This window comes from Mustela erminea, chromosome 14 (assembly GCF_009829155.1).
Source record: "Mustela erminea isolate mMusErm1 chromosome 14, mMusErm1.Pri, whole genome shotgun sequence".
Classification (NCBI taxonomy): Eukaryota; Metazoa; Chordata; class Mammalia; order Carnivora; family Mustelidae; genus Mustela; species Mustela erminea.
In genome coordinates, this window is record NC_045627.1 from 24,972 (window position 1) to 97,060 (window position 72,089).

The window sequence follows — 72,089 nt, forward strand, 5'->3', positions numbered from 1 at the left end:
GGGAGGGAAATAACGACTCTTTTTGTGCTTTTTAAGGGTAGGGACTCAGTTTCCCCTCACCTTCGCAACTATCCCAGAGTGGAACCTGCTGATTTTTTTTTTTTTAAGATTTTATTTATTTATTTGACAGGCAGAGATCACAAGTAGGCAGAGAGGCAGGAAGAGAGAGGAGAAAGCAGACTCCCTGCTGAGCAGAGAGCCCAACTCAGGGCTTGATCCCAGGACCCTGAGATCCTGACCTGAGCTGAAGCAGAGGCTTAACCCACTGAGCCGCCCAGGGCCCCTGAACCTGCTGATTTTTAAAATTCCAAGTTTTAAGTCCCCCTGGTTGTAAGAACTCATGAAATTTGGCCCTGCTGGTGTTCAAAGCCAAATGTTATGGGGATTCATATTCCTTGTGTGGGCTCCCTGGTGTTTGGGTCTATTTTTGTCCTTTTCCCAGGCTCACAGTGTTCCTCCTTCTCTGGGACAGTCATCAGGTCCATTTAGCCCTGACTGCATCTTTGTCCTTCCTACCCTCTTTGATGTGGTCTCTTCTCACCCTTAGTTGTGGAGTTTTTTGTGCCAATCTTCAGGTCATTTTCTGGGTTGTTTGCTCTGATGTGAGTATTACCTTGTTGTATCCATGATAGGAAATGAACTCAGGGTCTTCCTATTCTGCCATCTTCCCCAGAAGCTCCTCTTTTTAATTTATTTTACTTTATTTTGTCTTACTTGTGAGTTGCAGTATTATGATAATTATTTTGCATTTTGGTTTCTCAGAAATGTATAGAAGTAATAGGAGAAGTATATGTTGTAATAAATAAAAGTGAGGGATGTGCCAAGAGCAGACACTGGAATCTAAGATCATAGAGAATAATAAGAATAATAAAAATAGTAATAACAATAATGGCTGTTTTATAAAAACTACAGTGGTTTTGTTAGAGGTTGCAACAGGGTTAATGTTTTCCCTTGCTTGTCTTTATTTCTCAAATTTTCTGCATTATTTCATGTACTTTGTATAGAAAGCTATACAAATATGTTTTTAAAAAGGACAGTTTTTTAGAAACATATATTCTGGGGCTGATTCACATCTGAGGAAATGAGTGCTTAGTAGAGTGCCAAATTATTAGGCCTTGTGGTTTGTTTGTTTGTTTGTTTTTGCTTTTTCCATTTCTTTTAAATTTAATTTCATTTTAATTCCAGTATAGGTAACATACAGTGTTATATTAGTCTCAGGTATAAAATAGAGTGATTCAACAATTCCATGCATCACACAGTGCTCTCATCACAAGAAGTGCACTCTTTATTCCCATTATCTATTTCAACTATCCCCCTTTTCACCCATCACCCCACCCCTTCCCCTCTGGTAAACCATGTTTGTGCTCTGTAGTTTCTTGGTTTCTCTCTCTTTTTTTTTTTTTTTTTTTTACCACTTCTTATTCATTAGCAGACAGCTGCACCATGATGGTTGGGAAAACTGATGAGAAAATTCCTACTGTTTTTTGCCCTCCCTGTGGAAGGAAGGTGTTTCATGATATATTATTTGCTCATATCTAAAAACTCATTTTTTTTTTAAAGATTTTATTTATTTATTTGATGGACAGAGATCACAAGTAGGCAGAGAGGCAGGCAGAGAGAGTGAGGAGGAAGCAGGGGATCATGACCTGAGCTGAAGGCAGAGGCTTTAACCCACTAAGCCACCCAGGCACCCCTAAAAACTCATTTTGATTAGGCTTGTCTTCTTTTCTATTTCCTTCCCTTGTGTTCTTTTCTTTACTTCCTATCTTTCTCCTCTTAATAGTTTATTGTCTGACTCACATGTTTTTAGATTTTATTTTTGATTATTTTCATTGTATGCTAAAAATAATGACTGATATTGATGAGATTAATAACTGAAAGAAGTTGGCACGTGAGAAATAATAACTCTTAAGAAATGAGGGGGAGCCAAAATCCCCTTGAAGTTTTCATTCTTAGTTCTATATATTCTGGGTGTCTGTATTCCCACAAACACTGACTAGATGCTGTAAGGACCCCAGGCTGGCGTGGGATCATATTGCCAGTCATAGAACTGCCAGGACCAGTGAAAATGCCGCACAATTGGATGCAATGAAAACAGACCTTTTGTCTGTCTTCTTCCACATCACGTTCTTGTCTTTCAAAAGCCATGGCAACAGTGATCAAGCCTTTTTAAAAACACAGAAATGTGTCAACACATTCATATTTACTTCCAGCTTCAGTCCTCTCCCAGAAGATCAAGTTGTATATTCTGCCATGAAGTTTTATCTTGTGTAAGGCAAAAAAAAACCCCTTCATTTTATTTCCATTTGTTTCCTTTTCTAAAGAGAGGTAGGTGTAGAGACACAGATGAAGGTTTGGCCTGCCTGCCATCCCGGCCTCTGGAGCTGGTACAGGGTGTGGATGGGATGTGTGCTTTGGATTATCAGGGGGAAGTTCAGGAGCTGTTTGCGTGATTGACCAACTGTCAGCAAGGCCAAGACGCTAAATACTTTCCTGGCATCGTGAGAGGGAGGAACCTAATGGACAGGGAGATAGGGAGATAGAAATGCTAGAAGAGGCTTACTGTGTTGACTTGTATCCCCCTGCTGCATCTGCCTGGGGACCCAGAGGACACCCCTTAGTTAAGATGTTGAGGAATGCGTCGGTGAGGGAGACAGCAATATCCTTGAAGAGCTCAGTAGTTGCTGTCCCTTGGGGCCAAGATTGCTGGGAAATGCTACCACTGAGAAATGTTCTCTGATTTCAGAGAGGAGGGCAAGATCCCAGGCAGAACCGCAGTGAGGGGCATGAAGTCCCAGGGAGACTGAGACCCAGTGGCGGTATGAGACCTCCAAAAGGCCTCCTGAGCAGGTGACTTTTATGACTAGTTGGGACTAAGTAGTAATCAGGATGTTTTGAACCGCAGCATATTTGAGGGAGGCTAATGGGTCACAATGCCCTTAGGAATGAAATGGATTGGCAGTCTGTGCTTGATTTATATAACAGCAACAATGATAGGTCTTCTTACCATATTTAATAGATTAAAACAATGATTAATCATCTCTCACAGTCCTGGGGTTGTTTCCTTTTTTTATTGTAGTAAAATGTGCATGACATAAAATTTACTATTTTAATCATTCTCGAGTGTAGAGTTCAGTGGCATTAAGTACATTCACACACTCTGTGTGTGAATCCAGTATCCATCTCCAGAACTTTGTCACCTTTCTAAACAGAACTCTGTCTTCATTAAGCAATGGCTCCCTATTCCTCCTCCTCTGAGCCACTTGTGACCCCAATACTTTCTGTCTCTTTGAATTTCGTTAGTCTAGGTACCTCATATAAGTTGAATCACACAATATTTGTCCTTTAGTGACTGGAGTATTTCCTTTCATCTTCAAGTTTCATCCATGTTGTCTCAGGGTTCAGAATTTCCTTCCTTTCTAAGGCTGAATAATATTCCATTGTAGGACTATACCTCATTTTGTCTCTCCGTTCATCTTTTGATAGGCCTTTGGGTTGTTTCCACCTTCTGGCTATTGTAAATCATTCTGCTGTGCATATCGGTGTACAAATATCTATTGGAGTCTCCGCTTTCAGTTCTTTTGGGTAATACTTAGGAGTGGAATTACTGGCTGATATGGTAACTCTATGCTTAAATTTTTTGAAGACTCACCATACTATTTTCCACAGCAGCTGAACCATTTTACATTCCCACCAGCAGGCACCATGGTTGTAATTTCTCCACATTCTCACCAGCACTTGCTATTTTCAGTTTCAAAAAATTTATTTTTCTGGGGCGCCTGGGTGGCTCAGTGGGTTAAGCCGCTGCCTTCGGCTCAGGTCATGATCTCAGGGTCCTGGGATCGAGTCTTTCATCGGGCTCTCTGCTCAGCAGGGAGCCTGCTTCCTTCTCTCTCTCTCTCTCTCTCTCTGCCTGCCTCTCAGTGTACTTGTAATTTCTCTCAGTCAAATAAATAAATAAAATCTTTAAAAAAAAATTTATTTTTCTTCCTTCCTTCCTTCCTTCTTTCCTTCATCCCTTTCTTTAACTTCTTTCTCCATTTGTTTGTGTATTTCTTTCTTTCTCTCTTTCTCTCAGAGTAGCCATACTAATGGGTATGAATGTGGTAGTTCTTCCTGGAGTCTCTCAGGTAGCTGCAGGAATCAGGGCTTCTTCCCTCATGTGTCTGGCATGGAGTTGGGATCACCACAACAGTAGGAGTTTCCAGGCACTGACCCTTTTATACAACTCCTTAACATGGCTAGTTTGGGTTTTCTGGGGGATCTAGGGTAGTTGCATTTTTTATATGGTTTCTGGTTTCCTCCTGAGCAAATGTTCCAAGAAACAAAGTAGAAACTGCCAGTGTCCTAAGACCTGAACCTAGAACTTGTCATGTGGACCCTTTTAGTATATTCTGTAGTCAAGACTGAAAAATATGTCCAGTTCCAAGGGGCTGAGACATGGAGCTTACCTCCTAAGGTGAAGAATGTCAGAAGATCTTCAAATGTCCTAGGTGAAGTTCATAGACTAGGTCATGCTCCTACTAGCGCTCATAGACAAGCAGATAGAGACATTTCCTCTAATTCAGCCTTGGCCATCTGAGAAGTTGAAACTCCAGTCCAGTGTCACTGTCACTGATCCACTAATTTTGGAGTCTGGGTGACACCCTGCCCATGGTCAGTACAGCCTCCCCCTCAAGCTCCAGGCCATGGCTGAGCAAGCCTGAGACTATATTGAGGTCTCTGAGGGTCAGGCACTGGGTTAGGTCTTTTGAGCACAGGTAAAGAGAAAATCTCACCCTATACAAATTTGTTACAGATTTGAAGTCTAGGCAAAACCCATCATAAAGAAAAGGATCTATTTTCTGCATTTATTGTTTTTTTTGTTACTTTCTGGGCTTCTGCATTCCCACATTCAGATAAGAAGTATAACCTGTTCAGGGGTTCCAAATTTAGATAGTTAGATCTCTTACTTTTGGAAGAATAATTTCCTCTTTATTCTGTTTGAGTAATAGGAAAAAATACTCTGACTAGAAATACTCTTAGAGTAAGAACTATAAAGTTCAAGATAGTTTTCGAGGTAGGTTTTGTGGGCACATAAAATTTTTCTTGGAGATGAGTTAACATTGGCACAGAGAGAGTCTATGTTTAATACACACAATTTCTTCAACTTTTAAGTAAGAAAATGTATCATATGTACACAAGAATCCATTGTTATTATTTTTGTTGTTATGGATGGTATTATATTTTATTTTTAATGTTTTAAAGAAAAACTTAAAAGATATGCTGAATAACAAATAAGGAATTGTTGTATACTCATCACCTAGACTTAATAATTATCCACATTTGCCATATTTTCTTAAATAGCTTTTTGTGAAAATGTTTTAACTGAAACATTCATTTTACTTTTTTAAAATTTAGAAAAAATTAAAAAAAATTTTTTAAATTTAGGTTTTAAATTTTGTTAGTTAACATATATTGGTTTATGGAGTAGATCGATCACTTATCACTTATAACATCTAGTGTTCATTACAACAGGTGCTCTTTTTAATACCCATCACCCATCTAGCCATTTAGCCCATCCCCCAGCCATCTTCCTCCATCAGTCCTCATGAACTGAAACATTTTTGTTGTTGTTATTTGTTAATGATTTTTTTATTTATTTGAGAGAGAGAGCGAGAGAGAGCGAGAGAGAGTAAGAGTATGAGTGGGATGGGGAGGCGCAGAGGAAGAGGAAGAAGCAGATTCCCCATGGAGCAGGGTGCCCAATGTAGGGCTCGAACCCAGGACACCAGGAACATGACTTGAACCAAAAGCAGACACCTAACTGACTGAGCCACCCAGACACTCAAAATTGAAACATTTAAAATTTAAATGGAGAATTAGCTATTTTTCCAAGTATACTTGGTTTCTTTTAGTAATTAATTATATGTTTTTTCATTCCAAATTTTTATTTAAATTCTAGTTAGTTAACATATAGCATGATACTGGTTTCAGGAGTAGAATTTAGTGATTCACACTTACACATAACACCGAGTGCTCATGATAACAAGGGCCCTGCTTAACACCTATCACCCATTTAGCCCATCCCCCACCTCCCTTCTTCCATAAACCCTCAGTTTGGTCTCTATTGTTAAGAGTCCCTTATGGTTTGCTCCCCCGCTTTCTTTCTCTCTCCTTTTTTCCATTCCCCTATGTTCATCTGTTTTGTTTCCTAAATTCCACATATTAGTCAAATCATATGATATTTGTGTTTCTCTGACTTGTTTCACTTATGATACAGGATGCACTGTAGCTCCAGCTGCATTGTTGCAAAAGGCAAGATTTCATTCTTTTTGATGGTTGAGTAATATTCCACTGAATGTATATGTGTGTGTATGTATATTGTATGAAATATAATATATATATATATATATATATATAAATAAAATCATGTCTTCCTTATCTGTTCATCTATCAGTGGACACTTAGGCTCTTTCCATAGTTTGTCTATTATTGATAATGATGGTGCTATGAACATTGGGATAGATGTACCCCTTCAAATCTGTATTTTTGTATCTTTTGGGTAAATACCTAGTACTGTGGTTGCCAGGTTGTAGGGTAGCTCTATTTTTAACTTTTTGAGGAATTTCCATACTGTTTTCCAGTTTGCACCAGTTTGCATTTCTACCAACAGTGCAAGAGGGTTCCCCTTTCTCAGTATCCTTTCCAGCTTCCCCTGTTTCCCGAGTTGTTAATTTTAGCCATTCTGGCAGGTGTGAGGTGGTAACTCATCATGGTTTTGATTTGTATATTCCTTATAATGAGAGATATTGAGCATCTTTTCATGTGTCTGTTGGCTATCTGGATGTCTTCTTTGCAGAAATGTCTATTCTTGTCTTCTGCTCATTTATTAACTGGCTTATTTGTTTTGGGGCATTGAGTTGATAAGTTCTTTATAGATTTTGGATACTAACCTTATATCAGATTTTCCATTTGCAATTATCTTCTCCCAAACATCCTTCTCTGTAGGCTGCCTTTTAGTTTGGTTGATGTTTCCTTTCCTGAGCCTAAGTTTTTTCCTCTTGATGAAGTCGTGAAGATTCATTTTTGCTTTTGTTTCCCTTGCCTCTGGTGATGTATCTAGTAAGAAGTAGCTACAGCTAGGATCAGAAAGGTTGTTGTCTGTGTTCTCTAGGATTTTGATGGGTTCCTGTCTCACATTTAGGTCTTTCAGCCATTTTGGATTTTTTTTTGTGTATGGTAGAAGAAAATAGTCTGGTTTGGTTCTTTTGCATGTTGCTGCCCAGTTTTCCCAACATCATTCGTGGAAAAGACTGTCTTTTTTCCATTGCATATTCTTTCCTGCTTTGTTGAAGATTAGTTGACCATAGAGTTGTTGGTCCATTTCTGGGTTTTCTATTCTGTCCCATTGATCTATGTGTCTGTTTTTGTGCCAGTACCATGCTGTCATAATGACTACATCATTGTAATAGAGCTTGAGGTCTGGAATTGTGATGATCCTAGCTTTGCTTTTCTTTTTCAGGATTGCTTTGGCATTCAAGATCTTTTGTGGTTCCATACAAATTTTAGAAGTATTGTTTCTATCTCTGTGAAAGATGCTTGTAGTATTTTGTTAGGGATTGCATTAAGTGTGTAGATTTCTCTGAGTAGTATAGACATTTTAACAATATTTTTTCTTCCAATCCATGAGCATGGAATGCTTTTCCATTTCTTTGTGTCCTTTTCAATTTCTTTCATAACTGTTCTATATTTTTCAGAGTACAAATCTTTTATCCTTTGTTTAGGTTTATTCCTAGGTATCTTATTGTTTTTGGTGCAATTGCAAATGGGATTAGTTCCTTGATTTCTTTTTCTACAGCTTCATTATTGGTGGATAGAAATACAACAGATTTCTTTATATTTCCTTTGTACCTTGTCACTTTGCTGAATTCATGTGTGAGCCCTAGCAAATTTTTGGTGGAGTCTTTTGGGTTCTCTACATAGAGTATCATGTCATCTGCAAATCAGAAAGATTGACTTTTTCCTTGCTGATTTGGATGTCTTTTATTTCTTTTTGTTATCTGATTGCTGAGGCTAAGATTTCCAGTGCTATATTAAATAATAACTGTGAGAGTGGACATCCTTGTCTTGTTCCTGACTGTAAGGGAAAGGGTCTCAGTTTTTCCCCATTGAAGATGATATTAGCTGTGAGTCTTTCCTATATCGTCTTTATGATGTTGAAGTATGTTTATCTATCGCTACTTTGCTGAGGGTTCTTTTTTTAAAATCAAGAATAGATGCTGTATTTTGTCAAATGATTTTTCTACACCTATTGAGAGGATCATTTGATTCTTATGTTTTCTTTTACTAATGTGATGTATCACAATTGATTTGCAAATATTGAAGCAGCCCTGCAGCCCAGGAACAAACCCCACTTGATCATGGTGATTAATTCTTTTAATGCACTGTTGAATTTGATTTGCTAGTATCTTGTTCAGAATTTTTGCACCCATGTTCATCAGGAATATCATCCTGTAATTTTCCTTATTAGTGAGGTCTTTGTCTGGTTTTAGGATCAAGGTAATGTTGGCTTTGTAGAATGAATTTGGAAGTTTTCCTTCCATTTCTTTCTTTCTTTCTTTCTTTCTTTGGAAATAGTTTGAGAAGAATAGGTAAAAACTCTTCATTATTTTTTTAACATTTTATTTATTTGAGAGAGAGAGAGTGAGCAAGAGATAGAGAGTGTGCACACAGAAGTAGGGGGGAGGGGCAGAAGCAGAGGGAGAAGCACACTTCCCACTGAGTAGGGAGCCTGATGTGGGACTCTATCTCAGGACCTCAGGATCATGACCTGAGCTGAAGGCAGATGCTTAACCAACTGAGCCACCCAGGTGTCCCTGCATAAACTCTTCTTTAAATGACTGGTAGAATTCCCCTGGGAAGCCACTAGGCCTTGGACTTTCATTTGTTGAGAGATTTTTGATTACTGTTTCAATTTCTTTGTTGGTTATGGGTCTGTTCAAATTTTCTATTTCTTTCTGTTTCAGTTTTGGTAACTTGTAGATTTCTAGGAGTTTATCCATTTCTTCCAAATTGCCCAGTTTGTTGGCGTATAATTTTCCATAACATTCTCTTATAATTGTTTGTACTTCTGTGGTGTTGGTTGTGACCTTTCCTCTTTCATTCATGATTTTATTTACTTGGGTCCTTTCTCTATTCTTTTTTGATAAGTCTGGCTAGATAATTCTTTCAAAGAAACAGCTCTTAGTTTTATTGATCTGTTCTACTATGTTTGTTTGCTTGTGTCTCTGTTATTTATTTCTGCTCTGATCTTTATTATTTATCTTCTTCTGCTGGATTTAGGCTTTATTTGCTGTTCCTTTTCAAGCTCCTTTAGGTGTAAGGTTATGTTGCATATTTGAGACTTTTCTTGCTTCTTGGGGTAGGCCTGTACTGCAATGTACTTCCCTCTTAGGACCATCTTTGCTGCATCCCAAAGATTTTGGACTGTTGTGTTTTCATTTTCATTTGCTTCCATCATTCTTAATTTCTTTTTTAATTTCCTAGTTAACCTACTCATTCTTTAATAGGATGTTCTTGAAACTCCATTTTTGATCTTTCCAAATTCTTCCTTGTGGTTGACTTCAAGTTTCATAGCTTTATGGTTAGAAAATATAAATGGTATGTCCTCAGTCTTTTTGTGCTTGGTGAGGACTGATTTGTGACCCAGTATATGATCTGTTCTAGAGGATGTTCCATGTAAGCTTGAAAAAGAATGTGTATTCTGCTGCTCTCGGTTGAAATGTTCTGAATATCTGCATTAAGTCCATCTGGTCCAGTGTGTCATCCAAAGCTATTGTTGCTTTGTTGATTTTCTGCTTAGAAGATCTGTCTATTGCTGTAAATGGGGTGTTAAAGTCCCCTACTATTATTGTGTTATTATCAATGAGCTCCTTTATTATTAATTGATTTATATATGTGGGTGCTTCCAAGTTAGGGGCATAAATACCTAGAGTTGTTATATCTTCTTGATGGGTAGACATTATGATAAAATGGCCTTCATCTCTTGTTACAATCTTTGGCTTAAAATCTAGTTTGTCTGATTTAAGTATGACTACTTCAGCTTTCTTTTGGCATACATTAACATGATAGATGGTTCTCCATTCCCCTCACTTTCAATTTGCAGATGTCTTTTTTTTTTTTTAAGATTTTATTGATTTATTTGATAGAGAGACTGAGTGAGAGAGAGCACGAGCTCAAGAGGGAGTCTGATGTGGGATTCAATCCCAGGATTCTGGGATTGTGAACCAAGCAAAAGGCAGACGCTTAACTGACTGAACCATCCAGGTGCCCCAGCAGATGTCTTTAGATTTAAAATAAGTTTTTTGTAGGCAGCATATGGATGGGTCTTGTTTTGTTGTTGTTTTTAATCCATTCTGATATCCTATGTCTTTTGATTGATTATTTAGTCCATTTATGCTCAGAATGATTTTTGAAAGACATGAGTTTAGTGCCATTGTGTCACCTATAAAGGTTGTGTTTGTGGTGATATTCTCTGTTCCTTTCTAGTCTTTGTTGCTTTAGGTCTTTTTTTCCCCACTCAAAGAGTCCCCCTTAATATTTCTTGAAGGGCTAGTTTAGTGGTCACAAACCCTTGGGGTTTTGTTTGGGAAAAATTTTATCTCTTCTATTCTGAATGACAGCCTTGCTGGCTAAAGTATTCCTAGCACAGATTTTTCCCATTCAGCTTGTTGAATATATCCTGCCATTCTCTTCTGCTCTGCCAAGTTTCTATGGACAGGTCTGCTGTGAACCTGATCTGTCTTCCCTTGTAGGTTAAGGACTTTTTTTTCCCCCTTGCAGCTTTCAGGATTCTTTCCTTGTCTGTGTATTTTGTGAATTTGACTATGATATACCTTGACAATTGTCAGCTTTTCTTGAATTTAATGGGAATTCTCTGTGCTTTTGGATTTTGATGTCTGTGTCCTTTCCAAGACTAGGGAAGTTTCCATCTATAATTTGCTCAGATGGGCCTTCTGTCTCTTTTTCTCTCTCTCTACATCTTTTGGGACTCTTATGATAACAATGTTATTCCATTTTAATAAGTTGCTGAATTCCCTAAGTCTACCTTCATGATGCATTACCTTTGTTTCCCTCTCCTTTTTAGCTTTATTATTTTCCATAGTTTTATCTTCTATACTTCTATACTGCTTCATCCATCCTTTTTGTTATGGTGTCCATTTGAGTTTGCATCTTAGGTATAGCAGTTTTGATTTTGGCCTGACTAGCTTTTAGCTTTTTATCTCTGCAGTAAGGGTTCTTTAGTGTCTCCTATGCTTTTTTCAAGCCCAGGTAGTATCCTTTTAATTGTTGCTGTAGTGGTGACTCAGTTGGTTAAGTGTCTGTCTTTGGCTCAGGTCATGATTCCAGGGTCCTGGAACCAAGCCCCATATTGGGCTCCCTGCTCTGCAGAGGGCCTGCTTCTTCCCTTCCCTCTGATGGCTGCTCTGCCTATTTGTGATCTCTCTCTATCTCTCTGTCAAGTAAATAAATAAATAACATTGTTGCTATAAATTGTAGGTCAGACATCTTACTATATCTGTATTGATTAAAGCCCTTAGTCATCACTTCTTCCTGGTCTTTCTTTTGGGATGAATTCTTCTGTCTTGTCATTTGAAGGTCAAAAAATAAAGCAAAATAAGATAAAAATAGAAAAAAATTAAAAAAGGAAGCTAGGTGTGTTTTGGTTGCTTGTTAAGAGATGCTTGATAGAAAAAAAGAAAGAGTAAAAGAGAAAAAAATTAAAAATTTAAAAATCGTTCTTTCTGTATCCAAACAAAACAAAACAAACCTAAGTAACAACAATAAAAAGCAAAGGAAGCTATATCCTGTTTCTCCTAGAGCTTAGGGTTTCAAGGACTCTATGATCAGTGGACTTGGTGTGGGTGAGAGGTTTGTGCTGGTCTTCTGGGGGAGGACATTGCAGTTCTGAGTCTCAGATGGATTTGCCCTCATAGAGATGTGTCTGAGGGGTGGGGGGTGGGGTGGGATTTGGTGTAGTGGCTCTCTCCACCTGGTGGCACTGTTTGCTCATGAGGTTTGATCAGTGCTGGCAGGAGAGCGTGAAAATGTCTTTGACTCACTTTTTTGTCACTGGAGTGGGAAGTTCACACCACCACTCTTCAGGATGCACTCACAGTTGTGCAAACAATCACCCCTCCTGTGTCCCCAGCTTCTGTCAGATCCCTGCATTCACTCTGTCCTTGCTTGAGTTGTCCACCTGTCAAGTGACATAGCGCTCCTGTGTTTTATCTCAGAAATGGCCATGTTTCAAAACCCCACACTTCAGAGACCCCCATGGCATAGAACTGAACTGGTCTTCTGAGGGAGGGTCCCCCTAGGTTGTGGCCAATGCAAGCTTGTCCCAGCATATAGTCCCATGGCCACACAGCTGTTTGGAGTTTATGGTAAATCACAACACATAGCTGGCACTGGGTCTGCTACCCCCAGCCGGCATCTTTGTTCCTATACTGGTGAGCTGGGCAGCTAACTGGTGCCCACAGGGTCTGTTGCCTGTAGAAAGGCCATATGACTTCTAGCAGATGCACTCCAAGCAGGGTAAGTGCTTCTCTCTGTGTGCCCTAGGAGATCCTCAGACCATGCTGTCTGCTCCTGGGGCTCTGCCCTGCTTCCCCACTGGAGCACCACCAAGGATGACCCTGGCTATGACACTGACCTCCAAAACCTCAGACTTGGCACTCTGTTGTTTATAGAAAACTGGTGGTATTGAAACCCTCTCCTTTTTCTCAGTTAGTGGTTTTGAGGATCAGTTTTCTTGTGCAGTCCCCTTGCTTGTGTTTTTACTCTTCTTTTTATTTTTTCTTCACTCTTTCTCTCTCACTACACCCTCTGTGATCAGCCCCCACCCCCATGCAATGCCCATTGCTCTTTTCTCCCACAAATCAACTTACCACTGTTCCTACCTTCCATGGGTTGTTTTTCTGCTTGTAGATGTGCAGCATTGTTCTCTAAGACTTCCAATCAATATCTTGGGTGTTCAAAAAGATTTGATATTTATCTAGTTGTGTTTGAGAGAAGAGACAAGCTTTGCCATCAGCCATCTTAGCCTGCTCTCTCTTTTTTCTAGCTTTTTGTTCTGGGAATTTAATTTATTTGTTTAAAGTCTTTTATTTTTATTGATAAAAGTGTTTCAGATTATGGGATTTTCTATGATCATGGCTTTAAATGTATGTCATATATTCTGGTACATCGTTCTTAAGTGTCGTTACGTTTTACAAAATTTTAATTTTAGTTTATTTAAAAAATTACTTATTTATTTATTTATTTAACATAGAGAGAGAGGGAGAGAGGAAGCATAAGCAGGGGGAATGGTAGGCAGGGGAGAAGAAGGCTCCCGCTCATCAAGGAACCTGATGTGGGGTTCAATCCCTGGACCTGGGATCATGACCTGAGCCGAAAGAAGATGCTCAACCAACTGAGCCACTCAGGCACCCCTTAGTTTTAGTTTATATTTCTCTTTTCATTCCCAAACGCTTCTTTGTTTTTACTGGAGTTAATAAGTTTTAATTTTATTCCGTTGTGAGCAGAAACTGTAATAGATCTTTTTTTAAAATTCAGTAATGGAAATTAGGAAAATAATAACATTTACACTCAAATATGCCACATCAATCCTCTTATACTATTATAGTTAATTATGAGACTGCTTGGCATTCAACTTGATATGCCTTGAAATTACCTTTCTCTTGGCCCCTTCTTGTTAGTCTTCAAATATCTGAATGTCTTAGATTTTTTATTATGCCCTGGACATTTGTTGATACCTTCGTTGCTTTACTCACAAGTGTGTATGCATTTGCCAGCTTCATGAGTCCTTTCATTTTTATGATTACTGCTGAGACACTTAATAACCCACTTATGATTCCCAGACTCATCTGTAATTAAACCCTTCTGATTGGATACACTGGGTTAATGATCCATTCTCCCTCATTATTTGAGCCTGTTTTAGGTCTTCTGAAAACTGGGCTTATACATAATAATATTCAAAACAACCTTTGTATTCTACAACTGATTCAGTTTTTTGTTATTTTGTTTAATTGAATAAATTTGACATGTAACATTGTATAAATTTGAGGTATACAATGTGTTACTTTGATACATTTACATGTTGTAGTATGATTGCTATTGTAGTAATATTTATCACATTATATAATCATAGTACAATATTATTATGTGCATTCATTAAACTGTACATTCGATCTTTATCACAAGGTTGCACCCTTAAACACTATCCATCTTATCCCCCATTCCACAGCCCCCAGTAACCACCATTTAACTGTCTCTCTCTCTCTCTTTTTTTTTTTTTTACTGTTTTTGTTGTTGTTGTTTACTTTCTCTATTTTATGGGTTAGATTTTATTTTTTAGATTCCACATATAAATGGTAACATATAGTACTTGTCTTTCTCTGTCTGACTTATCTCACTTAGCATGTAATATTTCTACTTTATGGAGTTTGCTAATATTTTCTTTGTGACTTGATATATGATTCACTTTGTGAATGATCCTTATACCTTGAGAAGGAGTTGTCTTTTCCATTATCATGGTGAAAAGTTTAATATATAGCCATAAGTTATACCTTATTGATTATGTTATTTAACTCTTATCTATTCATTTTTTAAAAAAGATTTTATTTATTTAATTGACAGAGAGAGACTACAAAAAGGCAAAGAGGTAGGTAGAGAGAGAGAGGGGGGAAGCAGGTTCCCTACTGAGCCGAGAGCCCAACATGGGACTCGATCCCAGGACCCTGAGATCATGACCTGAGCCGAAGGCAGAGGCTTAAATCTGAGCCACCTAGCAACACCCTTCATTTATTTTTGATTCACTGGATTTGTCTTGTTCTGAGTGGTATATTAAAGTCTTCCATTATTAGTGTGATTTTTATCTATGCCTTATTGCATCTCTTGTAATTATTGCTTTGTAAGTATGAGGTTTTTGTTGCACTATTTGTTTTGTAGATATTCATAATAGAAATAGCTTTATTGTGATTTGTGACTTTTAGCTGTATGTATATACATATATATGTATATATATACACGTACATACATATGCACATATAGTGTATTATAGATATATATATAATAGAATATTATTATATAATACAAGTACAAAAATAAAAATATATGCAGCCTTGCCATTTGCAACAACCTAGATGTGGCTAGAGATTAAGATGTTAAGAGAAACATGCCAGTCAGAGAAAGGCAAATATCATATGATTTCACTCATATGTGGAATTTAAAAAACAATATTAATGAGCAAAGGGATGAAAAAGAGAGAGAAGTTTAAACTATAAAACAGACTTTGAGTACAGAGAAAAAACAGATGGTTACCAGAGGGGAGGTGGGTGAGAGGGTGGGTTAAACAGGTGATGAGGAGGGCACTTGGGTGGCTCAGTTGTTAAGAGTCTGCCTTCAGCTGAGGTCATGATCCCAGGGTCCTGGGATCAAGCCCCACATCAGGCTCCCTGCTGGCAGAAAGCCTGCCTCTCCCTCTCCTGCTCCCCATTCTTGTGTCCCCTCTTTCCCTCTGTCTCTCTCTGTCAAATAAAGGAATAAAATCTTAAAAAAATAGGTGATGAGGACTAAGGAGTACACCTATGCGTTGAGGACAAGGTGTTGTTTGAAAGTGTTGAATCACCATATTATACAAATGAAACTAAGGTTGCACTGTATGGTAACTGGAATGAAAGTAAAACCTTAAAAAAAACTGTGTAGACTTTCTTAAAGCCCATTTAACTTTCTTTCTGCAATGCTTTTCTGTATCCCATCCACTTCATGTGGGTAATTCCAGCTTTACCTTTCTCATTAGTATTTATATGTCATACCTTTCCCTGACTCTCCACAGTTTAAGCTTTCTATCTATTATAAATTCTTCATGAAGAATATACAAACCCATCAAACCCATTACTGTATACACAGTAAGCTTCTACTCTGTGCCAACCATGAGGTCATGTATTAGGGAAGCTGTTGTAAATAAGAAAGCCAGGAACTGTCACCATGTATCTTTCTTTCCTAACATTTAATACTCTTTAATACACGTTTAACGATATTCAACATTTGTAGTGTAATATTGTCTGGATTTTTCTTTTTAAGATTTTTATTTATTTACTTGACAGAGATCATAAGTAGGCAGAGAGGCAGGCAGAGAGAGAGGAGGAAGCAGACTCCCCGCTGAGCAGGGACCCAGATGCGGGGCTCAATCCAAGGACCCTGGGATCATGACTTGAGCCAATGGCAGAGGTTTTAATCTACTGAGCCACCCAGGTGCCCCTGTATGACTGTTTATTGTCCATATTTATTCATGAATAAAAGGACCATGTTTGTTTTGTTCACTGTTGAACCCTTCAGCACTTAATACAGCAGCTATCACACTGCTGGCAGTCAATAAGTATATATTAAATGAGTCTACAGATCCATCTATATTTATTTTTATATTTTATACTCCAGAGTAATGGAAATTAGTTATTATTATACACGTAAAAACTTTTTTTTTCAGTTCAACTGTAAATTCTTTTTCACACAGGTGTTGTCTGAAATCCATTGTGAGGGAATATCATGAAAGATAGGGAGGGCTTCATATCCTATTCAGGCACACATTTCAGGTTTTTAACTTTTGAATAAGTGAGTTACTTTTTTTTTCTAAAGAGTTTTTTATTATTTATTTGACAGACAGATCACAAGTTGGCAGAGAGGCAGGCAGAGAATGAGAGGGAAGCAGGATTCCCATTGAGCAGAGAGCCTGATGCGGGGCTCCATCCCAGGACCCTGGGATCATGACCTGAGCCAAAGGCAGAGGCTTTAATCCACTGAGCCACCCAGGCGCCCCAAGTGAGTTACTTTTTATTTTCATATCTTGGGATTAGAAAGCTTGAAAGCAGGCACTCTCACATGGCTGGCATGTGGCCCATTAGGGGTCCTGTGCTGAGGACGTGCTATTGGAGTCTGCAACAGCGATGGAAAGAACTAGAGTTAAGGGTTAGGCTTTTCATGACACTGAAACAAAAGCATTGTCTTTCCCCAGGAGGATTTTAGAAGAACAAAACATTTCACATCTTTAAAACCATCTAAAAGGGTATTTTTGATATACCTACTTCGAAAGGATGCCTGGAATCACTCCCCTTGTTCTTTGTTCTTGTAATAACATTGTGGGTCGGTCACCTGTCTGCCGAAAAGCACAGAGCACTTCACAAGGACAGAGGCAGAGGGTCTCAGAACTCAGTCTGTATAAGCAGCAGCTTCCTCAGAACTGAAATGACCTCTTTCTGCCTCTGGGCCCCTGTGGTATTTAGCATCACTCCAGTGCAGATTCCTAGAGGTTAGGGAGCATATCTGCCACCTGTGAACCATATACCCCCTGAGGATATATTTAGTTCCATCATGGAGGGGGCCAGGTAGAGTAGGGAGAAGGGTATCTTTATCATTTACCACCCTGATCCATTATTGTGAAAAACCTTTGCCAAGGTGAGCTACTGTTACAGAATGATGCTGGACACATGCCTTCTGGCATCTTGGTATAGGAGAAAGTTGAGATCAACTTTAGTGAAATGATCTTATCGGAAATGATATTTGCTTGCTGGCCAGCCATCTCCGTTAATGAGAGAAGTGTCCTAGTCTCTTGTCAGTGTAGTCCATTTTGTGTTCTGGGACCCAACACAGCACCCTTGAATCCAGCGAGTTATTGAAAAAATTTATTCTGGATCAGAAGAAGAGACAACTGAAGGATCAGGATCACTCCAAGCCCCTCATGAACACATTTGATTAACAGGATAGTGTCATGTCTGAACATAGGACATACCTATAGATCTTTTCTTTTTTTTTCCCCCGTTTTTAAAAAAGATTTTATTTATTTGACTGAGAGAGAGAAAGATCACAAGCAGACAGAGAGGCAGGCAGAGAGAGGGGGGAAACAGGTTCCCCGCTGAGCAGAGAGCCCAATGCGGAGCTCGATCCCAGGACCCTGAGATCACGACCCAAGCTGAAGGCAGAGGCTTAACCCACTGAGCCATCCAGGGGGTCCCCCTATAGATCATTTCACCTGGATGGACTTCCTTTGTGAAATTATGTTTGTTCTTATTCTATATGTAAAATATTGACTGTATACTACAGTAAAGGTGATTTGGCATTCAAAAAATGGTATTCCCAAAGACCATTTTCTTGAGGTCATTTACATAAAAATTGACACATGAACCTGGGACAGTGAGAGGACAGCCGGCTCCCTCACCTTCTACAAAAATGTTTATGCATTCACGAGTTTCTAATAAATGGGCTAAGAGGAAACAGAACTTTGAAACAGAAACAGTCAAGAGTTTTCTTCTAGACATGAGGAAATGTCAGGGTGATGCAAATAAGTTTCAAGGACAGATGGTTAAGGCCTGAAGCAGTTTAAGAGGTTTACCAGTTATCTATTGCCAGCTAACAAATTAACCCAACATAGCTTAAAACATTTATTATCTCCTAGTCTAAGGACAAGAATTTGGGAGCAGCTTAGTTGGATGATTCTTGCTTGTGAGATTGTGGTTGAAGTATTGGCTGAGGCTGCAGTCTTCAGAAGGTTTCCTTGATTTTAAGATGGCGCACTCCCATGGTTGTTGACAGGAGGCCGCCATTCTTTGTCATGTGGCCCTCTCTGTATGTCTGCTTGGTGCTGTCATGACATGGTAGCCAGTTTTGTAAGACAGAGTTAGAAGTCACACTCCTTCATTTCTGCAATAGCCTATGAATAGTATGACTATGAGTCATCCCTACTCAGTGTGGGAAAAGACTGCACAGAGTGTGACACCACTGGGGACCAACTACCACAAGAAGTTATGCCAGGTCCCAGCTTAGGAGAGTGTAGAACAAGCTGCACTTCATTGAAAGTAAGAAATGACTTATCAATTGGATGAAGAAATGGCTTGGGACAAGTATTAGATGGTCTTAGGGAACATTAGGAGTGGAGGGAAGGGCAGAATATGCAAAGAGGTCTTAAATCTCAGATGTAGAATATTTGGGAGATGTTAGAAAACTGCCTTTCTTACCGGAAACCTAGAAACCAAAGTATACTTGGGGAAGATTAGAATGGTCGTAGTGGGATGTGAACATCTCTTCCTGGGACATGCCCCAGAAATGACCATACTGCAGAAGACCTTGGAAGCCTAATGTGAGAGTGATTGAGTCTTTTTTCTTTTTAAGATTTTATTTATTTGACAGAGATCACAAGTAGGCAGAAAGGCAGGCAGACAGAGAGGAGGAAGCAGGTTCCCTGCCGAGCAGAGAGCCCAATGCGGGGCTTGACGCTGGGATCATGACCTGAGCCGAAGGCAGAGGCTTTAACCCACTGAGCCACCCAGGTGCCCCGGGATTGAGTCTTTTACTAGATGGGGAAGCAGGTTTTGAGAGGGAGCAAGCATTATACCAGACCTGGTAGCAAGGCCAACCTAAATCAGCTTCAGCTAGGTGGCCAAGAGAACAAAAGGCAGCGTGATTTTAAAACGAAGTATAACTTTATTCTGCACCCAAAGTGGGGCTCAAACTCACAACCCTGAGATCAAGAGTTGCATGTTCTTCCAACTGAGCCAGCCAGAAACTCCAAAATATAGCCTTTAATAGCATCAGTTCCACAGCATCTACTTTGAGGGGATAAGGGAGAGTAGCAGGGGGAGGAATGAGATCTCCTGCTGGCCTCATGTGTGATGTCAGTATTTGGCTAGAGTTTAGGTCAAGTAAGACTCAAAAAAAATCTTCATAGGTCTTGTATTATTTTATTTATCTATCCACCCAATATTTATTGATCGCTTACTTTGTGCCTTGATTCGCTAGAGAAAAAACAAAATTGTTGAATTTTTAATTCATAAAATTATATGTTTCCCAAAAATCATTATCACAATACCGTGCCTCTGGAGCAAGTTACCACACTAGTCAAAGAGAAGGGAGCTAAAATTTGCTGGGGATGAAAGTCACACAGTTAACAAATGGTAATCAGGTTGACCAGTCTGTTTATGCCCTTTGGATCACATCTCCAAAAAATGATTTATCCTAATTTTTCTTAAAATGATAGTACTCTCTCCTCTAGTGCCTCACCAAGAAACTTTGGCTATTAGTTTCTGCTTTGCTTTGTTTTGTTTTGAGAGAGAGAGAAAGAGAGAGAGAGAGTGCAAGAGGGCGGGGGGAGGGGTGTTAGGGGCAGAAGGAGAAAGGGAGAGAGAATCTTAAGCAGCCTCCATGCCCAGCATGAAGCTTGATATTGGCCTCTTCTCATGCCGCTGAGATCATGACCTAAGCCAAAACCAAGAGTCAGATGTTTAACTGACTGAGCCATCCAGGTGCCCCAGTTATTGTGTCTTTTGAGAAGAGCCTTATTGTTCCAAAGGACACCTGAAGTAACCCTAAAGAAAATTACATTAAAATATTCCCATACCTTACAAAAGTTAGACTTAAGTCTGCTTTTGTAAACATCTATTCTGGTGTTACATTGTAATAGTGAGGCTTCCTAGTAGATTGTGGGTACTTAAGCAAAAAAAAATTTTTGTGTACACAAAAAACCAGTTAAAAGACAGAGCTTTGATTATCAGACATAATTCTCAGTAAGATAATATATGTTGTTATGTATATATAATATATACTCAAAACAGAATATAATACTGTCTACAAGTAGATTGTCCGCATTGTTATGGGCTGGATTGTGTCTCCCAAATTCATATGCTGAAGCCCTAACCCCATGTACCTCAGAATGTGACAGTATTTGAAGATAAGTTCTTTAAAGAGGTAACTAGAGGAAATGAGGTCATTAGGGAGAGCCCTAATCCAATACAATTATTGTCCTTACAAGAAGAGGAGAGGAGGACAAGGGCAAGTGCAAAGGGAAGACCATGTGAAGACAGGAAGAAACAGCCAGAGGGGAGTCGAGAAGCCTCTGAAGGAATAACTCTGTTGATACCTTGATCTTGGCCCTCTAGCCTCCAGATCTGTGAGAAAATATATTCCTGTTATTGAAGTCGCCCAGTCTGTGGTACTTTGTTATAGCAACTCCAGCAAAATAATCCACACATTTCACAAACCAGGGGATTCAAAGTTGGAGAAGTAAAACGACGTGCACAGGTGTGTGACACTATTGGGCTCAAATGTGGGTTCATCTGACCAGAAAGCTGTCTCCTGCACCCCACCCCTAACAGAACATGCTCTGGGGAAATAATAAATAGTAACTATTGCTCCCCACTAATTAAGTAACCTTACATCCCTCCATCCCCTGCCACCCAAATGTTCTCCACAGTCCTTTGCAGAGCAAGTAACGGATGCCTCCATGGTTTCCAACTTCCACTATGGACTATGAGAATTTGTTACCTTGTTTCCAAAACATGACTATAAAAGCTTCACACATTTCAGAGGATCCAAGAGAACATTTTTGTTCCTAAGATAAACAAACATGTTGACTGGAGTTTCATTTTTAGTGAAAGTGAAGCCCCAAACTCCCTATTGCCATGCCTTTAATGAGCTTGGAACGCACATGGATTTTATCAGGCAGAATGAACTCTGGGCAGGTCTGTTTACTGGAACAACCAGATCAATGTGCTGATCCAGCGGGTGTGCTGGACAAAGAAAAGCAGACTGTTTGGTTCCAGGCTGTGTGTTGAGGACACTCCCCCATGATTGGCCCAGACTTTGTCTCAACGTTGGTTATCCCTTCCTTCCCTGACATTCAACCCAGAACCAGAAATCAATGAAACAATTAGATTGTAAATAGGGTAGGTAGCCACAGTGCCATATTGTGTTTATTATTGGCCGCCTTATAAATAAAAAAGACAAGGAGTGTTTCAAATTCAAAAGGGGCCAAATGATTTCCCATGCAAGGAGATGGTAGGCACCCATGTAGATAAGCTCTTACTCATGTAGGTGGTGCCCTTAGCATTTACTTTTCCATTTCTCCCTTCCCAGCTTCTGGTATTTGGTCTTACTTAATATTTATAGCTTTTAAAATTCATCTTTTTTTTTTTTTTTTTTTTAACATTGGATTCCGAGAGCTCAGCCCTAGGTCCTCTCTTCTTCTTTGATGACCTAATGCCCTCTTATCCTTCATCCATGTGCTGGTGAAACTCTCCAACATCTCTAGACAGCACTTCTCTCTGAACTCCAGCCTTACATATTCAACAGTCTACTCAATATTTGTGCTCGGACATCTCATAGGCAACTCAACGTCATAGGTACAAATCAAATTCCTAATCTTTCTCCTTGAACCAGCCACATGGAGTCTCCTTATCTTAGTTAATGACAACTTCAGTTCATCAGGCTATGATCCTTGAAATTGTCTTGCCTCCTTGTGTACCCTCAAACCCAAGACCCAATGCACCAGGAAGATCATGCTGGCCCTACGTTCAAGGCATGTCCAAAACCTTCCCTCCACCGCCTCTGCACTTCTGGTCAAGTCCTTCATCTCCTAATTGGTCTCCCCACTCCCTTTGCCTTTGACAGTTGCTTTTCATCTGTAGCCCCAGGGGTCCTGGGATCCTAAGTCAGATGAGGCTACTACCCATCTCAGTTCCAGGAGCTCCCAGGCTCATGCAGACTTGACACCACATCTACTATGGCCCATGTGTGTTTCCCTTTTTTCATTTCTTCTATGTCCTGGTCATGGAAAATGATTGCTAACGTTTTCCTAGGCACATGAAGCTCCTTGCTGCTTCTCTGACCGGCTGACAGAGTCCCTGGTAGCAGGGGTTTTGCTCTTTGTTGTTCCTTTGCCTAGAATTCTCCTTCCCCATTCCATGATGACTCAAACTAGCTCACTATGACTCACACGATAAAATGTTCCTTCCCCAGACACCCAAACACTTAGTGACATCCATCCTTCAAAGTCTGCTCAGATATAACCTGTGTGAGGCATTTTCTGACTACCTGATTAAAACACTCCCCATCCCATTCCCTTTCCCTGTTTTTCCACCTCTACGGTGCTTCTCATCCTCTGACATGATACACAATTCACCTATTTTGGTTGCAGCTCTGTGAAGGAGTGGTTTGTGTCTCTTGTGCTGATTGACATATCCTCAACCACTATAAGCCTTGCATGCAGTGGGTGCTTAATAAATACTTGCTACATGAGTGAATTAATGCAATTCCACCTACGCAATTTCTCTTAGATAGGAAAGTCCCAACTGCCTGGGAAGAAAGGATACACCCATGGTGGCTTGAGAAAATTCCCTTTGAATTCATCTAAATCTAGTGGGTGTTGTTTTTGAAGTTCCCTCTGAAGATAAGGTAAAGTTTTTATTTCTATCAAATATGTATGATTTGGAGGCTCTTCCTTCACTAGGTTGATCTCCATTCTTTTAGACATTAAATATACCCCTTGATACACGGAAGCATTCAGCAGATAGAGACCAAAGTCCACCAAACCAAATTGATTGCCTTCATTTCCTTTCCCGGAACAAAGCAAAGTTACCCATTTTTGGTTGGTAGTTTTTGAGTCTCTTCTTCTTTGATAGTCTTTCTCTGCATTTTATTTGATTTCATTTTATTTTATTTTAGTTGCTTTTGAACTCTCAGGACTACCATTATAAGGATTAAGGGAAAAGAAAACTAATATTTTTAATCAGTCAAATCCTTCCTGCTGCTCCTATCCATCTTTTGGGTTATTTCAGATTGATGACTTTGAAGGCACTCCCTTAGGATATGTGATAGGAATTCACTCTGCATTCTCAAGTCCCTAAGGGCAGAGTTCAAATTCTATAGAAAGGAGATTCCCAACAGCAACTGGGCCCAGTCTGTATTCCTAAGAAGGAAGAGCCCAGAAGCCTTTCTCACCTAGTTCTCCCCAAATCCGGTTCACTGCTATGCTTGGTCAGGTGCAGAGCTCTGGGAGTCAGCTTTGGAATCCTTCCCAGTGAAACTGTGCACCTCTCTTTGCCCTTCATGTCTGTGGAGCCCCGTGGGAGCTAAGAGCTATCTGTGAGGGATGAGAATACCAAGGAAGGCTCTTCCCAAGGTGGTGAGCTCAGAGGCCAGAATTATAGCAACAGCTTGAGCTGTACCTACAAAGAACCTTATGATTTAATTAGGTAAAGATTTAATTAGTGGAAAGGGCTCTCCAGACAGGGATAACTCTATAAAATACATTTTTGTAAAAAATATATTTATTTATTTGAGAGGAGGGAGCACAAGCAGGAGGGGAGGGTCAGAGGGACAAGTAGACCCCTCACTGAGCACAGAGCCCATGGATGGGCTCCATTCCAGGACCCTGAGATCATGGCCTGAGGCAAAGTCCTAAGTTTAACTGACTGAGCCACCCAGATGCCCCTAAAATATTTTTTTTTAATTTTATTTATTTATATGATGGACAGAGATCACAAGTAGGCAGAGAGGCAGGCAGAGACAGAGGAGGAAGCAGGCTCCCCGCTGAGCAGAGAGCCTAATATGGGGCTCCATCCCAGGACCCTGGGATCATGACCTGAGCCAAAGGCAGGGACTTTAATCCACTGAGCCACCCAGGTGACCCAACCCCTAAAATATTTTTAATGTGACTTAAAACTTTCCAATTTTGACTGATTAGAAAGCCATCTGAATTAATGAAATTTTAGAATTACAGAAAAAATTTTAAAACAAAATATTTGATCATATATTACAATAAACATAATATATAATTTTATATGATGTATAAAATATATATTTTATATAGTATATAATATAATGTACCATATATTAAAGATATATAATATTTAATATACCATACATATAATATATATTATAGTATCACATATAATACTTGATCAAAATATTTGATCAAGTCCTTAAGTTAACAAAGGGACTCAATCAATGTTTATGGAATTAATTTAATGAATAGATAAAAAGTAGTTTTAAATTCACAATAGGACAGTCCTTTTATTTCAGAATTGCTGGCCTGGGTGATTACACTTGTCGGGAAATGGTGACATGGTCAGTTCTTATCTTCGGGGTGGCTAAAAAATTAGAGGAGGTCATAAAAATACATGTTTATAAAAAAGAAAAAAGAAAAAAGAATTAGAGGAGGTCAAGGTTTTGCAATAGCTAAGAGGAGTTTCTAAAGAGTTCTTATCATTTCTAAGGATTTGGACAGCTGGAAAATGTTTGACCTGGGGAGGCTCTGTGATATGTGTTTGTGGAGGCAAGGTGGAAGTGTATCAGTTGCTGCAAAGGTCTGGGAAGGAGGCTTTTTCTACCTAAAGGGTCAGAACAGCTGGGAGGGCAAATCCAGAATGTTGCCCTAGGTCTGAGGGAATTGGTGTTGCTCATCAATGGCAGAGTTGCAACAGCTGGGAAGACCCAGAACTGGGGGATTTAAGGAGGAAGAGAAACCAAGACCAAGTGGGGGGAAAGGTGCCTGTGGCATATCTCAGCCTGCCTTGCATGGCATCTGTTTAGGACACGGGTGGCTATTCCAGCCTTTCTTCTCTAGGAAGCTCTTGGTGCCAAGTTGCCTGTCATCCCTCTAGCCCTTCCTGGTGCTCTCATTTCCCTCCAGGAACTTATGTCTATAAAATGCCATTCACCTCTTTCACAACAATCCTGCTGGACCAGTTCAGTTTGTTAAAAATACAAAAACACCCACAAACAGCACTGGTAGAAGATGACGCCTTTATTAAAAATAACTATTAGGGATGTAAATAATGTACAGTAGTACTTCATGCTATGTGCAAAAGTTTTGTATAAATAGGGTTTCGGCCAATCAAACCACATTGAAATTTTCCTATAAGAGTTTGCTATTTCATTCAAAAGGTCTACGATATGTAGAAGCACCGTGCCAGGCTAAAGCAAACAGTTTTTGAAAATGCAAATAACTGTCAGTCTTATTTAATACAATTTGTAGGTGTGAATATATATATTTTTAAGATTCTGTTTATTCATTTGAGAAAGATACAGAGAGAGAGAGAGAGAGAGAGAGAGAGAGAGCACAAGCAGGGGGAGAGGCAGAGTGAGAGGGAGAAGCAGACTCCCTGCAAAGCAGGGCTCAGAGCAGGGAATCTGATGTGGGACTCAACTCCAGGACTCAGAGATCATGACCTGAGCAGAAGGCAGATAACCATCTGAGCCACCCCGGGCGTCTCAGGTTTGAATATTTTCAATCATTATAATATAATGAAATACATTAAAGGGAATAAAACAAATAAATGGTATAATTAATTACTGTAAAGTGAACACCTGTGTAACCACCACTCAGAACATACCTGAACATCAGAAACCCCTATGGCCCTTCTCCTTCCCAAATGTAACAATAATCCTCAATTACCCTGACATCTAGTACTGTTTAGTTTTTCTTGCTTTTAACCTTTTATACATCAAATCAGATAGTTTATGCTTTTTTGTATCTGGCTTCTTTCACTCCTCATTATGTTAGTGAGGTTTGTTAGTGTTGTATTTATCTGCAGTTCATTCATTTTCTTGGCTGAATAGTGTAACATAAATTCCAAAATTAACTCATCCATTTTACTGTTTTAACACTTAGATTGTTTCCAGTTTTGAGTTCTTATAAAATGGCTATTGCATGCACGGGTACATGCCCAGAAATGCATGGTACAAACGGGGAGCTGTAAGCTCTGGGAGTTGAATCCAAGACAAAGCACTCAATAGTTGGCCCATGACCCTCCTTATTGTCTTTCCTGGGAACCATGTGTCCCCATGGCAAAGTTATAAGATGGCAAAGTTATAAAATGCAAAGTTGGCAAAGTTCTGGCAAAGTTGGTAAAGTTATAAGATGCAAGCACATTGGATCCTTGAGTCACCACTTGGAAGGAGCTGCCTTGGTGCAGCCATTATGAAATCAATACAGAGTTCCCTCAAAAAATTATAGAACTTCCATATATCCGGCAATCTTACTGGTGAGTGTTTATCCAAAGAAAATGAAAACACTAGTGCAAAAAGATAACTGTGTCTCCATATTCATTGTGGCATTATTTATAATAATTGAGACATGGAAGCAAGTTAGGTGTCCCTTGGTGAGTGAATGGATAAAGAAAATGTGTCATATCGGGGCGCCTGGGTGGCTCAGTGGGTTAAGCCGCTGCCTTCGGCTCAGGTCATGATCTCAGGGTCCTGGGATCGAGTCCCACATCGGGCTCTCTGCTCTGCAGGGAGCCTGCTTCCCTCTCTCTCTCTGCCTGCCTCTCCATCTACTTGTGATTTCTCTCTGTCAAATAAATACGTAAAATCTTAAAAAAAAAAAAAAAAAGAAAATGTGTCATATATACACACAATGAAATATTACTCAGCGGTCAGAAAGAACGAAATCTTGTCATTTGTGACAGCATGGGTGGACTTAGAGGGCATTTTGCTAAGTGAAATAAGTCAGACAGTGAAAGACAAATATTGTGTGATCTCACTTAGATGTGGAATCTAAACAAACAAACAAACAAACCCAAACAAACAAAAAACAAACAAGTTCACAGATACAGAGAACAGATTGGTGGTTGCAAGAGGTGGGGGTGGGGTGGGTTGGGAGAAATGGGTGAATTTTTTTTCAGTTTAAATAAATTGAATAAAACCTTTTTTTTTTTTTTAAAGGGCTATAGGATACAAAAACTAACATATGGCCAGATGTAGGGGTAGAGCAAAATTTTGTATAGCCTAAATCTTACTAAATTTGAGGGCCTTCTTTAGAGAAAAAATAACCTATTAGAAAATTAGGTATAAAAATAAATATTTATTTGAAAAGAGAAATGCATCACAAACTATAAATCTTAAAAGGTCAACATATACCATAAACTTCAAGAAAAATCCACAAGAAAACATTTTTTTAAAGATTATTTATTTATTTATTTGACAGACAGAGATTATAACTAGGCAGAGAGGGAGGAAGGGAAGCAGGCTCCCTGCCAAGCAGAGACCCCGATGTGGGGCTTGATCCCAGGACCCTGGGATCATGGCCTGAGCCAAAGGCAGAGGCTTTAACCCACTGAGCCACCCAGGTGCCCCTCACAAGAAAACATTTTAATAAACTGTCTGACATACCTCCCCACACTGTTTTCCAACATTTTTTAGCTGCATATCCTTTTCTTCCAATTTTACTGAGGTAGAGTTAACAATTAAAAATTGTGTATATCTAAGGTATACAACCTGATAATTTGATACATAGATACATTGTGAAATATTCACCCCCATCAAGGCAATTAACATCATTCATCATCTCACACAGTTACCCTGGTGTGGTGCCTGTGGTGAGAAATTGAAGCTCTACCCTCTTAGCAGATTTCAAGTATATGATACAATGTTGTTAATTATAGTTACATAGTTGTACAGGAGATCTGTGGAACTTAACTTATCTTGTGTAACTGAAACTTTGTGCCCCTTGAGCAACATCTCCCCTTTTCCCCACTACCAGCATACCCTTCACTTTTGTAATTAGGTGATATATCTTCCACGAGAGGAATGGGAATGTACTACACGTTGCAGGTGAACTTGCTGTTTGCGATCCCAGTACAGGTTTTTGTCCTCACAGACATAGGAAATCCTATCTCTTCTATTTAATGTGATTTCCTCCAGAAAGGTATGATGCATTTGTAATCATCTGTGCTGCATTTAGAGTACATTCCTGATAGGAGAGAACTCCCATTTTGATGGGGTGTAGTGGAGAGATTCAAAGGCTCTTTAGGACTCAACACTCCCAAGACGGTGTTTTATGATGTAAAAAATTGCCACAGACTAGCTTCTAGCTCTGTCCATCTCAAAACCTGTTGATACTCCTTTGCTACTGGAATGCTACCAGTGATGGGGAAGGGAGGACTGTTCAGGTGGACACCAACCCGACAGACGGTGTAGGTGTGTCATTGGTAGCCCTTTGTACTGCTGGACGGCTAGGAATAACGTTATAAATAGGCACTATCAAACCACATAAATACATCCCATAGGGTCAGAGCTAGCCAGGTGCCTGAGGGCTAAAACATAAAGGGATACCCATTTTTAAGGTCATGCAAATGCAAGGTTGGCCTCCCTAAATTTTGCTCCCTTGGTACTTCCCTTACCTCACCCTCATCCTGGCTCTGTGTCCATTAATTACAAACAAAATGTGTCTCCAACTTCACTTTCCTTGATTAAAAAGTTCACAGCCACTTCAAAGCTGCTCAGTATAATGGGGAGTTAGAGTTGAGACAATGGACTTAACTGGTAGTGATCAAAATATGTTATTTTGGGGCACCCATGTGGTTCAGTCAGTTAAGCGTCTGCCTTTAGCTCAGGTCATGATCTCAGGGTCCTTTGGAGCCCGGATTTGGGATCCCAGAAAGCAGATCCCTTTGGGAGTCTGCTTCTCCCTCCCCCTCTGTTCTTCTCTGTTGCTCCTGCTCTTGCTCTCTCAAATAAATAAACGAAAAATATTTTAAAAATGTTATTTTGCAAAATTTACAATTCACATTGCCAGGGCCCTTAGGGCCTTGGAAGGGGCTCTCTGCAAGTGAGGGGCCCTGAGTTCATGTACCTAGCCTCTTGATAAATTGACTTCCCCATTCCCACGTGGTCATACTTCCAAGACTGAGTTTATCACACCAGCTTATTTTTGCTTTCAGGAAATCAGTTAAGAGCTTAGTCTCTCTGATCACTAAATTCTACATCTGAAAGTAATATTACACTGTATGTGTGTTTTTTTTTTTTACACTGTATGTTAACTAACTGGAATTTAAATTAAAAACTGGAAGAAAAAAGAAAAGAAAAGAAAAAAAAGAACTGGATCTCTGGAGCTAGACTACTTGGGTTTGCATCTTGTCACTGCCACTTTATGTGTTGGTGAACCCTGAGCACTTTTTCAATTTGTCCGTGCCTGAGATTTTCTCATCTGCAAAATGGATATAAGTAATGTTAAGATAAGAGGAATTAGTTCAGGCAGAGTGCTTACAGCAAAGTGTCTGGCCCATAAAGGCTCAAGATGTATTGGCTATTGCTGTTACTGCTACTGTTGTTGTAGCATTAGTATTCAAGTTAGTAATATGTGCTGCTTCTCAAACCACACTGTGAACCCCGAGGAGACCAACTAGACCTAGAGAGGCTTCACTGTCTTCTGAATGGACTGTTTGCTAAATGTAGGAGGAAGGCAGAGAGGAGGAAGTCAGAAGTAAATGGAATCCCCGACCCCGCTCCATTAATATTAATGTCACCAAATTTATTTAAGGAAAAGAAGAAATTTGTTCTATAAATTAATTTGCTGGCTCATGGCAAACCACACGAGAATTAACACTGGACCTGACATCATTGTGCTCCCAGATGATAGCAGATAAATTATTTTAGCAGAAAAATCACAGGACGGGCTGTAGGCAGACTTTAAAAGTTGCCTTTTAATTCAGTCTCCTGCAGACACGTCCCCAGGACACTTCGTTTCCCCTTGGGTGGAGCACTGTGGTCAGCAAGGGGCCCCGGAGCACAGGCTGCTACCGAGAAGAGGAGGCGGGGAGCGAGGGGAGCAGGAGGAAGCTCAGGCTTCCCTGCCCGCGTGGGCGCAACAAGGCGGAACTGGCGGTGGAGTCGGTCCCGGCGCCGGGGGTGGGGGTGGGGATGCCGCCCTCGGCCACCCAGCTCCTCCACGCGCCGCGCCCCAGGACGGGTGTTCGGGGTCCTTCCCCGGAGCGGGCGTCCGCTGCCCTTGCGACGGCCCGCAGCCGCCGTCCGCGCTCCCCTCTAGCCCCGCGTAGCACCGCCTCCCGCCCGGGGGTGCAGGGGCCCGGCGCGCAGGCTGGGGGCGCTGTGGCCTCGGCGCGGGGACGGAGCGGACCGGCCGGCCCCGCCTCTTTCCCCTCCCCGCCCGCCCCCCACGCGTCGTGTCGCCGGGAAGCCGGGAGGAGACCGAGCGCTCGAGCTCCACGGCGCTCGGCCCGCAGTCCTCTGACCGCGCGGAGCAGAGCCAGGTGGCGCCGCCCGAACCCGGAGCCGCGACCGTCCCCGACCGCCTTTGTCTGGGAGCGTGCGGCCTGGAAGCGCGGCTCTCGGGGTCCCGGCCCGCGGCCACAGCGCCCGGTGACAGCTCTTCCCTCCCGGAGGGCTCCGGGACGGAGGGGCGGTGGGGTCGGGCCCTGCTCGCCCGCGCCTGCACGCCCGAGCGCGCGCCCCGATGCCCCCGCAGCAGAGGGACCCCGCATTCCCCGGCAGCTGCGAGGCGCCGCCCGTTCCGCCGCGCCGGGAGCGCGGGGCGCGCGGGGGGCGCGGGCCCGGGGCGCCTGGGGGCCGGGGGCGCGCGGGCGGTGCCGAGGGGCGCGGCGTCAAGTGCGTGCTCGTCGGCGACGGCGCTGTGGGCAAGACCAGCCTGGTGGTGAGCTACACCACCAACGGCTACCCCACCGAGTACATCCCCACCGCCTTCGACAACTTCTCGGGTGAGCCGGGCCGGGTGGCGCTCCCGGCGCGGGGGCGCGTGGCCGCAGAGTCGGCCGGCGCGGTGCCGAGGGCCGGGGCGCCGCGAGGAGGGAGCGCGGCGCGGGGGTCGCGGGTCCCCGAGGAGGCTGCGGGGTGGGCCGGGTTCCGGCTGTGGGACGCGGACCCGGCGCGGAGCGCAGGACCTTTCCCGAGCCTCGGGGACGGGGCGCGCGCGGGGCCACACGAGGGAGCGCGGGGCAACGGGAATCCCGGGACCGGAGCCCGGCGGAGGGCGCGGGGGACGGGAGACCAGAGCCTGTGCGGAAAGAAACGAGACGGCAATTTAGTAACAATCAGGTGGAGTTCAGGTGGCCCGGTCAGTGGGCTGCGTAGGAAAGTTTCGTCAGGTCGTCGTTGCTGGCGCCGCTGCCGAGTTTCAGTGGGAAGGTGCCCCGCAGGTGCCATTACCTGGGGCCCCCGAGAGCCAGTGCTTTTCCTTTCCGTGGCTTCCCTCACAGGGGGCGTCTCCGCTTTGAAGAGCCACAGAGAGGGCAGGAAATAGTTGATTTAGTGAGAACAGCACCCAGGGCTCAGGTTTGGATTCCAGCTGGAGAGTACACGCGATTTCTTCTGGGTCCCCCTCCCGTGCTCCCACTTCCATGTCCCCCTTTGGCTCCGTTTCTGATTCTTACTGTCTTTTCCAAGACTCTCTGAGCTGTTTACAGCTCTTATGTATGGTGTGCTGTTGTTTTTTGGTTGGTGGAAACAAAGATAAAGGATTTTTCAGGTCTTTTTGAAATTTCCTAAAGTTAAAACCCACAGAGGCTAATGCGAAGCACTCTGTCTTGCTCTTAAAGAACCAAAACCAAAACAAAAACAAAAACCCAACTTCTTGACCTCGAAAATCCCATGGCAAGGGCTTGCTTTCTTCCACTGTGTCTAAGGTACCCTTCATGAAACTGCTACACTAATGGGTTTCCACGCAGTTTTTTTTTTTCCCCTCCCAGCTGACTAGTGTAAATATTAAAAGCCACTTAGAAAGTTGTGCTGAGACCCACCTGCGTGATTAATTCAACTAGAAACCTCCAGGCTGTGCCCAGATGCAGGCCTCTGCCCCTTACCCCATCCCAGTGGAAAGGTGGGCAGGCTTTCTTTTCTTTTCTGTGTTAATCCTTCCTTTGAGCTGACACTGTGAGATAAGCAGTGCCCTCTTCTATAAACAGGACAATGCAGGCAGCCTGTGTTTGCTCATGTTCTCAAAACAAGCTACAATTTTATGATAAACCATGAAGTCTTGGAACGTTTCCCAAGGGAAAACAGAATTATTTGTGAGGTTTTCCACTGAGTTAAAACGGCAAGATTGGTTCCTATTTACACCCCCCAGTGTTGTTTTTAGGCTTTTTGAAACAAGTGTGATAGGAAAATAAATCTTCTGGGGCTGAGCAAAAAGGGCAGGCCTTTCTAGGGTGCGCCCTCAAACGGCTCAGGGATTGCAGCTTCAACCCTAGCCAGGCAGTGAATTGCTAGTCCTGGAGGGTTTGTAAACAAAAATGCCTCCATGGGGGTCTCCTTGTTTTAGGCAAGTCTTTAATTCATGAGGGGACCCAGAATAGCTGAAGGGTAGTTGCAGCTGAAACCATTATTTTCCTGAAAGGGGTTAAAAGACACCCCCTGATCCTTATTTTTGTCTTGTTTTTCAGCTGTGGTGTCTGTGGATGGGCGGCCTGTGAGACTCCAGCTCTGCGACACGGCTGGACAGGTTAGTGGCTCATCATGGCTCAGTGCTGGGAAGGGAAGTGGCCTTTGAGAGGCCTCAGAATAACCTCCATCCATAACTGGGTTGTTCTAAAGCCTCATGAAGTGGTCCCAGCCCTGCCCTTCTCAGAGGGTGGTGGGCAGGGGGAGAGAGCTCTGAGCTCCTAAAGCAGCTTTTGGCTCAGCTTTGCATGGTCAGGACTGGGGGACAACAAGGTCAAGATCAGGAGTTCTTAAAGGAGTTTCTGATCTTAATTACTGCCTTGTTTTTATTAAAGAGTGTCAATGATGCTTTGTGTTCATTTCTCAAAGTAAGCTGGTGATAGGATCATTTTATTAGAGGTCAACAAGAAAACTATTAAATTTACTCAAGAAAAAGATGGAGTTTTTTTAAAAAAGATTTTATTTATTTATTTTAGAGAGAGAGAGAGAGAAAAAGAGCATGGTGGGGGGGGCAGAGGGAGAGGGAGAGAGAATCTTAAGCAGACCCCACAGTGAGCGTGGAGCTGGACATGGGGGTCAATCCCAGAACCCTGAGATCATGACCCTGAGCTGAAATCAGGAGCCAGACACTCAGCCAACTGCACCATCCAGGCACCTGTCCCCCACCCCGTCCACCTGCAAGAGAAATGGATTGATGTCACTGGGTGACTATTTCCCTCCCTAAGCCGTGGTTGGAATCACTAGGGCCACCCCCTTCCTTTGAAGCAGAGAAGGAGTGGTCGAAGCTCCCTGAGCCGGGGGAGTGAATGAGCCTGGACGCAGTCTCTCCAAATCTTGTCTCAAGGGTCAGGCACTTGGATGACCCACCCAGGGAGGGATGGGTCCTGGGGTGTGCCCTGACGAGCTTCAAGGACGACTCATCGGCCAATTGTCCCCTGGCACGGTGCTGGTCGCTGAGGTTTCCTTGTTCTCTGGGAGAACCCAGGGTGCCGTGTCTTGAGTTTGTCAGTTGGTCAGCATGGAGTCTTTCCTGTCCGCACTAGAGTTAGAGCAAATGTGGAGGGTCCCTCTGTAGGCGCGTGAAGCCACCTCACTTTCTGAGGCATTGTCACATGGCCGTCTGTGTGTAAGAAGCCGGCTTTCCAGGATTCCCAAGCGTCTCATCCAGATGGCTTGCCTACCCTGGGATAGCAAATTCACAGGTTTATTTCTCAGAACTCAAGGTGCCACAAGACTGGGCAGCTTTGGTGCCCATCTCAGTGCTGGTTTGGCGGTGAGTGGTGGCCTTGCGTGTCCTGTCCCCTCTGTCCCGGAGCATCTCCACTCGCCCCTTCAGCGGCAGCAGAGAAAAGCAAACACACTGTGTATCTTCCTGCCTGTGGGAGGGAAAACTTAAAAAGAACACCGCTCTTCTAATATGGAATCTTTCCGAATACCGTTCTGGTATTTGTTATGAAAACTTAACTGCTTTGTATAAAGTAAGAATCTTTTTCCTACCACGTGTCTGACTTTCTGATCTTGGAAATGAGGTCAGAGTCCCCTGTCAATAAATGTAGGTGTTCCTGCTAATGCAAGAAGGGGTAGCTGAGCAGCCCAAGAATAAGACCGTGGATCGGAAGCCCAGGAGGCATGGTTCCTGGGGACCCTTGAGAGGAGAAGCAGGCAGATCAGTGCATACCCTGCCCATGAATGGGGGTTCCCCTGTTAGTGGTTGACTCCTGTCACAGACATGGCTTCCTGACTTGGGCTTCGAGGCCTAGGGCCTGCATGGTGCCTGGCACAGAGCAGGGCTTAATCAGGGTTTATAATGCAGACATGTAATGGAGTGCTGGGTCCTGGGGAATGCCACCTTATGTCCTGGCCTGCCCCTCAGGAGACTTAAAGTTTGTAGGGAACATAAGCCAGTTGGTAGAACTTGTGAAAGAAAGCAGGGAAGTGCCATAAGGAGGAAGGCAGTGTGGACTTGGGGTGCAGGACAGGGTCTGGGAGAAAAACCACTGGGCCATTTTGAAAGGGCATAGGACTATCACCAGAAAAACTTTGTGGAAATGATCCTGAATTATTGAGGCAGAGTTCGATTTTTTCCTTAAGATGGTCTGTTTAAAAGTTGGGAAGCACAGGAAGAATTTTGGAGATACTTCCATGAAAAAAGTTTATAATAGGGGAATAAAAGGACTTTGGTGCAAGTTGTTAAGTTTTAGTTTATTTGGAAATTATTCTTCTGGCCTCCTGGTGATGTTCTCATTGAGTTTTACTGTATTTGTAAACTGCTGTATTAGTAAAGTATACCTTACTATGTAATGAATGAATAAACCAATTTCAAGAACTGTGAAAAGTATACAACTGGTAAGATAAGATTGTTTTTTTCCTCTACTCCCCAACTATCCATTAGGACTTATTTTGACTAATAGCAAAGCCAGTCAGAGTAGTAGTTCTTTCCTACCTTCCTTATTCCTTAGCCCAGATCTGATAAACAGCCTTTTAAGGGACTTGATTGGACACCTGCTATATTTCCCTAATGTTGACTCACTCAGTGAAACACCCTCCTCCTCCGGGCAGTCTCCGGGCAGTCCTCTGGATAGCCTTGTGGGCTTAAAGTGACTTGTGTGACTTGTTTCCAGCTCCAGGGGAGCATGAGCACAGGTGGTCCTCACTGGGGCCCAATTGCAGATTTCAGATGGAAGATCAGAGCAAGAATATGGCTCTACTGGCTATATTTAAATATATATATGTAAATATTTATACTTATATATGTTTATATATTATATTTATATATATTTATATTTATTTTATTTTTATATTTATATAAATATATATGTATATATGTTTATATATACATATATATTTAAATATAGCCAGTAGAGCCATATTCTTGCTCTGAACTTCCATATATATGTGTGTGTGTGTGTATAAACTAGAAATTGCTCCGAGCTTCCATATGTGTGTGTGTGTGTACACACACACACACACACACACACACACACACGAAATTGCTTTTTGTGCCTTTAGGTTTTCTTGTTAGGGAGGTAGGTGAGCCCAGAAAATTTTAAAAGGAGTTTTTAACACTGGACTCACAGTCTTACTCAAGTGAAAATAGATCAGAGACTGAGGACTTGGAGAACATACCTTTGGCATAAGAGAAGGGGACCATCACTGAAATAGGAGAAGGTGACTATGGCATTGCCAGGAGAAGCTGAAAATTCTTCCACCTTTTGACCCATGAGGCACTTGGAAAAATCCATGCTAAAAAAACCAAAAACTCATATTGGAGCTTGACCAGCACTACCATCCAGTGGCTTGTCTGCTACGCCCTGTCCCTGACTGAATTCCGTATGTCGTCCCCACAGACCTGGCAGGTGCCTGCTAATCCCTGGGCCACAGAACACCTCTCCTGGAGGGGACATTCCAGTGGGCCTTGTCATGCAGGTGCTTGCTGTGTTGATTTCAGCAAATAGCTAAGGTTTCTGGTCAGGCAGTGAGGAGGACGGCTTGATTTCTGCTGGGCTCCCTGAACCCGTTAGCCAGAATCTTAGAGGTCCAGGGAGCCTGATTTCCAAAGCCCTGTCACAAGGCCCAGCCCCTGAGCTTGCCTTTTTTTTTTATTGGTAATGTAACCCTAGCTCGCTGGGCACGGCCAAGGGTGACTGGCTTCCAACAGTGAGCTGCTGCTGCCCGAGGGAGTTGACCTTCCGCAGGGCTCGGTTTTGTGCTTCTCTGAGGCCTCGGAGAACAGAGGCAATGTTTTATAGCAAGATCTTCTTTGCTGGGCCATCATTGACCTGGTGGAGTTTCTGTGTTGATTCTTTCAGCACAAAGTTGGCACTATCTTTTTAACCATTGTGCATCGAAGTCTGACAAGTGGCATAGACAAAACACCTGAGCCTTTGAGCTAGTTGACTTTAGTGCTGTTAGTCTGTTGTTACTGTACAGTGGAAAAACGGAGCCTCCAAGAAAGAAAGTGCCTTCAAGTAAAACAGATCCAGGTTTCCTTTATACCTGCAGAACAGCCACAGATGCAGAATCCTCTGCACGTAACTAGGAGTTGGTAAACGATCAGAGTATGCCAACGGTGTTCTGAGACCTGGATGACATTCCACTTTTTCATGCCATTAGGAAAATATCTGTCATAGGACACTTGTGTGAGGCTGGCACCCACAGGTAGAAATTATATTTTACTTTATTCATTTTTTATTTTTTAAAAGTTTTATTTTACTTATTTAATTTTAAAGATTTTATTTATTTATTTGACAGACAGAGATCACAAGTAGGCAGAGAGGCAGGCAGAGAGAGAGGGGGAAGCAGGCTCCCCACTGAGCAGAGAGCCTGATGTGGGGCTGGATCCCAAGACCCTGGGATCATGACCTGAGCCAAAGGCAGAGTCTTTAACCCATTGAGCCACCCAGGTGCCCCTAAAAGTTTTATTTTTTAACTTTTTAAAAAATAATATTTGTACCTGATGTAGGGCTTGAACTCACAACCTTGAGATCAAGCATAGTATGTCTTCTGACTGAGCCAACCAGTTCCCCCTAGTCCCTGATAGAAATTTTAAATAGGGATGAGATGATGTAAATATTTTCCTATGAGAGAGTTGAGTGAAAACTTTCAGTTCAATGATTGGGTCATGGTAGGCGACTATGAAGAAATGCTGATTTGGAGACACACATTCCTACAGGGACTGAGGACAGGTTTGTCTGTCTGTGGCCAAATCCCCAGGGCCTACACGGTGCCCAGAGGCCAGCATGCATCTCTGTTGAGTGGATGACCTTGGCAGGTATTTAGCAAAATGATGCTTCGTTGTTAGGATGAACTGTCATTATTCCATCCAGTTCTCGATACCCAGAGTAGAGTGGGTATGCCCGTTCTTGGGTCCTTTATCAGCCCAAAGCACGCTGCATGGAGGCCCCTGCTATTTGCGGGGAAAAAAGAAGGGAAAGGAAGTTCACAAAAGAAGAAAGGAGGGAGAACAAGAGATCAAGCAAAAACAAAGAGGTATATCGAGCAAGAATGAGAATGTGTCAGCCAATGTGACATTGCAAGTCACATTGTCTTAGGTGACTTTGAGAGGCATAGGCTCTCTGCACTGCCAAGGAGAAGCCCATCAGAGGTTGTCAGCTCCAATTCTGGGTCTGTCCTTGTGTCTGATTGACATCATTCAGTGGCCTGTGCCTGCCCTAAGTGTGTGTGGTGCAGATGGGACAAGGCTGCCATGAGGACAGGCAGGGCTGGATTCTTCAAGAGAGAGCTGGGTTAGTCTGGGGATCTCTGGGGTCAGACTGAGACTTGGGGATCCTTGTGACTGCTGCCTCGATTTTAGAAGAGTAACTAGATACCAGATTTGGAAGAGTAAAGCTGGGTTACTCTAAGCTGAAGCCTGGAGAAAGGAAATTTGATTTTCATAATTCACCTACTATCATTGCTTTTTCTGTGGTAAGTTGCCAGAGGGCCGTGGCACTGGTGCAAATGTCGAACGCCTGGGGCAGGTTTGGGGGCCTGGCGGTGCAGGAGCCCTGCACAGGTAAGCAGCAGCATCGCTTTCTGAGGCCCTGGCCTGTCCCTCCATAATCGGACCTGCCAGACCCTTTCAAGAAAAAACAGTAAAGTGGTCTCTTTGTCGATGAGACTCGATTGAAGAGGTAACTCTCGGCTGCTCTGATTGGTTGCAGGATGAGTTCGACAAACTCAGGCCTCTTTGCTACACCAACACGGACATCTTTCTTCTGTGCTTCAGTGTGGTGAGCCCCTCCTCCTTCCAGAACGTCAGTGAGAAGTGGGTGCCAGAGATTCGATGCCACTGTCCCAAAGCCCCCATCATCCTCGTGGGGACTCAGTCGGATCTCCGAGAAGACGTCAAGGTCCTCATCGAGCTGGACAAATGCAAAGAGAAGCCAGTGCCCGAAGAGGCGGCCAAGCTGTGTGCTGAGGAAATCAAAGCTGCCTCTTACATTGAGTGTTCAGCCTTGACTCAGAAAAACCTCAAGGAGGTCTTTGATGCTGCCATCGTCGCAGGCATCCAGTACTCGGACACTCAGCAGCAGCCAAAGAAGTCCAAAAGCAGGACTCCAGACAAAATGAAAAACCTCTCCAAGTCCTGGTGGAAAAAGTACTGCTGTTTCGTATGATGCCGGCCGGGTGCCTGACTGGTGGACTTAGACGGCGTCCGCGGTAGAAGCTATATTAGCTGAAGGACCCCTGTCATCGTGTAGGAGCCGTAGAGACAACGTGCGCACGCACGTCTGTGTATGCGTGTGTGTATGCATGTGTGTGTGTGCACGCGTGTGTATCATAGCTGGAGTCTCAATTTATGTCTTCTCTCTTGTCTTTGATATTCTTGTGTGTTTGAGCTTAGGGACGAGCTAATCATTAATTACGCAAGATGTTTTTGAAGTCAGTGGAGCATTTTTCGTTAACTCTGGAAACATAGAGCTCTAGACCTCTGCATTAATTTATATCTAATTTGAAAAAGATGCCTCCAATCTGGGTGTCAAGAATGAAATCTTTTTTTTTTTTTTGCTGTGTTTTAATGGACCAAAGAACACAAGAAGAAAATGGTGTGGTTAACCCTCGTCCCTTGACCAAGGGCTCCTTCCTGTGAGTGCGTTACGGCCCCTGGCCAACTATGGTGAAAATCACTCTTAGCTCTGAGACTCCACACACTTTTAAAAAACTTTTTTAAGGAACTAAAATCTGAGGGGGAAAAAAAAAGAGAGACCTCTGCCTCCAAGACCTCAAACCAGTCACTTTTGTCATAGGCGAATACCTGATTGCTTCCAATTGAATATCAACCTGCAGAGAATGTGCTACTGGACTCTGGCACTGGGTACACCGGAAAGAAAAAGTTGTTCGTTGGAATTTTTCATTCTTAGACCAGTCGTGTTGACATCGTACTAACATAGCCAACATGCCTTGTGGAGTAAAGCAAGTATTAGAAGCTCTTATGTTTCCTGTGGGGAGTGACTCGTGTTGAGATCAGAATGTGATATTTGCTTGTTCGTGTGCGTGCACCAAACTGCCTGAATCCCTGGTGGTTAGAACACTAGGGAACATCTATCGGAATTGTCTTAAAACTTCCATACTGTTTAACTTAGCCCACCTGCAGGGATGTGGACATGCTTGAAAGGCCTGCAGCAAGCATTTGTAGGAGACAAGGTATACTTTTTTCCCCTTAAGTCAGCTGAAATGTACACACACACACACACACGCACACACACACACATGCATATGGCTGTATTTGCTGCTGATTCAGACTTTTAAACAGTTAATGAAAAAAACCCAGCCACAAAAACAGATGTGAGGGAAGCTCAGCTTCCTCTTTTTCTTACTTTTTTGAACAGATCTCTTTCTGATTGTATCCCTTTCAGATATGATTTTAAGTATACCTTGACACAGTTTTGAGACCATCTTAAAACACGAACATCTCTTAAAACCTGTTTTAAACCTGAATGTCTCTTGAAACCTGTTAAAACCACCAGGTAAAGCCACAGATGCCTTTGAGGGACCTGGCAGAGACCAGGGCTAGGAGTCAGAGGGCCCCCCAGGGGGCGGGGGACCACAGCTCCCCTTCTTGGCTGCATCCTTGCTGGGGGACAGCCGGGAAACCATGTACTTGTGAAACATTTGTGTTCTTCAAGGTGACAGTTTCTAGGGCTTCATCTTTCAGAGAAAAAAAGTCCCCTATCAGCAGAGTAAGTTTTTCTTTACTTCATGACCGCTGTGATTCTGAGATGCCAAAAGGTGGCCTAACCTGTGACTTACAACGTCTGGTTGCGCCGGGTCAAGCAGAGTTACCAAAATCAACTCGGCAACTAGGGAAACTTCCGTAGAGCCGGTGGATAGAAGAAGTCTTACCTTTCTGTCGGTCTTGTGTTGTCTTTTTTATATTTAAAAAAGCGAATTTGTGTTTTCCTATAGAAGAAGTAAAAGATTGAGTTCGGGGCTTCTTTGATTTTTGTTAGTAAATAAAATTAACTGGTTTCTCTGTTGAAAAACAAAAATACTTGTATTGGTCACTATTTATTTTTCTTCGGCTAGCCGTCCTAGTTTCCCGAAGCGTCTAGTTCTAGCCTGAGTGAGTAAGATGACGTCATGTGCCGAAATGCTCCAAACAGACGCTAAGCTGGGCTGCCCGGCTCACCTGCTTCCCAGGCTGGGCTCTGCCTGCTCTGGGTGCAGCGATTAGGAGTGGCGGGAGAGCTACTGGGTGAGTAATTTTAAATAGTACTTTTGTATTTAAGCAAAGGTCATGGAGTACCATGCAAATTAATTTTTAAGATAGAACACAAGACTTGAAAGACATTTCATGCACGCGACAGCATATGGGGCTGCTCTTGGTCCCCCCGTGGGGTGGGCCACTGGGGGAAAGCTGGCAGGGAACATGCCTATGTTAAGCTTTACTTAAGTGGCTTATTTTTAACCCAACTCGATAGAACCCTGTACCATTAGCGCAAAAAATCTAGAGGGTTGACCTTTAAACACAGCCATTTTTAGCATGTTGCTGCATTTTATAGACTAGTAAAGGTATGATTGGTTGTACTTGAGGCTTTCCTCCATTTATCTTTCTTTGTGTGATTGGGCAGAAAAGTTCTTAAAAGTATGTGCTTGAGTTAAACATGAAGTTGATTCACTTCAAGGTGCAAACACTGTTAAACTTGCAGCTTGGTTTTTCAGACAATTTTATGAGTGGTGCTTTAGGAAACGCCACTGTAGCTCACCTCCTACAGTGTAGGCCAGTCATAATTGAAAAAACCAATAGACTCCCAACCTGTTTTATCACTTTTTACCATGTATGTGGCAATGAGCCTTTTGCAATATTATTCTCTGTGCTTGACAGACTTCAGGAGAAGCCATCCAGGTATGACATGAGCCAAAACGAAGGCAAGGTCTTCTTCCCAGGCTGTCGTAACCTGGTGCCTTACCAAGTTGTGCATCTCTGTTTTCAAGTGTAAATGATGTTGAGTAGAATGTTGACCTTGAAAATGCTGTAAGTGAGGTGGTATGAAATAAATTCTGACCTATGGATATAACTGCACTTGCTTTTTCTACCAAGGAATGTCAGTGGGAGTGAATAAAAGCTTAGCTGCATCAAAAGCAGCCTGGTTGGGAAGCGTCATGGCGGCCACCAGAGGTGTTTGGGGAAACGTCCCTGACCAACGTTAAACGCTTCCTGAATATGGGGTTTTGAGAGTTGGGGGTCACAGTCTGACATAAGCCCTCTCCGACTCTAGGTCTGTAGTGGATCGTGTGCTGGTGGCCCACGTGTGTCCCTGGCAGGAATGCTGTTCTTGGAGCCAAACACGGGGGCCCAGAGAAGCACTTAGAGTGTAATGATGGGTAGGTCACTAGATCTGAGCCTCAGTTTCCTTATGTGTGAAAGTACTGCTTTTCTTTCCAGGCTACTTGAATCCTGAATGAGAATCCATGGGCACATGTGGGGTCAGTGTCCGAGATCTCTAAAGGTGATGGAAGGGATTAGGCCATGAGCCTCGCCAGCTTTATCAGCAAGGCCAGCAAGGCTCAGATGTCTCCGTCCCTGAGGGCTAGGGAGTGCCTGTGTGGTATATTGCGGTCAGCCTTCTCATCACACCACCAGGACGTGGCCCTTACCCCAGGGAATGTGGCGCTGATGGCAGGAGCATTCTGAGAGACCAGATGTCATCCTGCTTCCGCCCTTAAGCCTCAAGGGTGAAGGGCTCCTGGTCATCTAGGAAAGGATGGGCCTGTCACCCTCATTCCCCATGGTGCCTCTGTGGCCAGGCCTTGCCTCTCGTATCCACCGAACATTCAACCACTTTGCTGTGAAGAGAGCAGCTAAAATTACTGCTGCTGATACCCAGCTCACCGTCCTTGGCCTCCACTGGCAGCCTAATCCCAGCTCAGAGGACCCGGAAGTTTCTCTTCAACCACACCCTGCTTGCCTTACCAGGATACATGGACAGAGCCCCAGTCCCTTTAGAAGGGGTCAGGGAATGCTTCATGGCGACATTTCCAAGACCTGAGGGAGGTGAGAGAATGACTAGTATTTGAGAGGAAAGTGTTCTGAAGGGGAAACAGCAGGCGCAAAGACCTTGAGGCAGAGCAAGTGTCTGTTATGTCCTGGAGGCCAGTGTGGACAAGACTAAAGTAGTGCAGGGAGAGGAGCAGGAGATGACCTAGAGGAGGGGAGAAGGTCAGGGAAAGGATGAGGTTAGAGAGGCCCCTGACATCAGGGAGGGGATGGTGTGGTGGAAGGGCCCGGGAGGAGAGGGCTGAGCTCCAGAGTCAGACTCTCTGAACTTGAATCTTAGCTCTGTCACTTACTGGTTGTGATTCCTTAAACAACTTAGATTTCTGTGTCTAAACTTGAGAATCTATAAAGGGAATAGGCCCGGCTCCTGCCTCAGTGGTCTGATGGGGCTGCAAATGTGAGCTGCTCAGTCAGTGTCTGCTCTGATAGGTCTTGTTGCCCAGTTCTGTTCACCTCTCTCACAGTAGGCTGCCTAGGTGATTTACATATGACTGGCCCCCAGTGGCTCTTGTCTTCAGCCCTACTAATTTTTGTCAGCCTTATGTTTTATATGGATGATAGCACCTTTATTTTTCATTTCCACTCATTTTTACGTAATAAGAGCAAAACAAGAATTACTCCAGCAGTTGCACAGGCTGACTCTGGAATGGAGATGCTGCAGGGACTGTTGGGGGCTGGCCATGGGTGGGGAGGGCCCTGGGCCAACTCCCTCCGAAGGGGAAGGTGGAATTGAGCTTCTGAAGGTGGTGTGCTGAGTTGGACTGACACAACGAAGTAAGATTTGTGTGAAAGTCAGGGATCATGTGTCCAGGGCGTCTGGCCCTTGACTCTTTTCATGCAAGAAGTTTTTGCTTCAGATGAGCATGAGCAGCTCTGTGAATCTAGAGCCATTTTTAGAATCCTTGTTGATCAGGCCAGCTCAGCCAACCAGTTTCCCCCCTGCAGTCCTGCCAGTACAACTGAGTCCCGAGGAGACCCAGTCCGCATGTGGAAGAGGCATGTGGTCGAGAACCCGATGTTGATCTCCAACCTGATGTCTGTCATCTAAGGGGAGGCTGCGTTCCAGAGCAGGATATCCCTTTTCCATTCATTCGCCTCCCGAAGGTCCCACAGATACTTCCAAATGTGATGCCTTCTGTGAGTTTCCATTCGCGACTGCAGCGAATCCCACAAATTTAGTGGCTTAACACGATATGGATTTCTTACCTTACAGTTGTGGAAGTGAGAAATCTGAAATGGGTCTGGCTGGGCTGCAGTCTATGTGATGACAGGCCTGCGTTCCTTCCTGGAGACTCTCAGGGAGCCATCTTCTTGCTTCCCTTGGCTCTCGAGCCTGCCTCCATTCCTTGGCTCAGAGCCTCCCCCACTTTCAAAGCCAGCCATGGCTGGTCAAGTCTTTCTTCGAGGGCATCCCACTGACACTGACTCTGCCACCTCTTCTTCCCTCCCACCCCCCACTTTGGGACCCTTATTATTATATGGGTTATATATATTATATGACTTGGAGAGTCGGTAATTTCTCCCTGTCAAGGTCCATGGGTTAACAATTTTAATTCCATTTGCAACCTCAGTTCTGCTTTGCCGCATAATGCACGCCATCCCAGGATCTAAAGTGTAGGATGTGAATGGGCATCCTTGGGGGCCGTTCTCCTGACCATACTCATGGCCCAGAGGTTAGTTCAGTGCTCCCCAGATCACTGGTGCCTCTGTATTCGTTTTCTTCGGGAGTGTTCAGAACACAGCAGTCAGTGGCCGTCATAGTCAGATGTGTGCAGCGTTGGCAGGCCCCCCCCCCCCCCCCCCCCCCGGGATGTAGCTGGCTGCTGAAGTCTTAGGTCATCCCTCGTGAGGGTAGAGTTACCGACTATTTCTGGTCCCATTGGCGAAAACACCCATCATGTGACATGGTGGAAATCTTTTCTTACCTTGATATCATTAAACATGCAAATCTCCTGTCTCTTTATTCTGCACCACAAGCACCTTTGTTAGGATTTTGCATCTCGGGGAGGTCCCCAAAGGGAGGGAACGCAGTGATCATACCAAGGGCCTCAATCTCTCTTCCCAAGACCGTGTTCTCTCCCATTACCTTAACAGAGTGGTTTCTGATTAGGATTTGGCCTGAACTGGGGAGAAAATGTAGTAAAAATGGCAATGGGACTATTTTCCGTATTTGCCTAGTTTTGCAGAAACAGGCTCCATTTTCGCAGAGCTGTTTCTAGCATTTCCTCTCCCTCCAACAGTGGGAAGGGTAATGTTCATTTGGGTCCGGTGGCTGTGACTGTGGAAAGCATTTTCAAAAGGGTGTGGGTTCTGATAGTCCAAGCACACTGCTTTGGAGGGTTTAAACTGAAAGCACAAAAGGGACTTAGACATTTGAGAATAGCCCTTAGCACAGAAGCTTTCGGGAGTGGCGCGGGCCTCAGTCATACCTTGACAGATGCTGGATAATCATCGGTTAGGGCTTAACTTAAGACAAGTGCCATATTGTACGTGGCTGGTGGAAGAGAAAGTCGTGTGCTTCAGGAGTAAATATCAAAACTGATGGTTTACCGTGGACATCAGGAAGCCTGACTACTCCTGCTTGTCATGGATTTAGAACATAGCTGACCCAGCTGGTGGAGGCTCAGTTCCACTTTGAGTCTGTTCCACTGTCTAAAGAGGTGTTTTTTAGGAACTTAGAACTCTGACACCTAAAACATCATCACCCCCAGCAGGAACAATGGAACAATTTTGGCTTGCCTTACTTATTTAGCAAGTGTTTTCTTGGTAAACATGCAGAGAAATCACACCGACACCAAGTTACCGAACCCCCAGACATCTCCCTCCGCTTTGATCTTCTTGTTTCTCCCTCAGCTTCCTACTTGTCATTCTGTAATGACATCTCTGGACAGATCACAGAGCTGGAAGGGCTGGACACAGGCTCTGGTTGCCTCTTCCTGCTCTCAACCAGACAGATAAGGGGATTTCCAACCCGTTTATTTGATCTACAAAATTTACTTCCTTTGTCATTTTATTCAGGATCTAAGGGATGAAAGTGAGGTTGGGGCCATTGGGTGAGTAATAATTGCCTTTGTAACAACCTTCAATAATTGTTAAGATCGTATTGCTGAGGGCTCACCAAGAGTTAGACACTCTCCTGTGTCCTGTGTCACCAGGCCCTTAATTGAAACCACCTCACCTTTATCCTCAAAACCGATTGCCTGTTGTTGAAAGTCAGGGGTTTCTATATCAAAAGGGAAAAAGTGGAGGGAATCAATTATTATTGGGGGAGGGCACGGATTGCATGGAACACTGGGTGTGCTGCAAAAACAATAAATACTGTTACACTGAAAATAAATTAAAAAAAAATACTACTTTGTAATGGGAAATGAAATAATTATATAATCCTTAAAAATAACATTAAAGATAAATGATTTGTTGAGATAACTGAAATAAAGACAATGAAGTTGCATCTATTGACAAAAAAAAGAATTATTTAGATAAAACAGTTCAAAATTTTCTTACACAGATGTTGGTAGAGGAGCTCAGGAAACAGAATGGGTTTATAAGAGAGAACTGAAATTTATGAGCGACCTTCACATATTGAGCATGTAAAATATTTTACCTATTACTGTAGCCTGCCTAAATCTTCTCCTGACCAATGTTATGAATGGAAAATTGAATACATCTCTTCTAACCTCACACCTCCCATGGGGAGCGTGTATCGGATTGGTTGCTATTGTCCTCATTTATTAGAGAAACAAAAGGACTAACTGGCTAAGTAAGGAGCTCTGCATGAGTTAGTGGTAGAACCATTAATCAGTGGGTGTTATTTTAAGCCTGAATTTCCCTTTTCCATATCTGCTCTCATATAGAAGATACAGAGGGACCTTTAAAACCACCAGTAAGGAGGCACTAATTTAATGATCTATTTCTGTATAACAAGCCACCCCATTCCTTGGCTTAGGAGATAAAATAACAGCTGTTGTTTTTTTTTTTTAAGATTTCATTTATTTGAGTGAATGAGTGTGCAAGTATGCCAAGTGTGCAAGAGGGGGGGTGCGCAAGAGGGGGAGGGGCAGAGAGAGAAGCCAACTCCCCACTGAGCAGGGAGCCGGACATGGGACCCGATCCAATCCAGGGGTCTGGGATCACAAACTGAGCTGAAGGCAGTCGCTTAACCAACTGAGCCACCCAGGTGCCCAAAACAACAGCAGTTTATTCCTTCTTGTGATTCTGTGGGTTGACTGGGTTCTATCGAGGTCCCCCGCAGCTGGGAGCTCGACTGGGGTAGACTCTGTAAAGAAACCCCGGTCTCTGTCCTTGTCCCCTCTCAACTTCAGTGTCCAGCCTGAGTTTCTTACAACATGGAGACTGACTCCCAGGAGGGAGTGGGCGAGGAGAGAATGCCCCGGTATGCAGCCCCGGCGTGCACAGACGGACCAGGCATGTTTGTGCTGTAGTTGCTAAGGCTCATGGGTCAAAGCAAGTCCCAGAGACAATGTGGGTGGCAGGTGGAAGTTGCTGCACGAGCATGTGAACCTGGGAAGGTATGTTTATTCGAGGATTCACGTGGGAAAGGAAGACTCCGAGGCTGCCAGGGCTGGTGGGTCTGTCGGGCATGTCTGTTCCGCATGAAGAGAGGCGGATTGTAAATACGATGGTGCATGTGGAGAATGCAACTAACCTAGCAGCCAGGACTTCCAGTGATGAAAGGTGTGTTTGTCATCTGTATTATTTCAGTGAGGGTCTGACTGTGGTCTGAACCCCTCACTGAATCTTCTTCCTTTGCGGAGAGAGCACACTGAGAATGGGTGAAACCGGCACCTTGCCGAGTGTACAGACAGCTGGATGGGAGGAATTTGGGTACTTCCGTTGTTTCCATCTGTTGTTTCCATATTTCTTTTTCCAGCAAAAGAGACAGATTTCAGCTGCATTTGGACAAGTGGATTGACATAGAGCACAGGGTATATGAAGCACTTTAAAAACCGGATATTAACAGTATCCCTGGTGCACCTGGGTGGCTCCGTCGATTACATGTCTGCCTTCGGCTCAGGTCATGATCTCAAGGTCCTGGGAGCTGAGTGAGGCTCCCTGCTCAGTAGGGGAGTCTGCTTCTCCCTCCCTTCTCCCTTCCCCATGTGCACGCTCTCTCTCTCTCTCTCTCTCAAAATAAATAAAATCTTAAAAAAAACTGTATCACCACTGCTACTGTGATTATGAATAGTAATATTCTACGCAGAACTGAAATTACTCTCAACCATCTGTTAAGTACCCGTTTCCCAAAGCAATAGAATGGGCTCCCAGAATGGCTGGTTTTATTCCCACGCTGCTCCTCTCCCCCGCTGAAGGCATTTCCATAGGTACTTGGGTCCCAGGACGCTGTGAGGCCATCTGGTTTTGACTGTCATTATCCTTCTGCCAAGCCCTGTTCATGCTCCTGAGACCATAGTTTGCTTTTGTCTTGTGTGCAGTTTCTAGTGCCGGCATTGGGGATTTAAAGGAGAGTTTCGATTGCCGGCGGGCGGCACGCCCACAGGAGGGGCTGCAAGGCACAGAGCCGAGAGGAATGCCCCAGGGTTACCAGGCTTCCAGAGTCCACATCCTGCCTTTGCCACTGACCAGCTCTATACATTTTGAGAACGAGTTTACTTGGCCTTTCATTTCTTCAACCTCAGCAGGAGGTGAAGCTATGAAATCTCCATTTTCCCTTTTTACCATTATTTTAAGATAATCACTCTTCAGCCTTGATTTCTACAGGCTTAGGAGGTTTTATCTTAAGCAAAATCAATGTCAAATTAAGTAATCAGTGATTTTCACTGAATTCCACGTATGGACAATTTTGACTTCAGCCCCTGGTTTATCTGGTCCATGTGCACGGGGGCAAAGGCCTCCCGGCAGCTTCTGCCCAGAGACATGGAAAGAGGAGGCCGCTGTGAGTCTCGAGAGCCTGGCTGGCCGAATCATGGGTAAATATCACTTTTTCCTGGAAGACAGAAAATCTCTCCCTTTCGGACGCATGAGCAGTGCAGTGAGTGGACTCTTCGTGAATCAAAGCCAGTTAAAGGCAAAGCAAAAGAAAAAGATAAAGGAAAAAGATGCAAGTAGAAGAAAATAAGGAGATTGGTTACGGTGAATTTAGGCTGCAAGAGTTGGTAGGTCATTCTCTCTCTCAAGAAGAGAATTTATTAGGCACTGTGTGTGCATGCAGCTGTGATCCCGAATGCCCTTCAAGAACTTTCTGTGCTGGATACGGAAAGTCGTATGGAGATAAACATGCCCCCTCTTTGATCCGTTCCTACTGAGATTTCCCAAGCTAATTAGTCTCTTTGGGGGAGACAGGGTTATCTCTTATTGACTCAATGACAATTAACTTTTTAACAACAGTAACCTTTAACCACAAATGTGCTACGATTTACACAATATCATAATAGCATCAACTGAAAAAGATGTGTCAGTCCTCAAATGTTTATTAATCAGGGACCTTTATCCCAAAGAACTGTGTTGAATTCAGGTCCGCCAGGCCTTGAGTTTAATGATTTAATGCATAACTGATGTGGGAAATGTTATTCCTGTGCATGTGGGTGCTGTGGGATGGAGGATAAAGAATGAGAGAGGGAGCACCTGGGTGGCTCAGTGGGTTAATAAGCCTCTGCCTTCGGCTTGGGTTGTGATCTCAGGGTCCTGGGATCGAGCCCCGCGTCGGGCTCTCTGCTCATCAGGGAGCCTGCTTCCTCCTCTCTCTCTGCCTGCCTCTCTGCCTACTTGCGATCTCTCTCTCTGTCAAATAAATAAATAAAATCTTAAAAAAAAAAAAAAGAATGAGTCGGGAGCTGTGTGTTTAGGAAGAAGTTGTGTTTAGAAACTACCATTAATAGCTGTTTATTTGGATAATTTTAACTCATGAAATTAATATATTCTCATTTTAAGAATATTGGGAAAACTAGAAAGGAGAAAAATAACCATAGCCCTATCACCCAATATTTGGTATTTTTGTTCCAGTCTTTCTTTTATATACCTATGCCTCCCCTTCACCATCCCTTTCTGTCTTTCTAACTCCAACTATCATCAGACCCTTTTTTTAAAAAAAGATTTTATTTATTTATGAGACACAGAGAGAGAATAAGCAAGGGGTAAGGGCAGAAGGAGAGGGAGAAGAAGACTCCCCACTGAACAGGGAGCCCAAATGTGGGGCCTGATCCCAGGACCCCGAGATCAGAACCTAAGCCAAAGGCAGACACTTAACAGACTGAGCCACCCAGGTGCCCCTGCATCAAGGATTTAGGTAAGGGTCTAAAATGCCTTTAGTAGCAGAGCCCCTCTGAGGGGCGATAGTGTAAGAAGGGGTTCAGGTCAGGGCTCAGACCCCTGCTCTGCCACATCATAAGTGTGGAACCTTGCACAAATTACTTAATTCCTCTATATCTTAATTTCCTCAGCTGGGAAAAAAAGAAGTCCTCCTTCAAAGGACAGCTTTGAGAACAAAACAAAGAACCAGGAAGGAGTTCTAGATTAAAAAAAAAAAAAAAAATCTCGTGCTTCCTAACATTTGATGTGGTTGCCAGGCTTCTGAAAATTCACCAGATCCTGGAAGTTCTGAGGCCGAGAGCTGGCTCGGGATAGGATCATCAGTTTAGCTCAACTAGGTTTGAGGGTTCTAACCCAAGGTGTGGGATGGCAATCAGTAGGCGAAGTGTCACTGCTTCAGGGGAGACACTGTGCTGGTCAGTAAACCGAGCATAAACGGGAGGACCCGTGATGGGTCGTCCCAGGACAAGGCGCTTTCTTTCCTTCATGTGGTCATTGCCTTTCTGTCTTCTCTCTCCCTCTGTGTCAGTTGAGGTCTTCCGGGAGGCAGACGAGGAGCGGGGGTTAGGAGTGTGTGAGGTTTACTGGGGAAGTGGTGGTTATGGATGATACAAGGGAAGAAGCAGGCTGCATTGGGCCACCACAGATGGTGACACAGGTGGCACAGGCTTCGTCAATCTGAGGAGAAGCTCCAGAGCACTCGTACCCTTCAAAGGGTCTCCACTTTGGGCAGGAGGAGCCCCATCCTTGTACCCAGCCCTCTCAGTCAGCTGAAGACTGCCTGGGGAGAGCATGCCCACCACCCTCCACCCACCCCCTGCGAATGGCTGCTGGTGGCTGGGGCTGTCTTGTTCTGTGTTCTCCCAGCAGGGCTGCAAGTTCTTTTGGGGGTCGGGGATGACGGGAGTGAAGGCCCATGGCTGCCACACCAACTTAGTAAATCTGAGAGGTCTATGTGCTCAAAATTCAGTCATGAAAACAGCGACATGAATTGGACTCTAGTATGTGCTCAATGGTATTTTAAATAATTGTACTTAAGCTTCAAAACAACCTTGAGTTAACTTTTATTTTCTACATCTCCCAGAGAGTTTAAGTAATTTGTCCAAGTTCAATGGCTGCAAAACGGCAGAGCCAGGGGAGTCAAGTGCATGAAATAAAATGATCATCAATGCAGGGCAGAAACTTCTCTTAAATTCTTACAGACATAGAAGATGTGAATTTAGCTTATCCAGATAATATAGGGATTTTGCCTTGGTCACAGCATGTGGTGGGAGGGAAAGAGTGGACATGGGCTATTGAGCTAATTACATTAACGTAAAACAGAGGACGGAGTGTGTGGTTAGAGTGGGACCTCATGGCCACCTGCCTCCAGATTACTGGCCTAGAGAACCTGGCTCAGACTATGCTAAGCCTTCAGAAAGTAAGTACAGGGGAACCGTGTATAATTAAGAGGCGCTGGGAACAAGGCCTTTCAGATTCCCAACTGTCCTTATCAAGCCAGAAACTGGAAGGACTGGCCCTGCTTTCATCCTTTCACAAAACAAAGAGGGCCTGTTTAAGTTTATGGAAAGTCCACTGACGGGTGAGGGGAGAGGAAACTTCTTTCTCAAGACATCCATGGTGGAATTTTGGGAGATTCGCAGAAAGTAAAAGATGACCATCAAACTTGCGCTGTATTTCATTCAGCTCAATCCTGCTAGTCTAATAATGAGAAAAGACACCTAGATACCCGTGCCCTCAAGGGAGGGCAGAATGACCCCTTAATTCCCAGCAGGGGTTTCTGTCCAAACCTCCCTTCTGGAGAAGCAGAGAGAGTGAGCATATGCTCAGGTCCTGGGGCTGCCCCAGAGAAGACCATGGCACTGGAGGGGCCGAGCTGGGCTCAAGGCTGATTTGGGAGGTTGTCTCCAATCCAGGGTTACCATACAATATTTGGAACATACTTATACTAAAAAATTATTGATTGTCTGTCTCAAATTAACATTTTTTTGACTTGGTGTTTTATCTATTATATGTATTTATTTATATTTCAAAATCCTATGTTTTACCTGGTGGCCCTAGTCTAGTTCTAATCTCCAGAACTGAAGAACAGAGCCAAAGTGTAAATCCAAATGGGCTAGATAGCAAGGTAGATTTTAATAGCCAGGCAATGAGATCAATTAGAGATTACAGATCAAAGCAGGAACTTTTGAATTGTTGGAATCGTAAAAGTTATTGCCTAATTGAAACATACCGAGTGCTCTGTAACAGTGTTTGATGGAGGCAGGATAGTCACTACAAAAGTGTATCTAACCAGAGCCACTGTCATTACCACTGTATTACAGCTGAGGAAATCGAGGCACTCAGAGTGCAGGGGACCTACCCTAGAACACACAAGTGACGGAAAGGGGACTTGAGCCAGAGGAGTCTGCTTTGTAGATCTTGGTTCTCCCTTTATTTCATTCGCTTATACAGATAGGTACTTAAAGTCCTTAGAAACTTCCTTCTGAAGACAATTCGTCTGTGCATGGGTTAGGGATGGGTTAGTGGAGAGAAAAATCAGACTTACCAGCCTCTTCCTTAATAGTCACTGATTAATAAAAGGAAGACATTGTTCTAGGAAGAGGGAGTTTTCAATAATAGCAATATGTGACGTGTTGCTTGTTTTAAAAACCTGGAAGTCATGAGTGCTCTCCTTTTGGTTGTACTATTTCCAGAGGACCTCCTTTGTAAATCTGTTCACGGATTTGCCAAGATGTTTGGGAAGCACACCGTGTACATTTCGCCCTGGGCTGTTTTCTGTTTGCTCTTCTAGATCCGGCTGCCCTTCTCAGCTTGGCTGTGCGGACTGGGGAGCTGACCTCTTCCTCTCTGTCACCTGGATCTCTACTTCCTGTTGGGTTTACCCGTTGGCAGGCACTGGGGGAGCTGGGCGCTGGGGAGAGGCTGGAGGTTTCTTTGTTCCAAGCTCTGATTGGTGCTCCCCACTTGAACCTCCAGGCCTAGGGCTGGTAGCCTTTTGTTTCTGGCTTTGCCCTGGGGTCCTTACCACGGCTCACTGGCTTCCTTAGTCCTCTTCTGACTCTTCTAGATAGCGGGTCACTTAAATCTCTGGTCACCCCTTGAGGATGTCATCTCTTTCCTGCTGGGACACTGATTGATACCAAGCTTCATTATCTCTCCTATGATTGCTGCTTTTCAGATTGTTCACAAGAGCTGGGGAAAAAAAAAAAAAACTTTTCAAACCAAAGACAAAAACACTGAGGTGATGGGATTTACTTGTGAGAAAATAAAACTCAAATGACATGCATGTTGACTGTGCCCCAAGGACGAAAGACGCTGTCACTGCTAGGATAGGAGCACTGACGAAGACCCATCGCAAAAACACTTCTGGTATGTGTTTTATCAATGTAAGTGTCTTTTAGGTGTGTAGCTACATGCAGAGTATCCATTGCTGAACTACACAGTACACACATTTCTGTAAATATATATTTTATCTACATATACACATCTCATGTAAAGAAGACATCTACTAATTGATTAGGTTTAGCAAGGAAGAAAGGAAATCATGCAGGACAAATGACCACTCTCTTTACTCAAATACTTTCTGAGCTGCTCTAAGAGAGATCATAGAGAACAAAGAAGGATATTCCAGGGAAGAACATTTCACTTCTGTGTGAGGGAAAACTTTATAACAGTGTGAGATCCAAAAAGAATTTACAGTTTCACTATATGTTTTGTTTTTAAAGATTTTATTTATTTGAGAGAGAGAGAGAACATGAGCAGGGGCGGGGCAGAGGGAGAAACAGACCCCCCAGTGAGTGGGGAGCCTGACACAGGGCTCGATCCAAAGGCAGATGCTTAACTAACTGAGCCACCCAGGCATCCCAGCTGTATGTTATTTCTTCATAAGGATCACTTGATTTTGGTTTTTGGTTATATAACCTATTGTGACCCTTAGAAGAAAATTTCATGAGTTTCATTACACGATGTAAATGAATTTTTAAAAAAAAGTCCTTGATAACCTCTCTTTATGTAGCTCTCATTTTGTTGTTGTTGTTTTCTTGTATGCTAAGGGCTGAATTTTAAAGAGACTGAAAGAAAATGGATTCTTGGCAGAGATATCTAAGGGTTAACAGTCTTCTGCATTTTGGCAGTGGGTAGAGGGTGTGTGCAGTTATTAGAAAAAGAATAGCTCTCAATGTGTTAATGTAGCTGGGACAAAACAGCCTTGCTCATAGTAACCGTTATGTAAGTGTCTACTAGCATTATTGCTAGTATTTTACTTTGACAACATCTTTTTACGCGACTGTTGAAGGTTCAATAGGCCTAGCCATGGCTCCCCCCACAGCGGGATCAGCTCCACACCCCCAGCAACCAGCCCCACTACCCCCCGCCTCAACCCCAGGCCTCTCTGCAGCTTCTCTCACCTGCAGTCACGGAAAATGTCACCTGGTTTCTACTCCTGCAGAGACTCTGGAGAGACTGAAAAGGAAGGAGAGGACCTTGCTAGAACAGGCTGCGACAAAGCAGTTTCAGGGGATGGTGCTGGCCAGCTCCCCGATTTCTGCTTCTCAGCCCGAGGTTGTCCATGGTCAGCTGTCTACTGAAGACGGGCTGCGGCCCCATTACCCAGGCCACGAATGACACATACAGCCACAAAGCGGTCATACCGTGTCCTCGCACAGACGCTTCGAGAGAAGGCGGAAATGAGGCCGAGGGAAAGCGAGCGAGCATCTGTTTCTAAACAAAAAGGACGTGTGTTTCTTCACCTGGCAGTTGCTGTAGATCCTTGAGCTGGCCCAGCAGACAAGTAGGCATCCATACCCTGCAACTAGATGGGAGATTTTAAACTTAATTATGCAATCAGTAAGTCAAATACCTCTGTTTCGTACTTTTTATTTCCTCAAAATATTTCAAGTCTTTGTAAGATTCTGATTAACTTGCTTGCCATTTTCACTGAATAGGAGGCTCTTTTTTTACTGTTGGTTCACTTAAGAAGGTAACCGTTACCAAAAATGTAATATTAATACGTCTCTGTAGTTACAATTTTTAGATACAGAATTCATTGCAACAGGAAAGGTCTGGGAGGATTCTTAACAGAAGAAAACTCAGAAAAAGTCATTCTTTTCCAACAGTGTACAAATCTTGCCTCTTTTTAGATATCGGTCCTATTTTTATTAAATGAGAAAGCAATAACATAAAAATAAAGTGCAGTTGTTCCCCTGTGAGCTGGCTTTAGCCAGGAAGCTTGTTTCTTATTTAAGTCTCATGCAAAAATTCACCAAGTAGCAAGAAACCCTACGAGACAGAACACATAATATCAACTTATTTAGATTCACTATGACAAGTATTTGTTGATCATTCATTATGTACCAGGCGTGATCGTGGGCATTGTAAATTCAGAGATGACTGAGATGGCTGGATCCTTAAGAAGCTTGCAATTCCTACGCAAGACAGGAAGTTGGATGAGGCTTTCCTATACAAGGAGGGGAGTTCCAGGAGCGCCTGGGAGATGGAGCCTGGACAGAGCGCCCAAGGAGACTAGCGGTTCCTTCTGGAGGGAGCTGCCTCTTCTTTGCTTATGTATCTGTCTTTTCTGATAGACGAGGACTGCATGAAAACAATGACAATGTCCGCTTTGTTGTATCCCTTCCAAAAGTACAGGGTTCAACTTAGGTTTTTATAGAAAAATAGGAAGACAGATGGGAGGCAGGAGGAAGGAAGAAAGGGAAAAAAGACAAATGGTTAATAATAGAGGTGATTCTTGAGCCAAACATTAAAGGATGAATACGATTTTTCTAAATTGGAAAAGAAAGAAGCAATAATTAATTCTGCCTGAAATGGGAAAACGTCAGCACAGATTTCATAAAAGAGATGACAGTTTAGCCAAACCTTGGAGGCCACCAGAGTTCTTGATTTGTGCTGTGCTCGGTGACCCATTCCCAAGAGTATGGAAAAGGGAGGAAAAGGAAGGCTTCCTAGAGAAGCCTGGCAAACACCTCATCAGCCAGATGATGAAGGCCAACATCACCACGTAAGTCACAGCGGTGGCAGGTGCCCTGGATACAATGCAATGAGAAGGACACTTGGCTTCTGTGGTCTTTCTCCCTAAAACCATAACCCCCGTCTAATCATGATACAAGCATGAGATAAACTCAAGTCAAAGCACATCCTACAAAATTCCTGACTGGGACTCCTTAAAACTCTCCAGGTCACCAAAAACAAGGGAAGTTTGAGAAGCTGTCATAATGTAGAGAGTGCTGAAGACACGCCAACCAGATGAGATGTGGTATTGTCGTGGGGAGGAGGGCAGGAAAAGGTCATTAGGGGGAAACTAATGGAATCCAAATAACGTGTGGAAATTGGTTAAGGGTAATGTATGAAGGTTGGCTCCCTAGTTATGACAAATGTGGCGTATTAACCAATATGTTAATGATGGAATGGAGGAGGGTTTTGAAGAAACTCTGTGTACTCTTTGCAACTTGTCTGTAAGTTGAAAAATATTCTAAAGTAAAAGTTTATTGAAATTAACCAAGAAGAGGCACACGCTATTTCCAGTCACAGAACTGACCCAGGAACTCAGAGCTACCTGCTTGTGCTAGGTCCTGCTCTCAGATGCCGTCATTCAGTACTATTACGTGATTACTAAAATAAACGGAGTCTGTGTTTCACTCGTCAAGAGCTTGTGGCCAGGAGTGCCCAAACAGCAAATAAATACACCAGCTGTAATTAGAGGGGAGAAAAGAAATCAAGTCAAACTGTGTATGCAAGTGGTCTGTAAAACAAGCCCAAACGGCAAAGAGAAGGAACGCTGTTCACCATCTTCCCTCCCGCCCTCGTTTCTCTGGCCAGTACCAGAGGGGCCGCACCTCACCCACACGGGTGTCCCACGGGGTGTCCAGGGATTTGAAGTTAAGGGCCACACGGGCTTGTATGACTTTGGGCCCCTTGTTGGCTAGGATTTGGAATTTATCTCTGCCTATCCTGGGTGAATACGACCCGTGGCCCAGGCTGGGCTGGACAGTGTGAAGTCCCTTCTCATGTATAGGGCTCGTCTGAGTTTGCCTGGCCTAGGAGCACTCGAACAGAGATAATAGTATCTGTGTTGCAGCATGAAAAGCCGTTGGACCTCAATAGCACTGAGGCCAGGGAGGAGAGCAGCCTTGAATAACCCCAGGACCAAGCATGCTCTGCAGAGGTGGGCTCCCTGGGAAGGCTTGGTGGGGGAAGGGTGGGAGGTGGACGTGCTGTGGGGCTGTGAAGGGTCCCGTGTGCTCAGGGGAGGAGATCCCACCTGCTGAGTAGAGAAAACCACTGAGGAAATAGCGAATGGAGGTCCCCTTGCTCTGGGCAGAAGAATCCCATGACGGTACTCATGGGAGACAGTGTGGTTAGAGATCGGAGCCTGAGAGCTATTACCCGCGGTCACTCAAATTACCATGAGCGTTTTGGAGGAGGAAGCAGTGCCAGGCGGCTCAAAGGTGAGGCGGAGGTTGTCAGTTCCAGCCCCGGAATGTGGGTATCTGGTGCGCACTGTCTGTTCTTGAGGTCTGCTGGGAAGCACTTTCCCAGAGGGGTACTGGGGTGCTTGCTCCTAGGAAACTGCTCCGGGTGAGCCAGGCTCTCCTTTTCTCATCTGATTTTTCCTGAAGCAGTGTATCCTCCTTATTTTCGCTTCTCCTGCCTTCCAAGTAACTCCACCTTCGAGGGATCCAAGGGTCACTTCCGCCTTTGATGAATCACTGCTGGGCAAGGGGCCAAGACCTGGTGATTCTATGTTTACAAATGGCCTGGCTGCATCTGCTGGGCTAAACCGCAGTGTGTGGGGCCTGCCGGAGGCAGCATGTGCTTGCTGTGCCCCCTAGAATCTTTCGTTTGCTGGTGTGGACTCCTCATCAGCCTCCTCCCAGGCGCCGAGAGCTGCACTGGTTGGGATTTCTGTTTTAGGAAAGAAAGCCCTGGAGTTGGTTTCTTTGCCAGAAGGGTGCAGTCCGCTTCAATGGCAAGTGCTGTGAAAGGAGCACAGAAATTGGGCAATAAAGGGACGGGTGCTTGAGGGAGAGGCAGTGATTGCCCTGGGTCTTCCTCGCAGGTGTGGCCCATGACATCTGGGAACAGGGCTCAGCCAGGTGCCTCTGCTCTGCAGAAAAAACTGTCCGCTCTTTTACGAAGGACTATGTACGTAATAACCATATCACAGTTCTAGGTACTTGACTCCTTCACAGAGACTTTTTTTTTTGGTATCTCTACACCCAACATGAAGCTTGAACACACGGCCCCAAGATCAAGAGCCACGCTCTCTTCTGACTGAGCCAGCCAGGCACTCCTCTTTACTGAGCTTTTTATAGCCTCTGTGAGGTCCCTTTGCTAAGGGAGCATAGAATTGGTACAACGGAGAAGCACACTGTGTAACACGGGGATAAAAAGAAAGGAAGTATCAGCAGCTTGCTGTTGTGTTTCCAAATAACTCTTGTTTCTTTTTGGCTGTGGCTTAATTTTGCTTTGTTTCAGAAAACGTTAGCCTATAAAATTCAATTTGGCTTTCCTCCGTCCTCGATTAGAAGTTAATGAATTTTGCTGGTATTTGATCTTGCCACAGGCTATTTCATTAGCCAAATAAAAGTTTCATTAATTTTAGCGATCTCATAATTATACCGGATGGCAGACTCTGGTGTAAGCCTGCAGTCAGTGTTCCCGTTCAGTTTCAGCTTTTCTATTTTCCCTGGAGATGGACAGCAGGTTCCATGCTAATTTACATAACTATATAGATATAGATTTAAAAACTCAGCATTTAAGGTTAGATCCTGTCATTGTTCTCCTCTCGGTTCTCAGGATAATCCACCAATGCTTCTCCGTAGGGAGTGTCTGGCTCCAGAAGAGGGCAACCTGGGAGAGGGGGGACCAGAGGGAAGGGAGCAGACAAATAGACACTCAGACAAAACCCATTGGACACCTGGAGAATTTGACGCGCTATGAGGAGAGAGACAAATCGTGGCTCCCTTGCCACTTCTTTTTCATAAAGGAAAGAATTTTAGATCCATTATATGAATATGTTTAAAATACAAATAAATCTTTGCTCCTGCTGGTAGCTCTTAAGACAAGAAGAAAAAATGATTGTTTTCAACGGCATTTGAAGGGTACGCCTAAAACCAAATTTAACTATTGCTTTGCAGTTTTATTTATTTATTTATTTAAAAAGATTTTATTTGTTTATCTGAGTAAGAGAGAGAGCACAAGCAGGCAGAGTGGCAGGTTCCCTGGGAGCAAGTAGCCGGATGTGGGACTCGATCCCAAGACACTGGGATCATGACCTGAGCCAAAGGCAGCAGCTTAACCGGCTGAGACACCAAGGCGTCCCTGCTTTGCGGCTTAAAAACATTCAGAATCACAGCCGAACACGACCGCATGAGTGGCTCTCACAAATAGAATCTAGACCCAGGAGGTTATGTACTGTATGACTTATTCATGTAAACATTACTTCTATAAAAAACTAGGGACTAGAAAGTGGTGTTAGGAGAACAGAGTGGTTTTCACTCGGCACCATATTGTGGGGAGGGAATGCAGGAGGGCTCTGAGGTGCTGGTAACGTTCTGTTTCTGATGCTGGGTGATGGTTACATGAGCTGATTCACTTTGAATTAGGTCAGTTCAAGTTGTGCATATTTTTGTAAATAGTTCTCACTTCCAAAAGTTTAAAAAAGGATATAACCTCCCACCAAAAGAGAGCATATTCATATAAATGATTTCATTTAATGTTTTTTTTAAATTAATTTATTTATTTGAGAGTGTGCGAGCAAGTGGGGGTGGAGTGGATGGGGGCAGACGGAATCTCGAGCAGACTCCCCGCTGAGCCGGGAGCCATAGTGGGGCTCGATCTCACAACTCTGAGATCATGACCCGAGCCGAAATCAGGAGATGGATGTCCAATCGACTGAGCCACCCAGGTGCCCTACAATTAACTTGTTGATAACAACCTACAAGGAAGGCATGTGGGGCGTTGGTTCCCCAGCCCCTGAGATGTTGTGGGTCTTGGAGAATTGCTTTCCGCTCCTGAACTGAGAGAGGCCTGACCCACCCGTCTTCTGATGTGGGTCTAGCACATTCCCTTCTCTGGACCTTACCTTTTAGTGTGGCTCATTGACTGCAGTGTGCCAGTGGCATCAGGGGAGATGAGAGGAAGCAGAGAAACCATTTTGACACTTTGATTAATAAGAAAACTGAGACAATTGAACCGATCGTTAATCTGTTCTGCAAGTGTGTACGACCTTTGTCTCTCTTTCTAACCTTACACTCAGAAGCTGTCATGGCTGAAGGTGTTCGCAAGTGTGTCAGAGAGAAGATCTGAGAGGACAGAGATTATTTCTACTCTGGGTTACCTCAGTGACAGATATTTTTTTCCTTTGGGATAAGCTCTTACATCTCTGATCACTCCTTGCCAATGAATATCTTTTCTGACCATCTACTTGGGAGTGACCCTTTTTCTTCTCCTCTCTAGGAACATGTATTTTTAGGCCTGTTACTGTTAATCTTCTACTCACTCAGAAACCGCTAGCCACAAACAAGGAAAGATGAACATATGTGCACTGAGGACTGAGGCTTCCCAGCGACCTCTGAAGTACAAGTTAAGGTAAAAAGGGTTTTCTTTATTTGCAGTTCATCAAATGAAGGGATTGAGCTTCCACTTGAATGTTCTGTTTTTGACTTTACAACTTCTGTATGGTTTTTAGTTAAATTTCTAGAGGACTGAACCCATGCTCCATTCCAAAACCTCACTAAAATGACTGTAAATGAGTGAATGAATGAATGAATGATATCAGCTCACAAGAGCAAGGAGACTAGTAGTGGTGAGCATAGAAGAAGAGAGACATCAGCCAAGTTCTGGCAGATGAAAGCAGAGCAATGACTGGTAACCGATCAACGGGGCAGAGAAAGCAGGAATCCTTCTCTGTCTGCAGAGAAGGAATGCAAACAGGAAGGCAGCAGATGCTACAGCAGAGTCCCAGAAGGGTTGGAGGCCCCCAGTACCTTAGAAGGTGGGATGACTGACGAGTGAGGTACAAAACGAGACTGGTTGAAAATTCATGCAAGCGACAAATAGAGACATCCTTCCCCATTCCCTACTCTGCCTGCTCCTTGGCCCACACAACAAGGAGAAGGAGAATTTATTCTGCAGGGAAATCCAGCCAGAGAGGCTTTGGACTTAGAGATATGAGCAGAGCTAGGGGTGAGGTGCCCTACTAAAAAGAGGGAAAATAAGTGAAATCCTATGTTCTGAGTCGGTGCAACCCTAGAGAGATGTAGAGGTAGGAGAACATGAAGGGTTTCCAAGGGAATATTGGGGGTGGGGTGGGAATGACCACCCAGGGTGCTAGAGCTCAGCAGATTCTAGCTCCGATCAACTTTTTAAATGTCTCATTTCTAGCAAAAAGAGAGTGTCACCAGACACCTCAAGATAGTTTTTATGATGAGAAGCAAGAACCAAAACAGATGGGGAAAAAGGGAATGTTAGAGGAAACAAGAGACAACACTGGAAGAAAGAAAAATCAAGAGATAAGAGGATTGTGTATCTCTGAAATAACAGTATGCCAGTAAAAAACAATGACAACAACAAAAAAGCCCTCCAAAATCCAAACAAACAAAAAATAAGAAACAACACAAAACCTTGGAATAAAAGAAAGCTCTCTAAAATTAAAAAATATAGGAGTATAAATACAAATTAAAACAAATGTTTTTGCTATTACTGGAATAAAGGTATGAAAACCATCACTAAGCCCAAACCCGAAGGGAAAAGGAGCCACAGCATCTTCCAAATCCTTATAGCCATAGATTGAGGCAATTCAATGTCTGCTGTCTGTCTGATCCTACATGCACATTTAAAAAAAAAATTGCTACAACCCAGACCCACTAGCATTTATGTTACTTTCAGGTGACAACGTGTGGGGGCCAGGTCCTATCAGGGATGGGATATCACTGTAAGAATGGACACTGAGGCCGCATACTGACCTCCTCCTGGCAGGACCTCTGTCTGTTCCTCCAGGGCAATTGCTGCTGTCCCTGTGGGTCAAGTGGAGAATGACATTCCACATGTAGTGGTCACCGCTGCTCAGTCAAAATCACAACCAAGGAGACATCTGTCAAAATGTTTCACTTCAAGCCAAGTTCAGTCTCATGATAATGTGGACTTCAGCATCAAAAACATGTCCACCAGCATACTCGTTGCGGTAAGAATGACCTCTTCTCCTGTGCAAGCTGCCAGCTTCTCTACAAGGTGACATCCCTGAGCCAAACAAGCCAAATCAGAAATGGTAAGCCCTGGGGCTGCATAGCCACAGTTCTTTGCAAGGAGAAGATTGATCGGGTCAGAAGCTGGAAGAGGCAGCAAGTCTTGAAGTCTGCTGATGATGCCAGCATTGGCGTGGTTTCTGGAAGGGCTCTCTTGATACAGGCAGGGATATGAGAGTGTCTGTAGTTCTGGGTGTCTGTAGACAGTTAACAAGAAGGCTGATGGAGGCAATGAGATCAAAATGTTGTCCAGAAAACTCAGAGGCTAAAAGAACATTCTTTCCCACACCTGTCCCCAGGTCCCACAGAAGCAGAAGAACTAACTTGACACTATGTGTCCTGATGGACAATTTAAGTTGTTTGAATAAGAGGAAAAAGTTACCTGATGAAACAGTGTATCACAAGAGCTGCAAAAGGACAAGAATGTTTGGTGGCAATTGTAAGTTTTTAGACTTTAAAATTGGTATTTAAAAATGGAAATGACCAAAAATAGGTCTCAGAATAGTAAGATGGGAGGAGTCAAGATGGCAGAGAAGTAACAGGCTGAGACTACTTCAGCTAGCAGGAGATCAGCTAGATAGCTTATCTAAAGATTGCAAACACCTACAAATCCAATGAGAGATCGAAGAGAAGAAGAACAGCAATTCTAGAAACAGAAAAACAACCACTTTCTGAAAGGTAGGACTGGCGGAGAAGTGAATCCAAGGCGATGGGAAGATAGACCCTGGGGGGAGGGGCCGGCTCCCGGCAAGTGGCGGAGCAACGGAGCACAAAATCGGGACTTTTAAAAGTCTGTTCCGCTGAGGGACATCGCTCCAGAGGCTAAACCGGGGTGAGCCCACGCAGGGTCAGCGTGGCCTCAGATCCCGCAGGGTCACAGAAGGATCAGGGGTGTCTGAGTGTCACAGAGCTTGCGGGTATTGGAACGGGAAAGCTGGCTGCAGAGACAGAGCCGACAGTAAGCTCGCAGCTCGGGGTCACCTTGAACCGGTCGCAGGCTCGGTGAGCTCGGAGTGGGGCCGGAGATCAGGCAGACGGGAGTTACTGGGCGCTGTTTTTTGAGGGCGCACTGAGGAGTGGGGCCCCGGGCTCTCGGCTCCTCCAGGCCGGAGACCAGGAGGCCGCCATTTTCATTCCTGTCCTCTGGAACTCTACAGAAAGTGCTCAGGGAACAAAAGCTCCTGAAAGCAAAGCCGAGCAGATTACTCAGCCCCGCCCCTGGTAAGGGCGGGGCAATTCCGCCTGGGGCAAAGACTCTTGAGAATCACTACACCAGGCCCCTCCCCCAGAAGATCAACAAGAAATCCAGCCAAGACCAAGTTCACCTACCAACCAGTGCAGTTTCAATACCAAGGAGAGCAGCAGAATTCCAGAGGAGGAGAAAGCAAAGCACGGAACTCATGGCTTTCTCCCTATGATTCTTTAGTCTTGCAGTTAATTTAATTTTTTTTTCTTTTTCATTTTTTCTCTTCTTCTGCTAAAATTTTTTAAACTTTTACCCTTTTCTTTTTCAACATTTTTTAACTAGTTTAATATATATATATATATTCTTTTTTATACTTTTCTTTATTCGTTTTCTTTTTTAAATTCTTTTCTTTCTTTCCTCTTTCTCTTTCTTTCTTTCTTTCTTTCTTTCTTTCTTTCTTTCTGAACCTCTTTTTATCCCCTTTCTCCCCCCCTCATGATTTGGGATCTCTTCTGATTTGGTTAAAGCATATTTTCCTGGGGTTGTTGCCACCCTTTTAGTATTTTACTTGCTCCTTCATATACTCTTATCTGGAAAAATGACAAGGCGGAAAAATTCACCACAAAAAAAAAAAGAACAAGAGGCAGTACTGAAGGCTAGGGACCTAATCAATACAGACATTGGTAATATGTCAGATCTAGAGTTCAGAATGACGATTCTCAAGATTCTAGCCGGGCTCGAAAAAGGCACAGAAGATATTAGAGAAACCCTCTCGGGAGATATAAAAGCCCTTTCTGGAGAAATAAAAGAACTAAAATCTAACCAAGTTGAAATAAAAAAAGCTATTAATGAGGTGCAATAAAAAAATGGAGGCTCTCACTGCTAGGATAAATGAGGCAGAAAAAAGAATTAGCGATATAGAAGACCAAATGACAGAGAATAAAGAAACTGAGCAAAAGAGGGATAAACAGCTACTGGACCATGAGGGGAGAATTCGAGAGATAAGTGACACCATAAGATGAAACAACGTTAGAATAATTGGGATTCCAGAAGAAGAAGAAAGAGAGAGGGGAGCAGAAGGTATACTGGAGAGAATTATTGGGGAGAATTTCCCCAATATGGCAAAGGGAACAAGCATCAAAATTCAGGAGGTTCAGAGAATGCCCCTCAAAATCAATAAGAATATGCCCACACCCCATCACCTAATAGTAAAATTTACAAGTCTTAGTGACAAAGAGAAAATCCTGAAAGCAGCCCAGGAAAAGAAATCTGTAATATACAATGGTAAAAATATTAGATTGGCAGCAGACTTATCCACAGAGACCTGGCAGGCCAGAAAGACCTGGCATGATATATTCAGAGCACTAAACGAGAAAAACATGCAGCCAAGAATACTATATCCAGCTAGGCTATCATTGAAAATAGAAGGAGAGATTAAAAACTTCCAGGACAAACAAAAACTGAAACAATTTGCAAACACCAAACCAGCTCTACAGGAAATACTGAAAGGGGTCCTCTAAGCAAAGAGAGAGCCTACAAATGGTAGATCAGAAAGGAACAGAGACAATATACAGTAACAGTCACCTTACAGGCAATACAATGGCACTAAATTCATATCTCTCAATAGTTACCCTGAATGTTAATGGGCTAAATGCCCCAATCAAAAGACACAGGGTATCAGAATGGATAAAAAAAAAAAACCCATCTATATGTTGCCTCCAAGAAACACATTTTAAGCCCGAAGACACCTCCAGATTTAAAGTGAGGGGGTGGAAAAGAATTTACCATGCTAATGGACATCAGAAGAAAGCAGGAGAGGCCATCCTTATATCAGATCAATTAGATTTTAAGCCAAAGACTATAATAAGAGATGAGGAAGGACACTATATCATACTCAAAGGGTCTGTCCAACAAGAAGATCTAACAATTTTAAATGTCTATCCTCTCAATGTGGGAGCAGCCAACTATATAAACCAATTAATAACAAAATCAAAGAGACACATCAACAATAATACAATAATACTAGGGGACTTTGACACTCCCCTTACTGAAATGGACAGATCATCCAAGCAAAAGATCACCAAGGAAATAAAGGCCTTAAATGACACACTGGACCAGATGGACATCACAGATATATTCAGAACATTTCTTCCCAAAGCAACAGAATACACATTCTTCTCTAGTGCACATGGAACATTCTCCAGAATAGATCACATCCTCGGTCCTAAATCAGGACTCAACTGGTATCAAAAGATTGGGATCATTCCCTGCATATTTTCAGACCACAATGCTCTGAAGCTAGAACTCAATCGCAAGAGGAATTTTGGAAAGAACCCAAATACATGGAGACTAAACACCATCCTTCTAAAGAATGAATGGGTCAACCAGGAAATTAAAGAAGAATTGAAAAAAAATCATGGAAACAAATGATAATGAAAACACAACGGTCCAAAATCTGTGGGACACAACAAAGGCAGTCCTGAGAGGAAAATCTATAGCAGTACAAACCTTTCTCAAGAAACAAGAAAGGTCTCAGGTACACAAACTAACCCTACACTTAAAGGAGCTGGAGAAAGAACAAGAAAGAAACCCTAAACCCAGCAGGAGAAGAGAAATCATAAATATCAGAGCAGAAATCAATGAAATAGAAACCAAAAAAACAATAGAACAAATCAACGAAACTAGGAGCTGGTTCTTTGAAAGAATTAATAAAATTGATAAACCCCTGGCCAGACTTATCAAAAAGAAAAGAGAAAGGACCCAAATAAATAAAATCACGAATGAAAGAGGAGAGATCACAACTAACACCAAAGAAATACAAACAATTATAAGAACATACTATGAGCAACTCTACGCCAACAAATTTGACAATCTGGAAGAAATGGATGCATTCCTAGAAACATATAAACTACCACAACTGAATCAGGAAGAAATAGAAAGCCTGAACAGACCCATAACCAGTAAGGGGATTGAAACAGTCATTAAAAATCTCCAAACAAACAAAAGCCCAGGGCCAGACGGCTTCCCGGGGGAATTCTACCAAACATTTAAAGAAGAACTAATTCCTATTCTCCTGAAACTGTTCCGAAAAATAGAATGGAAGGAAAACTTCCAAACTCATTTCATGAGGCCAGCATCACCTTGATCCCCAAACCAGACAAGGATCCCATAAAAAAAGAGAGCTTAGACCAATATCCTTGATGAACACAGATGTGAAAATTCTCACCAAAATACTAGCCAATAGGATTCAACAGTTAAAAGGATCATTCACCACGACTGAGTGGGTTTTATTCCAGGGCTGCAAGGTTGGTTCAACATCCACAAATCAATCAATGTTATACAACACATCAATAAAAGAAAGAACAGGAACCATGTGATACTCTCAATAGATGCTGAAAAAGCATTTGACAAAGTACAGCATCCCTTCCTGATCAAAACTCTTCAAAGTGTAGGGATAGAGGGCACATACCTCAATATTATCAAAGCCATTAATGAAAAACCCACCGCAAATCTCATTCTCAATGGAGAAAAACTGAAAACTTTTCTGCTAAGGTCAGGAACACGGCAGAGATGTCCATTATCACCACCGCTATTCAACATAGTACTAGAAGTCCTAGCCTCAGCAATCAGACAACAAAAGGAAATTAAAGGCACCCAAATCGGCAAAGAAGAAGTCAAACTATCACTCTTCGCAGATGATATGATACTATATGTGGAAAACCCAAAAGACTCCACTCCAAAACTGCTAGAACTTGTACAGGAATTCAGTAAAGTGTCAGGATATAAAATCAATGCTCAGAAATCAGTTGCATTTCTCTACACCAACAACAAGACAGAAGAAATAGAAATTAAGGAGTCAATCCCATTTACAATTGCACCCAAAACCATAAGATACCCAGGAATAAACCTAACCAAAGAGGCACAGAATCTATACTCAGAAAACTATAAAGTACTCATGAAAGAAATTGAGGAAGACACAAAGAAATGGAAAAATGTTCCATGCTCCTGGATTGGAAGAATAAATATTGTGAAAATGTCTATGCTACCTAAAGCAATCTACACATTTAATGCAATTCCCATCAAAGTACCATCCATCTTTTTCAAAGAAATGGAACAAATAATTCTAAAATTTATATGGAACCAGAAAAGACCTCGAATAGCCAAAGGAATATTGAAAAAGAAAGCCAAAGTTGGTGGCATCACAATTCCGGACTTCAAGCTCTATTACAAAGCTGTCATCATCAAGACAGCATGGTACTGGCACAAAAACAGACACATATATCAGTGGAACAGAATAGAGAGCCCAGAAATAGACCCTCAACTCTATGGTCAACTCATCTTCGACAAAGCAGGAAAGAATGTCCAATGGAAAAAAGACAGCCTCTTCAATAAATGGTGTTGGGAAAATTGGACAGCCACATGCAGAAAAATGAAATTGGACCATTTTCTTACACCACACACACAAAATAGACTCAAAATGGATGAAGGACCTCAATGTGAGAAAGGAATCCATCAAAATCCTTGAGGAGAACACAGGCAGCAACCTCTTCGACCTCAACCGCAGCAACATCTTCCTAGGAACATCGCCAAAGGCAAGGGAAGCAAGGGCAAAAATGAACTATTGGGATTTTATCAAGATCAAAAGCTTTTGCACAGCAAAGGAAACAGTTAACAAAACCAAAAGACAACTGACAGAATGGGAGAAGATATTTGCAAACGACATATCAGATAAAGGGCTAGTGTCCAAAATCTATAAAGAACTTAGCAAACTCAACACCCAAAGAACAAATAATCCAATCAAGAAATGGGCAGAGGACATGAACAGACATTTCTGCAAAGAAGACATCCAGATGGTCAACAGACACATGAAAAGGTGCTCCATAACCCTCGGCATCAGGGAAATACAGATCAAAATCACAATGAGCTATCACCTCACACCAGCCAGAATGGATAAAATTAACAAGTCAGGAAATGACAGATGCTGGCGAGGATGCGGAGAAAGGGGAACACTCTTACACTGTTGGTGGGAATGCAAGCTGGTGCAACCTCTCTGGAAAACAACATGGAGGTTCCTCAAAATGTTGAAAATAGAATTACCCTATGACCCAGCAATAGCACTACTGGGTATTTACCCTAAAGATATAAACGTAGTGATCCAAAGGGGCATGTGCACCGGAATGTTTATAGCAGCAATGTCCACAATAGCCAAACTATGGAAAGAACCTAGATGTCCATCAACAGATGAATGGATCAAGAAGATGTGGTATATATACACAATGGAATACTATGCAGCCATCAAAAGAAATGAAATCTTGCCATTTGCTACAACGTGGATGGAACTAGAGGGTATTATGCTTAGCGAAATAAGTCAAGCGGAGAAAGACAACTCTCATATGATCTCCCTGATATGAGGAAGTGGTGATGCAACATGGGGGGTTAAGGGGGTGGGAGAAGAATAAATGAAACAAGATGGAATTGGGAGGGAGCCAAACCATAAGTGACTCTTAATCTCACAAAACAAACTGAGGGTTGCTGGGGGGAGGGGGGTTGGGAGAAGGTGGGTGGGGTTATGGACATTGGGGAGGGTATGTGCTTTGGTGAGTGCTGTGAAGTGTGTAAACCTGGCGATTCACAGACCTGTACCCCTGGGGATAAAAATATATTATATGTTTATAAAAAAAAAAAAAATTTTTTTTTAAATTAAATTAATTAATTAATTAATTAATTAATGTAAAAAAAAAAAAGAATAGTAAGACGGTTGAAGTGAAATTTACTGTGCAAAAGTAATCAAAGGAACTAATTTAAGAGAAAGGTGAGGAAGTGTCCCAGGAGCTAGAGGAAGAATGGAAAGAAATAAGTGAAAAAGATGGGAAAAGTAAATGATCAGACCACAAGGCCCACCCAACCTCCCATTAAAGGCATTCCTTGTGAGGATGAGGGAGAGTTTGTCAAAGCAACATTTAGATAAAAATCTCAGAAGTGGAAGACAGGAGGCATGAGGCCCACCACATGCCCAGCTCACCACGAGTGAAAAACTCCTTTACCAAACCACATCATCCTGAATTTTTCAGGGGTTAGGATAAGGATAAGATCCTAAAGCTGCGCACAGAGGGGGAAAAAGCTCCCTTACAGAGACTGAGAGTTTGGATGCGCTTTGACATTTCCACTGTCCCACTGGTGTCTAGAAGGCAGGGGACCGAGACCGAAATTCTGAGAGAAGATGATTTCCATCCTAGAATCCAATCTACAGTCCACCCGATACCATCATATGATACAAAGAGAATTTCAGGCAGGCAAGCTTTTAAAAATATGTATTTCTTTTGTGCCTTTTCTTCAGTCCTTAATCAAAACAAGAAGTAAACCAAGAAAAAATGATTTGGGAGTCAAGAAACAGGGGATCCCCAACAGGAGTGTCACAGAGAATCCCCAGCACGAGGTGGAAGGAGCCCAGGTATGTGGAGCGAGGCCTGGAGAACAGGCCATCCAGGTCGGCCATGGGGCAGCGCCGTGTTGCCTGTGCAGAGGGATATTGCCAAGAAAAACAAAAGGCCGAAACCAGACATGTTACCTGATGTCTTTGTCTATACTGAGTGGAATTTTATAGATTTGCTCAGAGAATTTAAGAATCAGTAAGGGAGAGGGACAATGTAAACACGATCTAATATACTGTCTAATACGCTTGCTACTTCCAGAGAAACAATACATTGCACTACAAATAAATTATAATTATAGTACATTATACGGTTCAATCTTGAGCCATATTCACATGGTTGTTCCTAGTGGGACCATTAACTGTTCGCTGAGCCCTCGATTGTGAGCAGAAGTCCATTGAGAGGAGGCGCTAAGGGTGTGGAAGTGAAAGGGGGAGATGGTGAGAGAAGGGAGCCAGATTCCAATCTCATGAATTAAGAAGTGAGTAGATGATGTTTAAAACTGCAACATTTAAATTTTTTAAAAAAATTTTAAGATTTAATTTATTTGACAGAGAGACAGAGAGATAGAGCACAAACAGGGGTAATGGGAGAGGGAGAAGCAGGCATCACGCCGAGCAGAGAGCCCGATGTGGGGCTCGATCCCATGACCCTGGGATCATGACAGACGCTTAGCAACTGAGCCACCCAGGTGCTCCAAAACTGCAACATTTTTAAGAAGCCTTGTAAGCACAGCATTTAAAAATATAGAGGCAAATTTCAGAAAAGAAAGCTGAAAGGGCTGCGTCTGATTGGGGGGCTCAGTGGATGAGGAGACCCTTCTTTTTCATCATAGGACCCGTGGTACCATTTAAATCTAGAAGGTTTGCATCCCTTGCTGTGATAAAAATACAAACTAAAAAATGAACCAAACTTAGATTCCTCCTCTGTGATTGCAGCCAAGTGATCCAGCCCTGCTCGCAGGTGCGTCTTGTGCGCTGTGGGACTGCTGACCATGTCACATGGCAGAGACACCGGTCCCCGGGGGGCCAGTCATGCATCAGGCCGCCTGAGAAGCTGGCCCACACCAGCCTTCTCAGGCTCCCCACAGACTTCCCGGAGGCCACTTCTTTCTTCTCCCAGAATCCGTGTGCTCCTGGGACAGATCTGCTTTGATGTCCCGACAGCCGAGGGTGTCATATACTGAGGTCAGGAAATAAGAATGTAGGGGGGTTGTCTGGATACCTGTGAATAATTCAGGCAAGACGCATGCCATTGTTTAATGGGGAGCATATTTGGGATTGAAGTTCCTGATAAATTGATACATTTGGAATTTATCTTGATCAAACCTGTTAGACTTCTGCTGGGCGTATGGCTCTGCCTGCTTGGTAGCCCAGTTCAAGAGCCTCCTGATGGAGCTCTTCCCCAGCTCTGGCGTGAACGTAGCCCCCCATGTAGATGACCCCAAGTCCCTTTGGTTGATCTCAGAACTCATACTCTCCTTGCTCAGTGGCTTTGAGTCCAAATAAGGACTGGACGGTCTTTTTCAGGCCATCCTTCATTTTCTGTGGCTCCTTTGCTTTAGGATCTCTGTGAGGAGCCATCTGTGTTAGGTTAGCAATCAGAATTCTGTGTATTTAGACACGAGAGGCTGGCCCAGCTAGGCTCCCTCCCTACCCCATCTGGCTTTCCTGTGCTCATGTCGGGGCTGGGAAACAGATGCCAGGCATTGAGCTGCCCATCCCTCACCCCATCCCTGAAGCTGCTTGCCCTTCAGGGCCATCTCCTGCGAGCCTGTCTCTGAGACAACCAGGCTTGGGTGAACAGAGGTGGCTGCCGTGGTCCCGTGTGTCACCTCTGACTTCTCAGCCTCTTGCATAATAGAGGTCTGGCCTTGATGGGATTGGAACTGGACTTGGAAATTCAGCTGTGAATCT

The 72,089-nt window shown here is 43.3% G+C and overlaps 1 protein-coding gene across 1 annotated transcript; it reads left to right on the plus strand.

The window, feature by feature from the left end:
• Positions 1–30,759: 30,759 nt before the first annotated feature.
• RHOU (ras homolog family member U) lies at positions 30,760–39,533 on the plus strand. Its single transcript, XM_032313081.1, has 3 exons — positions 30,760–31,328; positions 33,009–33,067; positions 38,670–39,533. The coding sequence occupies exons 1-3, from the start codon at positions 31,067–31,069 to the stop codon at positions 39,123–39,125; spliced, it is 777 nt and encodes a 258-aa protein (XP_032168972.1). The 5' UTR covers positions 30,760–31,066; the 3' UTR covers positions 39,126–39,533.
• Positions 39,534–72,089: the final 32,556 nt, after the last annotated feature.

Bases quoted from the DNA above. Each gene is read 5' to 3' on its own strand.
- RHOU (XM_032313081.1), top strand. From the start codon at position 31,067: ATGCCCCCGCAGCAGAGGGACCCCGCATTCCCCGGCAGCTGCGAGGCG. The intron at 31,329-33,008 runs GTGAGCCGGGCC...CTTGTTTTTCAG, and splicing joins CGCCTTCGACAACTTCTCGG to CTGTGGTGTCTGTGGATGGG. The intron at 33,068-38,669 runs GTTAGTGGCTCA...GATTGGTTGCAG, and splicing joins TCTGCGACACGGCTGGACAG to GATGAGTTCGACAAACTCAG.